The sequence below is a fragment of the Leucoraja erinacea genome, chromosome 9 (assembly GCF_028641065.1).
Source record: "Leucoraja erinacea ecotype New England chromosome 9, Leri_hhj_1, whole genome shotgun sequence".
Classification (NCBI taxonomy): Eukaryota; Metazoa; Chordata; class Chondrichthyes; order Rajiformes; family Rajidae; genus Leucoraja; species Leucoraja erinaceus.
Window position 1 is genome coordinate 43710967 of NC_073385.1, and position 72089 is coordinate 43783055.

A 72089-nucleotide genomic window follows, 5' to 3' on the forward strand; every position below is an offset into this window, starting at 1 on the left:
AGTCCTCCGGTATGCTGCTTTTTCTGGCTAATTTGTACGCATCATCCTTCGCTTTGATACTATCCCTGATTTCCCTTGTTATCCACGGATGTACTACCTTCCCCGATTTATATTTATGATGGTGTGTCATTTGATTATTGTAATGTTATCACAGCAAGACTAAGTATCCTGGGCACATTGGATTGTTTTCTCTGGAGCTTCGGAGGTGTAGATAGTCAGTCTTTTTCCAAGGATGGAAACGTCAAATACTAGAGAGCATAGGTCAAAGGTGAGAGAGAATAGTTTAAAGCAGGCAAGTATTTTCTATGCAATGGGTGCGATGGGTGCCTGGTTCTCACTGCCTGGGAGTGAGATTGAGGCATCCAGATCGTCATGTTTAAGAGACATTTAATGAGAATACATGAACTTGCAGCGATTATACTGGTTATAAGATAGACACAATGTGACACAACGTGCTTGAGTAACTCGACGGGTCAGGCAGCATCTCTGGGGAAATAGGTTGGGTGTCATTTCAGGTCGGGACCCTTCTTCAGACCTATGCACGCAGATGGAGTTAGTTTGATTTTGCATCAAGGTAGGCACAGATATCGTGGGCCGAAGGACCTATTCCTGTGCTCTACAGTTCGATGTTCTGTGAACTGTCTAGATACAAAAACATTCAAGTTACTTTATACACCAGGGGGCTTAAAGTGATGTTGGCCACCTGTCAGGAGAAATCATTGGACAGGTAAATGGATAGGAAAGCGTTAGAGAGATATGGACCTAATGTAGGCGGGTGGGACCAGTGTAGATGGGCCATGTTGGTCGGCCTGGGAAAGTTGGGCCAAAGGGCCTGTTTCCACGCTGTATGGAGAAAGGAAAGATAGACACAAAGTGCTGGAGTAACTCAGCGGGTCAGGCAGCATCTCTGGAGAAAAAGTATGGGTGATGTTTCGGGTTGTGTCTGAAGAAGGGTCCCGACCCGAAACGTCACCCATCCTTTTTCTCCAGAGATGCTGCCCGACCCGCTGTGTTACTCCAGCACTTTGTGTCTATGTTCCATGGTGTATGATTCTATGACTTTCTCGTGAATTTACAAAGCTAGAGTAATGGCCCCCTCACAGAAAGTTGGCCACTGGCTTCTGGAATGTAAATGTTTCACGAGATGTTCACGGTGTCAAGTTGCAACTTGGCGGTTATTCGTTTTGTCGAAGACTTTACTTGGGGATATTTCCACAGCCCCATTGATTTCCCTGAGGAAAACTGCTATACTCCCTGAGAGTCTCCAACTAAGCTAAACCAAGCCTGCTTAGTCCTACAATTGGAGAACATCTGGAAATGTAAGCTGCAGATCCAATCAGCCAGCTAAATTCATGCCTCGACAAGAATCCTGTTGCCTTACATGTGCTGTAAAGTACAGCTCTCTGTGACAATTAATTAAATGGGTCCTATTTTACCATACACTCCAATGAATATATTATGCTAATGATTCACATTGCATACTCCTTTCACTATTGGGAGATTTTCCACTGCTCATATGAATGGGCATTTTAAGTTTCCTCCATTTCATATTGCATCTTATTATTTTTAGTTTAATTTTATTTTAGTAATGAAAATAATCATATGATTAAGATTTGGAATAGGAGGTGATTTGTAATGTAGACCATTCTGCATTTCCTTGCATTGGTACAGACGCCGATGAAATGAGAATGTTGTTGAAGTACCTTTTCTTCAGGCACCCCCTGGGGTGAAGGATGACTTGGCTCCACTCTAAGGCGACATAGTAGCGCAGCGGTAGAGTTGCTGCCTTACAACGCAAGAGACCCTGGTTCGATCCTGACTACAGGTGCTGTTTGTACAGAATTTGTACGTGTTCTCCCTGTGACTGATTGGGTTTTCCCTTGGTGCTCCAGTTTCCTCCCACACTCCAAAAACATACAGGTGGATAGGTAAAATTGTAAATTGTAATTTGTGTGTAGGATAGTATTGGTGTATGGGGCGATTCCTGGTGAATGTGGAGTCATTGGGCCAAATGGCCTGTTTCTGTGCTGTATTCTCTAAAGTCTACATATATTTTTGAACCTGGTGGTCACAGTTTTCAGCCTCTTGTACCACTTCTCTTTTCTCCTTACCTGACACCTTTTTGTCTCCTTTTCATCTCTAGCTTTTGTCACTTACTCAATCCCTTTTTGAGGGGTTACAGGAAGGATGTGGAGGCCGAGGAGGTTTACCAGTCTGAAGAAGGGTTTTGGCCCAATCGCTCCATAGATGCTGCTGCACCCGCTGAGTTGCTCCAGCATTTTTGTGTACCTTTGTTTACCAGAATAATGTCTGGAATATAGGTATTAGCTACAGGGAGCGGTTGGACAGAGTTGTATTGTTTTCTCTAGAAATCTGGAGGTGGGAGGTAGACCTAATAGAAGTATATAAAATTACGAGAGGCATGTAATGTCAGAGTTTGTACCTTCTCCCTTTGGCTGTTTGGGCTTCTCCAGGTGGTTTGCTTTCCACCCACATTTGTATAATGTTCAGGTTTATAGATTAATTGGCTTATGTAAATTCACCCTAGTGTGTAGGAGAGAACTAGTGCATGGGCGATCGTTAGTCAGCGTGGACTTGGTGGGCCAAAAGGTCTGTTTCCGCGCTTTATCTCTGAACTAAAGTAAACTAAACTAAATGACTGTTAAAGTTTGGCCAGTTAACTCAGGACTCAGGACTCAGCTTTCACACCAGAGTTAACACTTCCACTGCCAAATGTGAATTGCCAGCAAAACCCAGCAAGATACAGCTTAATATCTGTGTGTTCATGTTTGTTGTTAACTATGACCCATCTATGTTAAAATTCTTTACTATAAGATTGACTATTAGTCTATTTTTTGTTCCACACACATAGGCATTCCACATACAATTAAAATATGTCAAATAGTGCAAATATGTCGACCTTTATTTCTCCGCAATAAATTGCCTCACAGTTTAATTTGAATTAAACAATCCAATGTGATGAGACTTCCCAAAGTGTTGCTCAAAATTTTAAGAAGATCAATATGGTTACTAGCATTAGTTATTCACAGATAATCTACCAATCTTTACAGCTGCGGAGATATTTGGCGTGGGACAGCTGGAATCGTCAGAAGAATGATTCTCTGTGTGTGCCAGAGAGATGTAACGGAGACCAAATTATAGAGTAGAAACAAGGAACTGCAGATGCTGGTTTGTAAAAGGAGCCACAATGTGTTGGAGTAGCTCAGTGGGTCAGGCAGCATCTCTGGAAAACATGGAAAGGTGACGTTTCGGGATGGGACCATTCTTTAGACCTAATTGTGCCAGGTATCAGTCTGAAGAAGGGTCTTGACCCGAAATGTCAGTCTATAGAAGGGCCTCGACCCGAAACGTCACCCATTCCTTCTATTCAGAGATGCTGTCTACTTGAGTTATTCCAGCATTCGGTGTCTATCGTCGGTGTAAACCAGCATCTGCAGTTTCTTCCTAAGTGTGTGAAAACAGTGTTCTATGGCCCGCTGATTCCAAGTCGACCAACAATCACCTATGCACTAGTTCTATGTTATCCCAGTTTCACATCCTGTGCACTAGGGGCAATTTACAGAAACCTGCAAACCTGCACATGTTTGTAATGTGGAAGAAAACCCATGCGGTCACAAACAGTACATGCAAACTTCACACAGACAACATCCATAGGCAGAATCGAAACCAGGTCTCTGGCACTGTAAGGGAGCAACTCTACTGCTGCGCCATGGTACCGCCAATGTAATCGCATATTAATGGTGGAAAGCCAAAGGATGTTCGGGCAGGAACTTCAGATCAAAGGCCTTTTCAGATCAAATGCCTGAATAGAGTGGATGTGGAGAGGATGATTCTACTAGTGGAAGGGTCTAGGACAAGAGAGCACAATCTCAGAATAAAAGGATATACCTGTAGAAAGGAGATGACGAGGGATTTATTTAGCCAGAGGTGGTGAATCTGTGGAATTTATTGCTACAGACTGCAGTGGAGGCCAAGTCAATGGGTATTTTTAAAGCGGAGATTGATAGATTCTTGACCAGTAAGGGCGTCAAAGGGTTATGGGGAAAAGGCAGGAGAATGGGGTTGAGAAAGGGAGGGAGATAGATCAGCCATGATCAAATGGCGGAGCAGACCTGATGGGTTGGATGGCCTCATTCTGCTCCTATGTGGTATGGTCTTATGGCCCAAATGAACTGAAGCATAGCTGAGAGTGGGCTGGATGAGTTGGGGGAACAGAATATAAAAGTTGCTGTGAAACCGAAATCTCCTTTGACCAATTGCACTGCAGATAAATAATATCTGTTTTATGAAATCAAGACATGGGAGTTTGCCTTTGTATGTGAATAGGATTGTTGTCTTTTATTTGCCTCACTTAAAATGTTATAGAGATTTGCTATATTTTGCTCAGGAATGTTTTTGATTTTATGGCTTCCCGGTCATGGGAACTTTATCAGCTAATGTACAAAATAGGGCCACTGAACTATAACGATCTGCACTGGAGAGGCAACAAACATCATTCATCAGGCAGATGTTGGTATTGTAAGACAAATGAGAGGCAATTCAGGATAGATCAATGCTTCAAGCATCTCCAACGCATGCTAGAGATAAAAGAAAGCATATAGGTATACAAAACCAACAAACATATTGAAACCCATATTGGCTCTGTTAATTCCCTCAAGAAAGAGAGTTCGGGACTTCATTAAAAGCTGTTGCTTAATCCATGTAATTTATTTTGCATCTCAGAAGAATAATGCAAAATATATAGTGTCGGACATGGAAAACTTGGTAGATTTTGAAGTGTTCTCACACTGAAACCTGCATATTACTTTTAAGGTGAATATTACCTCTCTATGTGCAGGAAGGAACTGCAGATACTGGTTTATATTGAAGACAGACACAAAGTGCTGGAGCAACTCATCGGATCAAACAGCATCTCTGGAGAAAAGGAACAGGTGACGTGTTGGGACCCTCCTTCAGACTGAAAGTAGAGGGGCTGGATGAGTCAACTGGTGGTAGGAAAAGGCCTGAGCTCTCTATGCTGTGTTCACTCAAGTGCTTGCTTAACAGAGCTTTCAAGGTTTAGACTTAATTTATAATTTTTTTATTTTTTCACATCTCATTTAAAAGTTATTTTAACAGCAAGAATATTAGGAATATCTGGATTTCCAAGACTAACTGCACATTTGCAGCTGGAGTCTGATGTCACATTGTGAAGGTGATGCTAACAGCCTCAATGTTATTCCAGTTGCAAACACCAGACTAGTTTAGTTTAGTTTAGTGTCACGTACCGAGGCACAGTGAAATGCCTTTTATTGCATGGTATCCAGTCAAGAAAAAGACTATACGTGATTACAATTGAGCTATCCAGAGTGTACAGATAAAGGGTATAACATTTAGTGCAAGATAAATCCAGTAAAGTCCGATTAAGATAGTCCAAAGGTCTCCAATGAGGTAGATTGTAGTTCAGGACCGCTCTGTGGTTGGTGATGGTTCAGTTGTTGACAACAGTTGGGAAGAAACTGTCCCTGAATCTGGAGGTATATGGAGACTAATGTGTGATGTTTCATTATCATGGACTGGATTAATTATGAATTGGCGGCGCGACTCACCCGTTGCAGCGGCCCCTACAGCCTGTCTGTCTTTTTTTTATTTTTTGTCTAGTTAAATGTAGTGCTTGGTGTTTTTTAATAGTATTTTTAAATGTGTAAATGTGGGGGGCGGGGGGGGGGGGGGGGGGAAACTGTTTAAATCTCTTCCCTGTCCGGGAGACCCGACTTTTTCCCTGTCGGGTCTCGGCTGTCGTTGGGGCCTAGCACCGTGGAGCGACCTCCAGCCTGAACGACCCGGGGGCTCGGGAGACTGCGGAGCTGCGGAGCTGCGGACTCACCATCGTCGGGGGTGGCCGGCCTCGGAGCGTGGGGAGCGGCGGTGACTCGCTGCTGCGGCTCGACTCCTGGGGCTCGGAGGCTCCAGCAACGCAGCCGCAGGTCCGGTGGACTGGGACATCGGGAGCTCGCGGGTCTGGGAGGAGAGAGAGAGACCGCTTCCCGGAGCTCCCGCAACGCGACTTCTCCAGCCGGTGTCACGGGGTTGGAACGACCCGGACCGGGACAGCACATCACCCGGCACGGCTTCATGGCCGTGGGACTCACCATCGCCCGTGGGGGTTCCAACCTTGGACTTCAGACCGGGAGCGGGGCCGTAAATCGCCCCGCGCGGCCTAAAATGGCCGTGGGACTCATCATCGCCCGCCTGGGGCTTGGACATCGGGAGAGACACGGAGAACAGGGAAGAGAAAAGACTTGCCTTCCATCACAGTGGCTTCACTGTGATGGATGTTTGTGTGGATTTAATTATGTGTATGTCTGTAAGACAGTGTCTTTGTTTGTATGGCTGTGGAAACAACATTTCGTTTGAGTCTCACTGGGGCTCAAATGATAATAAATTTGTATTGTATTGTAAAACAATATTGCTGTATTTTGTTTTTGAACTAAATGCTTATTAATGTTACATTTAATTGGTATTAAAGGTATGTTTAATTGTCAAAATGGAACAATGAAATTCTTACTTGAAGCAGTATAACAGATCTGTAAACACAGTACTCATAGGTAACACAATAAACAAAAGGAAATTCAATGTTGGGAAAAAAAAATCTACAAGCAGCTTAAGAATAGGTAAGGTCAATGCCCAGAGTCAACCAGAAATGATATTTAACATGAAGCAATCGGAAAGGTTTAGAGGGATGAGCCAAATGCAGGCGGGTGGGACTAACGTCGAAGGAGCATCTTGTTCGGCATGGTCAAGTTGGGCCGAAGGGCATGTTTCTATTCTGTATTAAGGGCCTGTCCCATGAGCATGCGACCTGCATGTGGCAAGCGCGACCAAACCGGAAGCGGGGGCCGCGCGGAGGTCGAGTAAGTGACATGAAGTTCGAGCGACCACATTAGGTCGCGCTTGCCGCATGGAGTCGCATGCTCGTGGGACAGGCCCTTTAGTCTATGATTCTATTTGGGTATCTACTTTGACACAACAGATTATGGCAACAACAATACTGAAGCATTAATTAATAACGAGCATATTCATGAAAGTCCATCACTTCTAGATGTAGACAAGTGAACAAGCAATTTTATTTTCTTTAAAAACAACGTTGAGGCAGCACAGGAGATTTGTATTCCAAGCACATGAGAATGTGCTCTCATGAAAGATCCATTTGGAAGATACCGTGTGGATGAATGGCAACACATTCCTACACACACATTTCTAATGACCCACACGTAGAATAATGTTATCCATCATTTCATGTAATTTATGCTGTGCTTATACTTGCTGCTCTTCAGTAAGTGGGTGGATTAAACCTACACTGTAAAAAATCAGCGCAGTTTGTAAGTATAATTAAATACAAATATATGGAAAAATACTGCGCTATTATGCAAATTAACTCACTTATTGTATTATTATGGACTTATTTGGTTCAGAAAATATTTTACCCGTCCAAAATGCAAAAGACAATATTTCATGTCAGTGGGTTGTACATTTATATATTTAATATGTATCTGAATTTTTACACCGAACATTCTAAAATCACCTTCTCACACTTATTATACTTAATACGTTTATGTATTGAACTCTGGGGTACTTTTTGTCAGAAGACACTGTAATTCTTTGAGTATCAGCAACACCTTCTTTGTGAGTCTCTGTTTCCAATTTTTATGAAAAGGGCTTGGTATTCTTCTGTTTCCATGGAAACGGAGGCAGCACAAGCAATAAACGTTCTTCAGTAGCTGTCAACCAATATGCTGGGGCTTCAATCATTAAATCTCACAAGAGGAAACATCTGTTCAGCAATACTTTGACACTTTACATATCTAATGAAAGCTGCTTAATAAACAATCCTGTTTTAGCATTTGCTGTTCTTTAGTGCTCACTCCCTTGGAGGTTAGTCGGTTGTAAATGCAATGGAGAAGAGTGGCTGTCGATAACACCATGGACCAGGTTTCTCTGAGCTTTGCCAGTGGTCGGACTGGAACTGTCAATAGTCCACCAATTCAACAATAGTAATCCTGAACCTGCATCCATGCTTTCAAGTGGGCAAGTCCAGGACTGGCTGAATGTGTTGCATCTGTGTTGCACCAATGTGTTGCATCTATCGCTCATAAAATCGTGAGAAATAGGAGCAGAATTAGACCATTCGGCCCATTGAGTCTGCTCCCCCATTTCATCATGGCTGAGCTATTATTCCCTCTCAACCCCATTCTCCTGTCTTCTGGACAGGAAAAGTTTAGAACAATATGTACCAGACGCAGGCAGGTGGACTAGTGTAGATGAGCCATTGTGATCGGCAAATTGGGCCAAAAGGCCTGTTTTCATGCTCTATGACTCTTCTCCCCATAACATTTGACATCCATACTAATCAAAAAACTAACAATCTCTGCTTTAAACATACCCATGACTTGACCTTCACAGCCATCTGTGGCAATGAATTCCACAGATTCACCACCCTCTGAGTAAAGAAATTCCTCCTCATCTCCATCCCCTACTTGGTCATGGTACTCCACTAAAGGTCCGGCAATGAGAGCCAGACTTTCCCGAGTTCCCCAGCATCACGAAGGGAACTTGTCTTTAAAAACAGACGCAAGTTCCAAACCATTTGATTTCCATTGGGGATTCAAGGCCAACAAGGGTTACAATTAAGTCTGCTTAAATTATTTAGCTTTAATTTAAAGTTTTAATTACTTTGGCATTTTCTCATTTACAATACTTTTTGGGTTAAAAAATTGTTTTTAATTATTTACTTCACATTTAATCATTGTTAAATGTCCCTGAATCCCAGAAACATTCAGAATCTATAATCAATGGCAGCTTCCACAGCTGACAAGGCTCTGAGTCTGTCTTTAGCTTTCAGTGTGTGTGTGTTTGTTGCTTGCCAAGGTGCTGGTACCTATGTATTCACAGCTGCACACCACGATGCATAGAGTATCCTTTCACATGCAGCCCTGGTCGATGGGAATGGATGCAGCCAATTCTGAGCAGTCTGATATCTCATAATATATCCCACTATACTATGGATACTATGTCACGTTAGAAAATATAATTTGCTTTTTTTATTTTAGAAACATAGAAACATAGAAAATAGGCGCAGGTGTCGGCCATTCGGCCCCTTCAAGCCAGCACCGCCATTAATATGATCATGGCTGAGCATCCAAAATCAGTACCCCATTCCTGCTTTTTCCCCATATCCCTTGATTCCTTTAGCCCTAAGAGCTAAATCTGAAGCTCTGTCCCACTTTCACGACCTAATTGGTGAACTCTGCCGAGTTTTCCCTTGACTCATACTCGCAGCATGGTCACCACGAGGTCGTAGGAGGTCTTCAGAACTCTTCCTAATGCTCGTGAGTGGTGTCCGTGTACTCATGGCCTCAAGAAGATCGCGGCCTTTTCCAGCCTGATAAAAATGTCCATGAATAAAAAAAAGGTCGGCATGGAAAAAATGTATACTTTTTACTCATAGGTAGGTCGTGTTGGTGATCGTATCGTAGCTAGTCATCGGTAGTCCTAGGTCGGTAACTGGCTCGAGAAAAAAAGTGCAAACATGACATCATTTTATCATGTGATCATTTTCCACTCGTAGCTAGTCGCAGTTGGTCTTAGGTGTGGAAGACTGAGGTCGAGGGGGGTCGTAGGAGGTCGTAGACATAGTCGTAGGAGGACAGTCTTAGGAGGTCGTAGGAGGTCTTTTACTTCGGCACGTCAACACAACCTTGACATTTTTTTCAACTCGTCTAGGGTCTTCTAAACTCGTGGATTAGGTTGTCCAAGTGGGACAGGCCCTTAACTTGCTGTTGAAAATTTGGGGAACTTTGGAGGGCCTGTTTCCAGCTATATAAACTAAAGTAAACAAAGTGACTTTATGGTGTAAGGAAATTAGGAATAAACAAGCAGCCGACACAATGGTCATGCAGGCAGCTGGACCCTGAATTGATGGAAGAGGGCTTGCCTGGTAAGTTTTTGAGCCTCAAAGCACAGGCCGTACATTTAACAGTCCTGTGAAGAAAGCAAAGTCTTCCCTTATGCCCATCTTCCACCTTCCTTCCAAAGTGGTGACTGCACCAGAGCCATGTCCATCCACGCTTCACTGAACCCAATGGCTGGCCTTCTGGAACCCATACATTTCCACTGCATGCAACTGAATTCCCAGATATTTTGCTCCTGAGATGCTTCTTGACCAGCTGGGTTCCTATCTCTGTTCTTCTGCCAGTTAAAATTCCAAATTATGTATTTGTCTTTAATTGCCTTTTGCAAATGAACTGATCAAGTTTTTTAAAGAAAGTAATTTGTAAACATGATCAAGGCTGTACAATGACGAAGCGGTAGAGCTGCCACCTCACCGTGCCAGAGGCACGGGTTCGATCCTGACTACAGATGCTGTCTGCATGGATTTTGTACGTGTCTCTGTGACCGTGTGGGGTTTATTCCGGGTGCTGCGGCTTCCTGCCACATTGCAAAGACGTGTAGGTTTGTAGGCTAATTGGCCTCTGTAAATTGGCCCTAGTGTGTAGAATGTGATAGTGGGATAACATAGAACTAATGTACGGGTGATCAATGGTAGGCCGAAGGGCATGTTTCCACACTGTATTTCAAAACTAAACTAAGTTAAAGAAATTATATAGCAAGAGTGTTGTATTATTGATTTACTATTAATTATAAGCCCCTTCTGACATTCGTGATGGACATTTGGCCCATTGCTGGCTCACAGAGCAATCCCTATTGCCCCATTAATTTTTTCCAAGCTATTTTTCCTCCCTTACATTCCCATCAACTGACCCCGCTTTCCCCTCCCCACCCCCTCCCTTTCACAGATGATACTATTAGATAATTTTTTTTTTTTTTTTTATCATTTAAAAATAAATTGGATAGTTATATGGATGGGAAGGGAATGGAGGGTTATGATCTGAGCGCAGGTATATGGGACTAGGGGAGATTATGTGTTCGGCACGGACTAGAAGGGTCGAGATGGCCTGTTTCCGTGCTGTAATTGTTATATGGTTATATGGTTATATGGTTATATGATTATAACGGCAGTTGTTATTGGATAAAGTGTATGGGTGATCAATGGTCAACTCAGTGGGACGATGAGTCAGTTTCCACACTCTATTTCGAAACAATAACTGTGACTTGAAACCCACTGACTCCAAATCCTTGTCAAGTTACCCGCAACTAATGATTGAGCCTCGTTTTTTCCTATAGGAATGGTTGTGCCACCACTTAAACGTCTGCTGTGCAATCCAATATATCCATTTCCTATCCCTCTGATTCAATTGCATTTTTTAAGGTCGGATCCTATCGAACCATCACCAAGTTGATTCTATGAAACCTTCAAGAGGGACTCTAACAAAAGAGAAATGATTTAAAGTGAAAGAGGAAGCCAATGGAGCAATTGAAGGATATTCTCTAATCTCCTGCACCAGTCCTGAATCTCAATTACTTCTGAAGAGGTTTGCTGGTGAATGGGAGAGTATAATCTCTGGCTATACAATGGTATATGCCAGATATCCATCGCCCATGTACATTGAATACTCCATACTTGGGTTTCAGGCAGGGACGTGGGAAAATTCCTGCCCTCCATATAATGTAATAATAGGAAAGGCCACATACTTCAACATGCGGTACGGTGGCACAGCAGTAGAGTTGCTGCCTTACAGTGCCGGTGACCCGGGTTCATTCCTGACTATAGCTACAGACTGTACGGAGTTTGCATATTCTCTCTGTGGCTGAGTAGGTTTTCTCTGGATGCTCCGGTTTCCTCCTACATTCCAAAGGTTTGTAGGTTAATTGGCTTCAGTAAAATTGTCCCATTCAGGAGAAGGGGGTGTAGTGATGACTAATAGTCATTTGTTTGTATTCCTTTAATTCCAGATTGCTCTTAGTGTAGTGGCAGCACGGTGGTGTAGCGGTAAAGCTGATCCATTTCTCTCCCACGTTCCAAACACATGTAGGTTTGTAGGATAATTGGTTTCTGTAACTTGCCCTTAGTGTGTAGGATGAGAAACCGGGATAACATAGAACTGTGTACGGGTGATATGTGTCGTGTGGACTTGGTGGGCTGAAGAGCCTGTTTTAATGTTGTATCACTCAATTAAACTAAACTAAACAAACTTCACTCTGGAAGAAGGGTCACAATCCAAAACGTCACCTATTCATGTTCTCCGGAGATACAGCCTGACTCGCTGATTTACCTTGTGTCCTTTCTGTGTATTAACCAGCATCTACAGTTCTTTGTTTCTAGCTGTTTGTCTGTGTTCGTGACAGATAAGCCAATAAATTCAACCCCTCCCTCCCCCACCTCTCTCTTGCACCACCTCACCCACAAACCACCAGCTCTGCTTGTGACTAATTCCAAATAAGTAGTAAAATCAAATTGTCGACAAATTAATTAAAAGATAAATCTGCTTGGGTGCAATTACCCATGAGCCCTGATTTTACATACATCAATTCCTACGATATTTACCCTCTTTGTGCAGCACAGTAAATCCAGATATCATTTATATCCGTGTGAAAAGCTTGCATTTAATTACCTACACCCAGTCTGACGTCGTTTCAGATGCTGTTTGAATTTTAATCCAGGCCGGTTCTATTGTCCTTTTGAGAATATGATAAAAAACATTATTTGGAAGATATTTAACTCTACGATGAGCCACACAAACCTTGGTGATGGAATTCCTTCAAATAATGCAGCAGTAACTATAAATTTCTGTTCTGAGCTGTTGATATCCAGGCCTGAGAGAGCTTGTGCACGGGAGACCAGGCGTTGCATATTTCAGTAGCTGAAAGCACAGCGCCTGGGTCTTCTGTCCAGGGCAGTTGGTATCTGGAAGTTGGTAGTAAGACAGATGAAGCTTGGGGCCTGATTGTAAGATAGATGGCTGGGTGATGTTGGGGATCAAATAGTTGAGGGTGCGCCCTGTTCACTTCTTCTTCTCCTCTCTCCCGTCAGGCAAGTGGTACAGAAGTGTGAAAACGCACACCTCCAGATTCAGGGACAATTTTTTCCCAGCTATTAACAGGAAACTGAACCATCCAACCTGCAACTAGAGAGCAGTCCTAAGTTATTACCTTTCTCATTGGAGAACCTCGGACTATCTTTAATCGGACTATACTGGTCTTTATCTTGCACTAAACATTATTCACATTATTCCCTTTATAATGTATCTGTACGTTGTGGATGGGTCCATTTTAATAAGGTATTGTCTTTCCGCTGACTGGGTAGCATGTAACAAAAGATTTTTCACTGTACCTTGGTACATGTGACCATAAACTAAACTAAACTAAACACAACAAGTTAACACTTGTTATTTTAGCGAAGGTTGTGGGGGTTGGGATTTGACCTGATGGGGTGACGAGGAGGTTTAGTTGAGTTTGGTTCATTATCGTCTCCATTTAGTTTATTATCGTCTCGTCTCCTCATCACCTTCCTAAAAGAACGGCCTTTAATTCTGAAGCTATGACCTCTCGTCCTAGACGCTCCCTCTAGTGGAAACATCCTCTCCGCATCCACTTCCAGAGAAGAGTCCAGGGAGATAGTGGACAACAAGGGAGAGAAAGCTGGGAAGTACAGAAGAGAGTCACTTGGAGAACTGCAGGTGAATGCAAGAGAGGGGGCAATATCTTGAGCTCATAGCTTGGTGGGCGAGAAGGAAGATGGAGTTTGTTGTGGGGGTGTTTGCGCAGAAAAACTGCTCATGCAACCGCTGTCCTAGTTATTCTGAGCATCGAGTACCGCTGAAGTATACAAAGTTTCAATTATCATGTCTTTGATCCAGTATAGAAGAAGGGTCCCAACACGAAATGTCACCTATCCACTTCCTCCAAAGATGTCCCCTGACCTGCAGAGTTACTCCAGCACTTTGTGTCTATCTTTGGTATGAACCAGCATCTGCAGTTCGTTTCATAACATTATGCTTATCCACCTCTTCATTATCAACATTGCACCTCGTCCATTTTCCACAACTCTCACATTGACTTGCCACTATAAACCTTTCACGGGCAGCACAATGGCGCAGTGGTAAAGTTGCTGCCTCGCAGCGCCAGACACCCAGGTTCAATCCTGACTACGGCCGCTGTTTGTACGTTCTCCCCAATACCTACGTGGGTTTTCTACAGGAGTTCCGGTTTCCTCCCACACTCCAAAGAATTGTCAGCTAATTGGCTTTGGTAATATTGTAAATTGTTCCTAGTGTGTGTCGGATAGTGTTATTGTGTTGGGATCGCTGGTGTGCATGGACTAGGTGGGCCGAAGGGCCCGTTTCCATGCTGTATCTCTAAACTAAATTAAACTAAAAAAAATCATAGTGAAAGCCAGCAAAAAATAGATAAAGTGGTTGAAATATTAATGTATTTGCTGATTGACTTTAGTTTCATGTCTGTGCCTGATCTATAATTCTCCCAGCACTATTTATTATCCATATACAATAATAATAGCACTTTATTCTTTGATCACATGGCTAGAATGAATTGTAGGTCTCATTACTGTTTATTCACCGATACCTAATGGCTTTGATTTCTGATCTCTTGATGCATTCCACCTGATATATCTGGATGAGAGGAAACTTCAATAACATCTTTGTCCTGTAATTTGTTATCTGTAGCATAAGGATAACACTCACCGCAGACTTTAGAAGGAACCTGTCTACTAAGATTTATGTGTAGGAACGAACTGCAGATGCTGATTTACTTGGATAGGTGAGGGTCTGAAGAAGGGTCCCAACCCAAAACGTCACCTACCCATGTTCACCTCAGATGCTGCCTGACCTTACTCCAGCACTTTGTGTCTTTTTTAAAACTGCTTACTCTTCCTATATTTTTGTATTTTCTCTGACTGCCATTTCATTCTTGTTGAATTCCTTTCTCTGGATCCTTGCTTTCTCCATACGCATACACATATGAGTTGCTGCCTTACTGCACCAGAAACCTGGGTTCAATCCTGACTTTGGGTGCTGTCTGTACGGAATTTGTGCGTTCACTCTGTGACCGTGTGAATTATCCCCGGGTGCACTGGTTTCCTCCCACACTCTAAGGACATACAGGTTTGTAGGTCAATTGGCTTTGGTAAAATTGTGAAATGTCCCTAGAGTGTAGGATAGTTCAGGTGTATGGGGCAATTGCTGGACAGCATACACTAGGTGGGCCGAAGAGCCCGTTTCCATGCTGTATCTCCAAAGTCTAAAGACTGGACATGCTGGGACTGCCCTCACTGCATGCACTACACCAACTACCAGTCAATTCTCATCCAAGATGGGGGATTTTTTATGGTGCAACAGATATAAAATATCTGCAAGAAACAGAGACAATGGTGAGAATCCAGATTTGATGAAGGAACACACACAAAAAGACAATGCCCACTTGCAAATACTCGCTGCCCCGGGTTACTGATTCATTATTGTGTCCTTTAGTTTAGTTAAGAGATACAGCAAGGAAACAGGCCCTTCGGCCCACTGAGTCCACGGCAAACAGCGATCCCCGCACACTAGCACCATCCTAGGGACAATTTACAATTTTTACCAAAGCCAATTAGCCTGCGTCTTTGGAGTGTGGGAAGAAACCGGAGCTCCAGGTGAAAACCCACGCAAATCACGGGGAGAACATACAAACTCCGCACAGGCAGCACCCATAGTCAGGATCAAACCCGGGTCTCTGGTGCTGTAAGGCAGCAACTCTACCGCTGCACCACCGTGCTGCCCTGTTTCAGAAGATGGGACGATGTTGTTCTCTTTCCCTCAGCTGAGCTGTCACTGGTTAGGCTGGAACGGTTAATACTCTCAATGCATTCTCAGTTAAGGTAATGGGAGTTCAGCTGTCAACTACTTTCTGAAATGACTTCCAAAAAAAATGTGTATGCATTGTTGTAGATAAATATCTAATTTGCATTTATATAAAAAAAAATTATGTTGCCTGTGGGAGGCCAGCAGATGAATACTAAACATCGATGTGGATGAGTGGTGTGTCGGTTCAAAACTGATTCGCTGCAAATTGTGTACATGCAGTGAATTGATATGCGAAGCTCTCTCCCAGTAATTCGCCATTCCTTCCCTTGGCAGCTTTACTTCATAAAGGTATTTCATAAAGGTATTTTACATCCCATGTCCCCACTAAACTGTAACAAAAATAAAGGCTGCAGCTTACTATTTATTAGTAATGTTTCAAACTAACAGCCCACTGCACATTGGCATTGAGTGGAATGCACATCTGAAGCTGTGTTGTTCAATTCTCCTTCAACCAGAGAAAGCGCACTGGCATCTTACTCTCCGCATTGAACTGTGTAGCCTGCAGGCAACATCTAATATCGTCAGCAAATGCAGAGAAAATTAAATGTATTTACAATGCACAAATGGTGATACTGTGATCATTGATCTACTGTCAGGAGTTTAGGCTGATGGTGTTGTAGCTCCAGTTTCCACAGGCCTTTCATTCACCTGCAAGCCTGCCTTCTGCACTGAGATCAGATCGAGAGCAGAAAGCTCGGGTTGTTTATTACATGCCTGACATGCCAGAAAACATAGAAGAACACCAACCCTTCAACATTCGCCAAGTCTTAGGTTTAAGGTGAGTGGGGAAAGATTTCAGACAGGGGTTCCCAACCTTTATCGTCCCGTTTACCCCAGGCAACTTTAATAGCACATAGCAATGTTATTTCACTTATTTATGAACAACTAATGATGAACAGATGCCGGTATACCAGAACCAAACGCAGTCAGTCAATGAGAAAAAATATGTACAATTCCAGAATCGACAAATTTACCCCCTGGGTAGGCAAAATTTACCCCCTATTTGCCCTCTGGGGGGTAAATTTACCCCAGGTTGGGAAGACTTGATTTAAGAGGAACCTGAGGGGCAACTATTTCAGATGGAGGGTTGTTTCTATATGGAGGTAGTTGAAGCATAACAACATTTAAAACACATTTGGCAGGTACATGGATAGGAAAGGTTTAGATGGATATGGGCCAAATGGATATTGACCCATATAGGCCAAAGGGATATGAATGAATAGCATGCAACAAAATTTAGCTGCACATTGTACACGTGACCATAAACTAAACTAAAAGTGGGCCGGTGGGACTAGTGTAGATGGGGCATGTTGGTGGCATGAACAAGTGGGACCGAAGGGCCTGTTTCCATGCTGCATGACTCGATGACTCCAAGAGCTGCCCTTTTGCGCTTTAATACCAGATCCAGATGCAAGAGGGACATTTGCCAAAGATTTGCGCATAATTATTGAAGAAACACACAGATCAAGTCACTGAAAAGTATTTCACGAGGAGTGTGTACATGTGAAGGCATATCAATGCAAACGCCTCTCACTTACTCCGGGGCCTAGTTTTGAGCAGCCCTAATAGGGATCACAAGATGAAATTGGTCTTTAATGGAGGTTGATGTTTCTTCTATAGAATAATTAAGCATCCTGGTTTGAAATTTGCCAGACAGTGGCCTTTATTTGTTATGGTTTTGGCAAATCATATAAAAGACTCTCACCAATTTAAAAAGGGAAAAAAGAAAGCTGGAAGACAGGAGGAGCAAGACAAAGCTTAGCAGGTAATAGGTTGACACAAAAGGCAACGGGGTCAGGAATCTCTGGAGAAAAGGAATAGGTGATGTTTTGGGGCGAAAGCCTTTAATACATGTGAGGGGGGGGTGGGGGGGGGGGGGGGGGGGGGGGGTTGATAGGCAGATGGTGGACAAAAGCCAGAGATGAAAAGGTGAGAGAAGGATTGAGACTTGCAAATGAGTCATGGGAAATGGTGTGTTTTTTATGTCCCTTAACTATAGGAAGCAGAGAATGGAAGGGTAGCAATTGTGAGGGGGTGATCAATCTGGATTGTGGTTTGAAATGGCCAGTAAAAACATAATAGGCTGAATGGCGTCTTTCTGTGCTGCCTGTATGAAGCTTTCATTTACATTTTTGTCTTCATTGTGGAGTAAATGTTCCAGTTAGGATTAGTTTCTAAGATAACATATCACCATAGATAGCAGCTGGAGGATGAGCCATTGTGTTGTAGAAGGAATTCGCATGTTACAATCTAAACATTAGATCAGATGATCACTATTCACAGTGGCAATTTCTTAACTGCTCAAGCTTATCACACACAGATGTTCAAGATAAACTCAGTTTGTATTCATGTTGCGTGTACTAATGTGTCATTAGTTTGTTTATCCAGCAATAGTAATGATGACACTCCAACTCTGAATTAGAGCAACGCAAATTCATCTTGTCAATACTAACTTGAAACTGCCTTAATTGAATGGGATTGTTTTCATTTTTACATGTTCAAAGATATGAGTGATCTCTTAACCTACATGCAAGAAATCATGTATTTATTATTTTGATAGAGACCTCAATGGCACGGTGGGCAGCGATAGGCTTGCTGCCTTACAGCGCCAGAGACCCGGATTTGATCCTGACTGCAGGTGCTGTCTGCACGGAGATTGTACGGATCCCTGTGACCGTGTGGATTTTCTCAGGAGTTCTGCTGTTTCCTCCCACATCTCAAAAACGCGCAGATTTGTAGTAGGTTAATTGGCTTCTGTAAATTGTCCTTGGTGTGTAGGATAGAACTAGTGCATGGCGTTGCTGGTTGGCGCAGAATCAGCGGGCCAACGAACCTGTTTCCACGCTGTATCACTAAACCAAACTAAACAAGTTTAAAATAAATGAAGGAATGATTCCATTAAATAGGGGGTACAAGTCCGTCACATCTGTGAATGTGATCATCAGGAATGACTGGGTTTGTTAGTATGATTGTACAATTTGCAAATGACAATTCCTAATGCGTTTTGTCTCTGTGCAAACCTTGTCCAATTTCGCACAGCGCACCTTGTTAGAATTGAGAACGGGAACGGTTAATAAACAGCTGCTATATGAATGCATTCATAAAGTGGAGTTTGTGAAGGCGGCAGGAGCAGATGGAGCAGATGTGTGTGCGGATGACAGGGCTAATTAAACCCACAGCTGCCCCTGCTACTGTAGATTGGAAAGCAAGGGGATCTCTGAGGGGAGGGACAAAGCATTCAAACATTTCTTTCAAAATATACAGCCTCATATATAACCAGACGACTTGGACATGGATTGAGATTTAGATGCCACCACTTGGTTTGCTCTTTAAATGATGGAACAATGCGAAAGTCCAAAAACACGTTTTATATCCTCTTCAATTTTCTTTTTCCGATTCCTTTACTGTCCCACCCCAAGCTCCGCCTGTAACATTCTCTCGTTCATGAATTCTTCATAAGCTCTTCTTTTCTCCAACTCTGAACTCTTGAACATTCCCATTTTCCTCCACCTTACCGTTCCCAGCCATTCCTTCAACTACCTAGATGTTAGCCACTACAATCTCCCGCCCCTCCCAAAAACAAACCTTGCCATCGCTCGATTGTTCTAACCTCCTAAATCACTCCTATAAACCAAACTTTTTGATCAAGGAAAGATGGACACAAAAGGCTGGGGTAACTCAGCGGGACGGGCAGCATCTCTGAAGAGGTATAGGCGACATTTCGGGTCAGGACTCTCCTTCAGACTGCTCACCCGTTCACACATGTTCCATGTTGTCCTCCTTTCTCATCCACTCCCTATGCACCAGGGGCATTTTACAGAGGCTAAATTAACCTGCAAGCCCACACATCTTTAAGATGTGGGAGGAACCCCATGTGGTCACAGAGGTCCACAGAATCATACAATGTGGAAACAGGCCGTAAGACCCTCTTGCCCACCCTGACCAACATGTCCCACACTAGTCCCACTTGTTTTTGGCCCATGTGCCTCTGAACCTATCCTATCCATGTACCTATTTAAATGTTTCTTAAACTTTGCGATAGTACCTGCCTTAACTACCTCCTCCGGCAGCTCGTTCCATACACCCACCACCCTTTGTGCAAAAAAGTTATCCCTCGGGTTCCTATTAAATCATGGTCACAGGTAGAATGTGCAAAAGCCGCACAGAAAGCACCCGGTCAGGATTGGACCTGGGTCCCCAGTGCTGTGAAGCAACAGCTCTACCAGCTGCACCAGTGTGCCAGCCTTGACTACATTAAAAGAGCCATATGTACAACAGCAACTTGCTACAGTTGTGTGAGGTGGCGATGTTGCTGTAACTGGACCAGCTTGGACAAATGAACTTTAACCGAAGGCTTTGACAGCTAGCATGGTGGGAAAGGGATGACAAGACACAAGCAGACTTCATGAAACAAGGACACTTGGAGAACAAATGACTTCTGGTAGGCAGTTTGATAAAGATTCAAGACAAGACGACATTTATCTTGCTGCAAGGAAAAATGCCAGAATCTGTAGGCTTCGCTGTAGAACTATGCTGCAATTCAGAGTATTTTGAATGTTTTGGTCAGGTTAAGTGGCACAAATAGAGTTAAAAGTGGAGATGTGCCCTCATGAATGGGAAAAATACTGACACTAGGGCCGGCTCAATGGCAGAGTTGCTGCCTTACAGCACCAGAGACCCGGGTTGCATCCTGACCATGGGTGCTGTCTGTACGGAGTTCGTACGTTCTCCCTGTTACCGTGTGGGTATCCCTCAGTGCTCTGGTTTCCTCACACATTCCAAAGACGTACAGATTTCTAGGTTCGTAGGTTAATTGGTTTCTGTAACTTGTAAAATTGCCCCTAGTCTGTAGGACAGTATTAGTGTATGGGGATGATCGCTGGTCAGTGCAGACTAGGTGGGCCGAGGGGCCTGTTTCCATGCTGTATCTCCAAAGTCTAAAGTCAAGTCTAATGTCTATAGTCAAACTAGCTTCATGCTTCATCCCTACAAGCCCTTCCCTGTTAGATTGAATGGGATGTGAACTTAATCCATTTATTGCACATCATCATTTACTGCTAATTTGCCCAGTTCAATTTGGCTCCTAATCTCAATTTGCCTACGTTTTTGTTTAAATCTGACCCTGTAAATATGTTCAATGTGCTCCCATGCATTTGGGAGATGTGAGCTAGCAATGCTACATGGCTCTTATTTTCCTCTCCTTCCACATCTCTCATCACCAGAGGGTTGAAATATCAAAGCAATCCATTTCAACCATCATTTGCACCTATGGGAGTGCACTCAAATCCCGGAACAATTCCACTTTTTTATGGCACTTCTCAAATGATCCCTGTGTCTTTTCCAAAGATGTGACGTTATTGGGAGAACCATTGAAAAGATGAGCCATCCAATGGACAAATTAACCCTGACGCATTGTCACTTTACACGTATCCACAACTTTTATCTTGTCTATTTTTACAGTTTTTAATCTTTATATTTGCTTTTAAGATCGATACACACTGTGTGTGCTCGCAGAAATCTGTGTTGTATGACTGCTTATCAGTACATTGTCCTGTCTGTATGTTGAGCCACGTCAAAGAAGATTTTCTGTTACGACAGACAATAAAGTTTTCTGAATCTGTATCTGAATCTCTACAGCAAAACGATTTCCATTCATTAAGCTTATTCCTTTCCAACCTATGAGAAAGTAGCTTTGTCCCCTAATACATTAGGTTTTTATATACCCCTTGCATCTTAATGTTTAGAGGGTGAAATAAAGGAAAGAGAACCAAAGAGAAGCCAGTATGTTTTATTTTAGTTTAGTTTATTATTATCACGTGTAAAATCTTTTTTGTTACGCACTATCCGGTCAGCAGAAAGACTGTAGATGATTACAACCAAGCTATCCAGGGTGTAGAGATACAGGATAAAGGGAATAACATTTAGTGTAAGATAAATTCCAGTAAATTCTGATTAAAAATAGTCAGAGGGTCTCCAATGAGGAAGAGGGTAGGGCAGGACCTCTCTCTAGTTGGTGATAGGATGGTTCAGTTGCCTGATAACGGCTGGGAAGAAACTGTCCCTGAATCTGGAGCTGTGCATTTTCACACTTCTGTCCTTCTTGTCTGATGGGAGAGGAGAGAACGGGGAGTGACCAGGGTGAGACTGGTCTTTGATTATGCTGGTGGCCTTGCCGACGAAGTGTGAAGGGTAGATAGAATCAATGGAAGGGAGGTTGGTTTGCGTGCTGAAATCTTGTCACTGCAGATTTAAGTTGCGAGATTGCCCAATACTTTAAAAAAGTAATTGAACTTTGATGGCCTGGTAGAAAATCGACAATATATTGATTGACAGTGTTAGAATGTCATTCATGATTCCCATTTTTTCTGATGCCTTACCAGCTGCCTTTGAGTGTAGAGAGTGGTCAGGGATGGAGATGAGCTGGGCTGGCATGACACCCGAAATGTCACCTATTCTTTTGCTCCAGAAATGCTGTTTAACTTGCAGTTAATCCAGCATTTTGTGTATATCTTTGGGATAAACCAGCATCTGCAGTTCCTTCCTGCACGTCAAATGCAAAATGTTCCGTTAAGAATCGTTTATGCAGTTCAGGCCCTTGAACAAATGGCCACCTGTGGGATTATGATCCTTTGAATATTCCTGCCTTTGGGAGATGTGGAATAAGTGGAAAATTGAAGATGAGGAAAGCTAGATTATGGGGTTTCCTGCTAGTATCTTAGACCTTGAAAACCAATTGAATACATTTGGTTCATGAAATGGTGAAAAGTCAAATTGGTTGGCAATTAATACTTGTTTACAAATTAAGATGATATTTAGTCATAGATTCATGCAGCAAGGAATCAGGTCCTTCTTCCCAACTCATTCATGCCAACCAAAATGTCCCATTTGAGCTAGTCCCATTTGCCCATGTTTTGCACATATGCCGCTAAACCTTTCCTATCCATGTACCAGCTCAAAAGTCATTTAGATGTTGTTATTGTACCTGCCCCAACAACTTCCTGTGGCAGTTTGCTCCATATACCCACTACCCTCTGTATGGAAATGTTGCCCCTCAGATACCAATTAAATGTTTTCCCTCTCATCTGAAATCCAGGCCCTGATTCCCCTAGCCTGGGTAAAATACTCTGTGCATTCATACTATCAATCCCCTCATGATTTAATACACCACTATACGATCACCCCTCAGCCTTTGTAATATGAGCCCTTTCACAAAATGCTATGTAAAATCTGGGTAAAAATGTAAACGGCTCTGGTTATTGACTGACTATTCTTACCTGAACGTCATTGCACTGTGTTCATATACTTAGAATCCTACACTTGCAACCATCTATATAACTAAAAGTCTCATCTTGACCACTTCCTGTCTGTGCTGTATATTGATTTTAGAAAAAATGCTGCCATATATTGCTATGAGTTTTGGCCAGCTTACTCACAGTCCTCCTCTGCTGAGGCAACCCTGAGGATTCTTCTGATCGATGAAAAATAAAAAAGTTATGAATGTTTTAAAAAATCTTGAGATCAGCTGATTGGTCCTCTCGCTTGTCAATCACCATGATGAAGGTAACGCCCCTTCCGGGGGTGGGGGGGGTGGGGCAGGACTATAAAACCCCGGATGCCTGATTGTGAATCAGTCACTCTGGAAGATCGCGAGGGAGAGGCCACAACTGTGATTCTGCTGTGAGTCAACTGAACTGTGAGTCTACTGAACGGTGAGTCTGCAATGTACTTGCAATAAATGATTTGTTAGCCCTTAATGAAAATAAAATGAGTTGTTTGGCCTGCCCTGTGCTTGAAACTGAAATGGCAATGGAAATGAAATGAAATGAAAATGAGATGAGTTGTTTGGCCTGCCCTGTGCTTGAAACTGAAATGGCAATGGAAATTAAATGAAATGAAAATGAGATGAGTTGTTTGACCTGCCCTGTGCTTGAAACTGAAATGGCAATGGAAATGAAATGAAAATTAGATGAGTTGTTTGGCCTGCCCTGTGCTTGAAACTGAAATGGCAATGAAAATGAAATTAAATAAGTTGTTTGGCCTGCCTGAAACCACTCATTTTGGTCCACAAGGCCCCTATTAGTCGCAAAACCTGTCCCTTTTGCCTCAAATGCCTGCATTAGCCCAGGAAGAGCAATTTAGCCCAAAAGGCCCATGCCAGGCCCGGAAAACTCAAGAAAAAGTGCCTTTCACTAAGAATCCAATCAGATTTTTTTTTGTCCCTTTTGTCCATCAGGCCTATATTAGCCCAGGAGGAGTCCCTTTGGCCCATCAGTAAGTATTCCCCCTGCAAGTATTACATCTCACCCCAAAAGTTTTCTCTCTCCCTGTGAGATCCAGGCCAGGATAGACTTTCCTCCTTCATTGCTGTGATCTGCAGAAATAGATGAAAAATGTCTAAAATTGATTCTCCCCCCTCTCCCCCTTCTCTCTTGCAGTCCCTCGCCTGTTTTGGGCAGAATTTCTGGCAGTTTCTGAGCTGCCAGCCCACCAGCCCTGAGTGTCTGAGCTGCCAGCCCACCAGCCCTGAGTGACTGAGCTGCCATTCCACCAGGCCTGAGTGACTGAGCTGCTAGCCTACCAAGCCTGAGTGACTGAGCTGCCAGCCTACCACGCCTGAGTGACTGAGCTGCCAGCCCACCACACCTGAGTGACTGAGCTGCCAGCCCACTAGGCCTGAGTGAATGAGCTGCTAGCCCACCAGGCCTGAGTGACTGAGCTGCCAGCCCACCAGGCCTGAGTGAATGAGCTGCCAGCCCACCAGGCCTGAGTGAATGAGCTGCTAGCCCACCAGGCCTGAGTGACTGAGCTGCCAGCCCACCAGGCCTGAGTGACTGAGTTGCCAGCCCACCAGGCCTGAGTGACTGAGCTGCCAGCCCACCAGGCCTGAGTGACTGAGCTGCCAGCCCACCAGGCCTGAGTGACTGAGCTGCCAGCCCACCAGGCCCTGAGTGACTGAGCTGCCAGCCCACCAGGCCTGAGTGACTGAGCTGCCAGCCCACTAGGCCTGAGTGACTGAGCCTAGTTGAGTTGGGGGACCAGCCCTCCCTTGTGAACATGGGTCCCTACTGATCTCACTTAGTCTAGTTATGGTTAAATTCATATTTGGCTATAACTTTTTTCGGGGCATAGGTGTCCACAGCTGATGGCTGAAAGGGTTCTTGTTTTAAAGGATGCCTTATCTTGCCTGGATTATCTCAGCTTGGGTCTAAGGGCTGGAACAGTGGCGCAGCAGTAGAGTTACTGCCTTACAGCGCCAGTGACCCTTGTTTGATCCTGACTACGTGTGCTCTCTGTACAGAGTTTGTACGTTCTCCTTGTGATCGCGTGCGTTTTCTCCGGGTGCTCGGGTTTCCTCCCACACTCCAAAGACGTACAGGTTAATTTAGCTTCGGTAAAAATTGTAAATTGGCCCTAGTCAGATAGTGCTCGTGGATTGCTGGTAGGCTGATGGGTCTATTTCTGTGCTGTATCTCTAAACTAAACTAAACATGCCTCTTTCAGTGAGTCAGAATTGTATGCCTCCAAAATGTTATGACTAAATAGGAATTTAATCTTCATGGTGAAGGTAGGTGGGATTCTATGTATCTAAACACAGTGTGTATACATTCAGGTAAAATAGTGAGTCAAGAACCAGACTGAAATTTATGAGCCCTGTACATTTTTAACCAGTTTGCACATAGCATTAAAGAGCCCCAATATTCACAAATAAAGGAATGTGAGTGTGTACATGGAAGCAATGCAATCAGGAAGAAAAATAGACAATTTCACGTTACATGCAAATATTTTCACTAATTCTTGCGGAATTGTGAACCATCTGTGCTAAACAAAGACAATACATCATTTTTTCTTCCATTTGTGTTTGCTGGACCCTTTAAACCTTGCCAAGTCCACTATGCCCTAAATCATTCTTCAATCATCATATAGTCCTTTGTTCATTATCTCTTTCTCTGGATAGCATCGCACATTAAAATTACCCCCGATGATACTTAAAACAGCAGCAGGAGCAATGAATGAACTCCCGGGAGGGTGAGTTGCCATTTAAATATCACGGCTTAAGGAACGAAGGTCTCTTACCTTCAGCTGTTGTTCACTCCCAACTCCCCCTGCTGTTGCTAAACCGTAACATCGTACTAAATTAGGATTCTCTTGCCACGAACGTCTGGCCGCAGATACATCATTTTCTGTGAAACCAGTAGTATCAAATTATGAGCATTAAATGACCAATTTAAACGCTCACCAAGATGTGGTCCATCGCCACCATGTGACGTTCTTCTGCATTTTACACAATGTAAGATTCAAGATCTCCAAGGAATGGAAAGAGAATTTTCAATTCGGAATTTTTATTGCGGCTCAAATTCAATTAGACAGCAATTTGTAAAATATGTTCAACCTCTAAATTTTGTAATTCGATCCTCTAAATAAGAAAATCCAAATAAAGACTGGAGGTTGAATCATGAACTGAATATAAAATGTATAAAAGTAATTAAATGCAGTGCTAGTAGCACCATACTTCTTATTTAACCAACAACTTTCAGGATATTGTCTGTTTATATACACAGTGCCTTCTCTATTTGTTAATTGAAAGGGACATCATATTAGGTATTTGCACCAAGAGTAAACATATAACCTTCATTGGGTGCAGCTGCCTCTACGATGAATGAATTAATGGAACTGTTCATTTTATTATGAAGACCCATATCAGAATCCTATCAAATAAACCCATGCTGATAGATTATGACCAGATGTTGGGGCATAAATTTAAACAAATTCACAGCAAAATATGCATACAAATTTAAAAACAAACTGGATGAAAGAGATTACATCACATTAAGCCTAGTGTTTAACAAACTGCAGAGGGCACAAGAAGTCGGCTATGAATTGGAGGTTTTTTTTTTATCAATGAACAAAGCAAATTTTCTGCCTTAAAAGACGTTTGCGTTCAACATCCTTTCTTGTGCAGCAGAGGCTACGGGCTAGGCAGAGTGTTATTAAACTGCAAAATCACATCAACCTGATTTATGGGCTCTGATCATGACTGGTGGGAACATTACTTTGCGTCACTATCTCAAGGTGACTGCTACCTTCAGCTACTGCAGGCACCGCACAGAACTCGATTTCCACGGAAATAACCAAAGCTTTATTGAGCAATTTGTTATAAATTCATGACTTTATTTGTGTTATTTTCCCTATATGCAGAGCAACAGCATGCTCCACACAAGATGGAATCAGCATGCAGTACTAGGCATTGCAAAGTGCTAGGTTTTTTTCCTTTGCTTGTGCCTCTTATGTCCTCTATTTCTCATTTGCCCTTTCATTGTGATGCTTGCAACCGATCCTCGCCGTTTCATTTTGTATCATTGTCCAATCTGGAAAATTTAGTGCCTAGTAAAATGGAGAATTCATCAGTGAGGAATAGCATCACCTTACTTAGTTTAGTGGGTAGGAAGGAACTGCAGATGCTGGTATATACTGAAGATAGACACAAAGTGCTGGAGTAACTCAGCATCTCTGGCAAGAAAGGATGGGTTTATTTCGAGTCGCGAACCTTCTTCAGACCCAAAGAGCTCAAAGAACCTCTTCAGTCTGAAGAAGGGTCCCATCATGAAACATTACCCATCCTCTTTCTCCAGAGATGCTGCCTGACCCGCTGAGTTACTCCAGCACTTTATGCCTATCTTACTTAGTTTTGGTTGGTAGTGTCACATGTACCAAGGTACAGTGAAAAGCTACTTACATGCCAGTGATGGGTTCAAGCAGAACAAGAGAGGGAGAAATCAAGTTAATGATCCCAAGGTAGAGTAACTCAGCAGGACAGGCAGCAACTCTGGTGAGAAGGAATGGGTGACGTTTTGGGTCGAGACCCTTCTTCAGACTCTCGTCGGAGAAAGGAGGGGAACTTCTCCTATGGAGAGGGCAGGTACAGGATACTGAGTTGGATGATCAGCCATGATCATATTGAATGGCGGTGCAGGCTCGAAGGGCCGAATGGCCTACTCCTGCTAATTTCTCTGTTTCTATGTTTCTTCAAAGTAGACCCCAAGGTTTATCCCAAGGTTTGAGCCCACACTAAGATTGGCTAAAACCTCACGTCCCCACAGATGGAAGGCCAAATACACCTTACTCCCTGGAGTCCCTCCATCATGTACAATCCACAAGTATGAAAGAAGACCTTGCACTTGCCCAGATGAGTGAAGTGCCTATTTTAAAACAAATGCACTGTAGTTATTTGCCTTGCCATTCTGACCACTCTCTCAAACCTGTATCCTCCATCTTCAGCATTGCTAGGTCTAAATTGGTAGCAGTGGCAGCTATGGCAGAGCTGCTGCCTCACACCGCCAAAGACCCAGGTTCGATCCTGACCACGGGTGCTGTCTGTGTAGAGTTTGTACATTCTACCTGTGACCGCATGGTTTTTCCCTGGGTGCTCTGGTTTTCTCTCACTTTTCAAAGACATGAAGGTTTCCAGATTAATTAGCTTCTTTAAATTGCCCCTAATGTGGAGGAAGTGAAAGTGGCATTACATGGAATTAGTGTACGGGTGATCGATGATTGGCATGGATTCCTGTTTCCGAAACTACAATAAGCAAAACTGGCAGCATGTGAATGTTGATTCCTCTAATTTCAAGTAACTCCTGCTTTATCTCCCCTCTCCTTTCCCTCCCTCCTCCCCCCATCCTAGCCATCCTACCGGTTCCACTGGTAACAACCATGTTATTACACCTTCCCCAGCCAACAATGGACCATCATGGGCTCCACCCTTCCTGGGATCATCTGTTGCCGGCCCCGATTTGTTTTGGCATTTCCTCCACTGGTTTATTTCTCCCTCCACCTCTCTACTTTCAGTCTGACCCAAAACATCACCTATACATTTTCTCCACAGATGCTGCCTGACCCGCTGAGTTACTCCAGCATTTTGCGTCTATCTTTGGTATAAACCAGCATGAGATGGAAAATAAATATTAATCTTGCCAGTGGCTCTAGGATCCTATAATTGAATTGAAAAAAATTGGGAGGCAGACATCATATAAATATGGACACAAAATCTTTTGAAAGTACAACGTGAAGCAGCATGACTGGGCTTAGAGAGAAGGAAGTGGGTTCTAGATAAATCACTGGGAATAGTTTCAGGAGAGCTTCATGCTTGTGTGACAACAAGAGGCTGGCGTGGAGGCTTAAACTGTAGAAGGCCTCTCCTTATTGTGGTGTACCAGATCTCATTCCGCCCCGGCGCAGTGGGCCTAATAATAAAACCACAACTGCCAATGCTATCTAAACCTCATCTAGATATTAGAGAAGGAGTCCGCAGGCTGATAGTGCAGCTCTATACGACTTTGGTTAGGCTGCATTTGGAGTATTGCCTGCAGTTCTGGTCACCCCATTACAGGAAAGATGTGGAGGCTTTGGAGTGGCTGGTGAAGAAGAGGTTTACTAGAATGCCATCTGGATTAGAGGGTTTCTGCTACAGGGAGAGTTTGGACAGACTTGGATTGTTTTCCCTGGCATGGCATGGCAGCAGCTCTACAGCTGAGCCGATGCCGCAAGAAGCTGAGGTTGTTCTCCTCAGCGAAAATAAGGTTGAGATACGATGTGATACATGGGCGCAAGATTGCGTCTGCTTTAGACTGAGTAGGTGGAAGGAAACTGCTTTATTTGTCAGGAAACAGATACAAAGCGATGGGCAAAAGATACGTGTGTGTGTGCAAGGAATGAGAAGGAAGGCATTTTCAGAGAGAGAGCGCGATTTTAATCTGGAGCTAATCTGTTAGCGTTGTTGAAACAGAATTGGTTGGATGGTGACTGAAGGAAAAATAATTTGCAGGGCTGTGGGGAAGTAGCAAGCCAATGAGTCTGCATAGATTGCTCTGCAGGGAACCAGTATGGACTCAATGAGCCAAATGGCCACCTCCTGCTCTGTAGCAATTTTATGATTCCATGAAACCTGCAGGTCTGAGTAAGATCTCAGCAGCAGAGCCTCGCAACTGATGCTAACTGACCAGCTGCTCAGTTTCTGCCTGGCAAATGAATTGCTCATTCGAGACAGCACAGTGGTAGAGTTCCTGCCTAACAGCGCCAGAGATTCACCTTCTGAATCTCTCTCCATAAAACTCTTTGCTCAGGTACTTCTCGTCCCTGTCTTCCCCCCACCCCCTCTAAGCCTCCTAAAACCTATATTTTCTATGCTTCTAAGCCTTGACTATTCCATGGTTTAGTCTAGTTTATTATTGTCCCATGTATCAAGGTACAGCGAAACGCTGTGTAGGAAGGGGCTCCCTGAAGTGTTCCGACCTAAAACATCACCTATTCCAGAGATGCTGCCTGACTCGTTGATTTACTCCAGCAGTTTGTTCCTATCTGCAGTAAAAAAGCTTTTGTTTTTGTGCTATCCAGTCCAAGAAATGACTGGACATGATTACATCTAGCCATCCACAGTCCACAGATAAAGCAAAAAGGGTCCATCATTTAGTGCAAGATTAAAGATAGTTCAAAGGGGCAGAACGGTGGTGCGCAGTTGAGTTGCTGCCTTACAGTGCAGAGACGCGGGTTCGATCCTGACTTCGGATGTTGTCTGTACGAAGTTTGTACATTCTCCCTGTGACCACGCGGTTTTCTTGGGAACTTTGGTTTCCTCCCACACTCCACAAACATACATGTTTGTAGGTTAATTGGCTTTGGTTAAAAGTGTAACTTGTCCCTAGTGTGTAGTATAGTGCTGGTGTACAGGGTGATCAATGGTCAGCACAGGCTCGGTGGGACGATGGACCTGTGTCCGTGCTGTATCTCCCAAGGCTAAAGTCTAAAGATGGGTTAAAAACATTCTGTAAGTCTTGCGTCAAATCTTTCTCCCACCTTTCCTGAAGGTGCTGATGTTTACTGCAGTATTGATCCACTGATTCTCAGGCTTCTGGCTTCATGCCCAACATTCATGTCTCAGCTTAGTGAGAGATTTAGCAGCATAATCTATTGTGGGAGACGCAAGACAGGAGCCCAGCTTCCATCCAACATTTCACATGCGTGCATTATCCAGCTGCTGTCATGGGATAATGACAAACATGCGAGAAATGTGGTTGCTTTTCTTCTGTCCCTGAACACAGCTCTGAAGCAAATGACATCCAAAGTGTACTGGCAGTAAAGTGCAGACATGGACAGACAATTCTGCAGCAAACAGTCAGTATTGTTTAGAAACAAAGAACTGCAGATGCCGGATTACACAAAAGGACACAAAATGCTGGAGTAACTTAGTGAGCCATGCAGCATCTTTGAAGAACATAAATAGTGACGCTTTGGGTTGGGACCCTTCTTCAGACCAAGTTAGGTCCTGAAACGAAGCGTCACCTATCCATGTTATCCAGAGATAATGCCTGACCTACAGATTTACTCCAGTGTCCATTCAGCACTGTTTTCTATTACAAATGTCTTAACACATTTGGACAGGGACATAGATAAGAAAAGAGGGATAAGGGCCAAACACAGGCAGGTGAGGCTGGTGTAGCTGGCGCATCTTGTTTGCCATGGGCAAGTTGGGCCAAATAGCCTATTATCATGCTGTATGACTCTAAATGTTACAGAGTGCTGGATTCAGTGGATCAGGCAGCAACTCTGGAGAACATAGGTAGGCAACTGTTATTCCGCCTGGGGACCTTGCGTCCGGATGGCATTAACATTGAATTCTCCCAATTTTGCTAGACCTTGCTGTCTCCTCCCCTTCCTTAACCCTCTAGCTGTCTCCTCCCACCCTCCCATCCGCCCGCCCTCGGGCTCCTCCTCCTCCCCCTTTTCCTTCCTTTCTCCCCCCCCCCCCCCCCCCATCAGTCAGTGAAGAAGGAATTTTGGCCCGAAACGTCGCCTATTTCCTTCGCTCCATAGATGCTGCTGCACCCGCTGAGTTTCTCCAGCAATTTTGTGTACCTTCGATCTTCCAGCATCTGCAGTTCCTTCTTGAACACATTTCTGTCGGGACCCTTCATTGGACTGATTGTGGTGGGGAAGTAGGTAGGGGGGAAAGCTGGAAGAGTAGGACAAAGCCTGGAGAGTTATAAGTGGATACAGGTGAGGGAGGTGTTAAACAGATGGCTGGACAAAGGCCAGAGATGAAAAGCCAAAAGGTGTGTGAGATAGCCGAAGAAGGAATATAGGTGGAAGGGGAGGGAAGGTGGAAAATGGCTGTGCATCCTGGTGGGACATAGGGAGGAGGGGAAGGGGGAGAAGAGAAGGGGTTGCTTGAGGTTAGTTACCTCAAATTGGAGAATTTAATGTTCATACCATCGGGTTGTAAGCTATGCAAGTGGAATATGAGGTACTGTTCCTCCTGTTATCGTGTGGCTGTTCTCTCGCAATGGAGGAAGCCCTGGACAGAAAGGTCAGCATGGGAATGAGAAGGGGTGTTAAAGTGGTTCGAAAACAGTAGATCCAGTAAATCTTGGCAGTGAATGGCGCTCAGAGAGCTCAAGTGTTCAGCGAAACAGTCACTGAGTTTATGTCGAATTTTCCATTACACTTGGTGATGTACATTACTTATGAAGCACCAAATTGCCAGCCACACTCAGAGAGGTGATAACTGAGTGAGAGTCATAGAGCAGGGTAACAGAGTAGGCTCGAGAAGCAACTGTGGCACATTTTGTATATGGTGCGTCTGATGTCACTGTGGCCCAGCGATGGAGGAACTGAATGCGTAGGCTGATAGATAGGATGCCATCTTGTCCATGCCGACAGAGATGCCCATTACGCTAGGCCCATTGATCTGTGTTTGACCCAGAGAGCTGAAAATATTACCATTATAGGTGTTAATGCTTAAGCTACAGTCAAAGTAAAATGTTAGAATGGAGAGCAGGGAGTCTTCATTTTGTTTCAATGTCATACCATTTGCTTCAATTTTTTGGGATGTGGATATCATTTGCAAGGCCAGTGTTCATTGCCCGTCCCTAGCTATCTTTGAAAAGGTGGTGGTGAATACTGCACAACCTTTACTGCTGAGACTCACTCAGCACCATTAACTAGGGACTATGATTTGGACCCGACAACAGTGAAGGACTGGAAGGAGACCTGCAAGTGGTTGTATTCTCCTCATCCATCTTTGCACTGGAGGTTTAGAGATTATTGTGTGTGTGGCTGAGTTACTCCAGTTATTCTCCAGCCCAATCAGGCAGCATCTCTGGAGGAAAAGGATGAGTAACGTTTTGGGCTCGGACCTTTCTTCAGACTGAAAGTAGAGGGGAGGGAACTGAAGGTAAGAAAAGGCCAGAACAAAGCAGGACCGTCAACAGATGACCAAGGAAGGATGGAGCCCATAATGGCCCATTGTTGATTTGGGAAGAGGTGATAATGAAGGGAGACATGGATGCAAACAGTGGAACAAATAGGATGACTCGGGGAGGGGAGTGGGAGGGAATCCCGGGGTTACTTAAAATTAGAGAAATCAATGTTCATACGAGACAATAGGCAATAGGTGCAGGAGTAGGCCTTTCGGCCCTTCGAGCCAGCACCGCCATTCATTGTGATCATGTCTGATCATCCACACTCAGTACCCCGTTCCTGCCTTCTCCCCATATCCCCGGACTCCACTATCTTTAAGAGCTCTATCTAACTCTCTCCTGAAAGCATCCAGAGAATTGGCCTGCACTGCCCCGAGGCAGAGAATTCCACAGACTATTCTCTTAGGAAAAGCTCATCATCTAACTCTACCCTCTTAAACTGTGGCCCCTGGTTCTGGAAGCACATCAGGAAAAATTGAGCGTGTGCACTGCCTTATATGTTTGAGGCAGATCCTTCTAAAATTCCACAGATCTATCAACATGACATTCTCTGTATGACCTCGTGAACCTACGTTGCACTCCCTCATCAGTTCTAAATGGCAAATTTGGAAACCAACCACCACTCTTGTGTGGTCCCCTGGCCCTGGACAACCCCCAACATCAGGAACCTCTAGTTTCCTGCGTCAATGCCATTCGCTTTCCACTGCCCCTACCTAATGCTCACTCCCACTGATCCCCCAACTCAGATCCAAGTCACCCTTTTTCTCATAGCATCCTTCTCACAGTTCATACTACCACCCAGCTTTGTGTCATCTGCAAATTTGCTAATGTTACTTTTAATCCCTTCATCTATATCATTAATGTATATTGTAAATAGCTGCGGTCCCAGCACCGAACCTTGCTGTACCCCACTAGTCACTGTCTGCCTTTCTGGAAGGGACACGTGTACCCCACTAGTCACTGTCTGCCTTTCTGGAAGGGACACGTTAATCCCTACACTTTGCTTCCTGTCTGCCAACCAATTTTCTATCCATGTCAGTACCCGACCCCCAATACCATGTGCTTTAATTTTGCCCACTAATCTCCTATGTGGGACCTTATCAAATGAATTCTGAAAGTCCAGGTACACTACATCCACTGACTCTCCCTTGTCCATTTCCTAGTTACATCCTCAAAAAATTCCAGAAGATTAGTCAAGCATGATTTCCCCTTCGTAAATCCATGCTGACTCGGAATGATCCTGTTACTGTGCTGCTATTTCATCTTTTGTAATTGTCCAGTATCTTCCCCACCACTATATCAGGCTAACTGGTCTATAATTCCCTATTTTCACTCTCCCGCCTTTCTGAAAAAGTGGGATAACATTAGCTACCCTCCAATCCTCAGGAACTGATCCTGAATCTATAGAACATTGGAAAATGATCACCAATGCGTCCACAATTTCTGGAGCCACTTCTTTAAGTACCCTGGGATGCAGACCATCAGGCCCTGGGGATTTATCAGCCTTCAGTCCCATCAGTTTACCCAACACCATTTCCTGCCTAATGTGAATTTCCTTCAGTTGCTTCCGTCACCCTAGATCCTCTGGACACTAGTACATCAGGGAGATTGCTTGCGTCTTCCTTAGTGAAGACGGATCCAAAGTACCTGTTTCTGCCATTCCCTTGTTCCCCATAATAAATTCACCTTTTTCAGTCTTCAAGGGTCCAACTTTGGTCTTAACTTTTTTTTCCTCTTCACATACCTAAAGAAGTTTTCACTATCCTCCTTTATATTCTTGGCTAGCTTACCTTTGTACCTCATCTTTTCTCCCCGCATTCCCTTTTTGGTTATCTTCTGTTGCTCTTTAAAAGTTTCCCAATCCTCTTGCTTCCCGCTCATCTTTGCTATGTTATACATCTCCTCTTTTATTTTCATACTGTCCTTGAATTCCCTTGTCAGCCATGGTCGCCCCTTTCTCCCTTTGGAATCTTTCTTCCTCTTTGGAATGAACTGATCCTGCACCTTCTGTATTATTTCCAGAAATACCTGCCATTGTTGTTCCACTGTCATCCCTGCCAGGGTATCTTTCTAGTCAACTTTGGCCAGCTACTCCCTCGTGGCTTTACGACATGCCAATTTTAAGTCTTGATTCAACTTGCACCCTATATCCAGGCTACTGTTTGGGGGCCTGTAGATAACTCCCATTATGGTATTTTTACCCTTACAATTCCTCAGTTCTATCCATACTGACTCTACATCCCCCTCATTCTATGTCACCCCTCGCAGGGGACTCAATTTCATTCCTCACGAACAGCGCTACCCCACCCCTTCTGCACACCTGTCTGTCTTTTCGATAGTACGTATACCCTTGAATATTCAGTTCCCAGGGCTGTAAGCTGCCCAAGTAAGATATGAGGTGCTGTTCCTCCAATTTGCCTCACTCTGACAGCGGAGGAGACACAATACAAAATGGGAAGGGGAGTTAAAATGTTTAGCAACCAGGTGATCGTGTAGGCCAAGGTGGGGCATGTAGAGGGGGCATGTTGTTCGGCATGGGCAAGTTGGGCAGAAGGACCTGTTTCCACACTCTTTAACTCTATGTGGTACAGTGGTAAATTTGTTTTGATAACACACCTGTGAAGTGCCTCGAGATATGTGAAAGGTGCCGTGTAATTAGGAGCTGTTGGTGGTTCCTACTCAAATAATGAGGTTCTTACTCAAGCTTACTGTACATTCATGTTCATTTGACCATATTACGTTACACATGATGCAGAAAGCAGAGCAGGAATTGGTCAGAGAATCAAAGCTGAGGGTTATCAGAGTTATTCCACAAGACAGCCACCTTACCCGCAACAGGATTCCCCAATGTATGGGGAATTATTGTGAATTGTGAATATAATATTCCAGTGATAGAAATAATTGTAAATCACTGCTTCACCTGGTCAATAGTTAGGGAAGAGGTTTAGGGTGGCACAATGGCGCAGCGTTAGAGTTGCTACCTCACAGCACCAGATACGCAGGTTCGATACTAACTAAGGGTGCTGACTGCACGGAGTATGTATGTTCTCACTGTGACCACGTGGGTTTTCTCCGGGTTCTCCAGTTTCCTCCCACACTCCAAACACATACAGTTTATAGATTAATTGGCTAGAGTAAATTGCCCCTCGTAGGACAGTGTAGGATAGTGCTAGTGTATGGGGTAATCACTGGTCGGCATGGACTCAGTGGATCGAAGGCCCTGTTTCCATGCTGTATCTCTAAAGTGTAAAGGCAAGATGATATTTGTTGTATCATCTGACCTTCCCAAAGGAAAGGCAGGTGGGTGAGGGAGAGGTGTAATTTAAAGAGTAGATTGGAATGGAGAGGGGTTAGTATTTTATTGGGAAACATTATTATTGGAAAAGAAAGAGGCCAATCCATCAAATGTGGAGGAGAGTTCTTTCCAAGCAGAAGAGCGCAGATTGAAACAAATAAGTGGGAACACTTAATATTTGACCAATGTTTATGGACCCTGTCATCACAAGGGGAAGATGCCATTGGCTCAGGAAGATATAGTCATAGAGTGATACGGTGTGGAAACAGGTCCAGTCTTTTATTGTAAAGCCGCATCTGTAGTTCCTTATTTCTACTCAAAGCCGAGTCAACTGAGTCCCCAGAATGGAGTTTGAAAAGCAAAGGAAGTGAACAAGAAGTCTCTTTATCATCGGAAAGAAACCTGTGATCTAATTGTCATTGACTTTCAGATATAGAGCAGAAATCATACAACATTGTTGGAAGGATAAAACCAGCAATGGGCTCATGTATTTATAAAATGTTTGTCTGAGAGGGAACACATTATGACGGGTTTTGTATCAGATATTCGACATTGTGATTTTTCGCTCCCTGCATTTAGATAGTGTGGATGGAATATTCTTATTTTTCTCGGAAGAGGAGTCTGTTCAAAACGTTGCAAAATGAAAATGATTGGCATTCATCCTGGAACATGTGAAGGTTCTGATAACAAGTTGCAATCAATGCTGCTATTTCTTTCTCCTTCAGGTATTGATTGTCCTTCTGTGCATTTCCCATGTTATATTTTCTGCACCTTTTTGAGAAAAGCATTGTCACCTGAAGCCTGTATACAGTGTGTATACATCAAGAGAAATAATGCATTTTAATTTCTTATTAAACAAAACTGACCTGGTTTTAATAAAACAGGAGAAGAATTACGTCTATTAAAATTTTAAAGATAATATTAATAGAGTACGGAGCATAAATGTAAAGCAATAATATAAAAAATAAGATTCACAAAGAATATTTCATAGTTTCATTATTAGTTACCTGAGCCCATTTCTGATCCCTGGCCTGGGATATAAAATTGGTGTTCCAACCTCACAATAGCCAATACACAAATCATTCAATGTTTTTATGGGTGAATTTGATATAAACAGCCAGACTACAGTAATGGCGGGCACCAGTCTTCTTGCATTGGAGGCAGCAGAAGTCTGCAGCAGGGTGATGCCATCTGGTTCGATTTACGTAGGTGCCCACCCTAAAAAGGATGCATGCTCCGGGCCAAGCAGGCACCATTCATTGTAGTTTGTGCAGAGAGACACAAAATGCTGGAGTAACTCAGCAGGTCAGGCAGCATCTCTGGATCTCAGCATCTAAACCAGCATCTGCAGTTCCTTCCTAGACATTGTACTATTTGTGAGGTGCGGCTATTTATCTATTGCTAACCTGACCTATCTCGGTGGCAATTTTTCTACCTCCAAAGGTGCCATGCAGCTTTCACTGCATGTTGGCAGATAGGATGAGGAATGGCCACTCTGTATCATCTACATAGGTTTACTACATTGGGGGGATTCTACACAGTGTCAGTACTTGATGATGAATGAATTAATGAATGTGTGAATGTATGAATTGAATGAATTAATGAATGAATGCATGAATTAATGTTTATTGGCCAAGTATGTACACATACAAGGAATTTGCCTTGGTGCTCCACCTGCAAGTAACAACACAACATACAGTAACAATTAAGAATGACACATAAAACATTAAACATTATTAATAAAACATTACAGTTTAAACATGTAAAAAATAAAATACCAGAGCAAAATGAGGCTGCAGACTTTTGGTTATTGAGTAGAGCTACTACTCGTGGAAAATAGCTGTTTTTATGTCTGGCTGTGGCAGCTTTGACAGTCCGGAGTCGCCTTCCAGAGGGAAGTGCTTTGAAGAGTTTATGGCCAGGATGAGAGGAATCAGTGATGATCTTACCCGCTCTCTTCCTGGCCCTTGCAGTGTACAGTTTGTCAATGGGGTGAAAGGTGCTGCCAATAACCTTGTCTGCTGATCGGACGATTCGCTGCAGCCTCCAGATGTCGTGCCCGGTGGCTGAGCCAAACCAGACCATGATGGAGAAGGTGAGGACAGACTCTACGATGGCCGTTTAGAATTGGACCATCATTGCCTGTGGCAGATTGTGTTTCCTCAGCTGCCACAGGAAGTACATCCTCTGTTGGGCCTTTTTGACTGGAGACGATGGTGGCCCCCATTTCAGGTCCTTGGAGATAATGGTTCCCAGGAACTTAAAATACTCCACAGATGTGACTGCGGTGTTATAGACAATAGACAATAGGTGCAGGAAAAGGCTATTTGTCCCTTCGAGCCAGCACAGCGGTTGCCACGAGCCAGCACACGTTGTTGGCGGTGAGTGGGGGGAGGGGAGGGCGAGCTCTCCTAAAGTCTACTATCAATTCCACTGTCTTAAGAGCATTGAGCTCTAGGTTGTTACGAAGGCACCTGGACGGCAGCTATGTCACTTCCTGTCTGTAGGCAGATTCCTCCCCATCCTGGATCAGTCCAATCAGGGTTGTGTCATCTGCAAACTTGAGAAGTTTGACAGAGGAGTCTGTGGAGGTGCAGTCATTGGTGTAGAGAGAATAGAGGAGAGGGGAGAGTAAGCAGCCTTGCAGTGCTCCAATGCTGACGGTCTGCGGTTCCAAGATGTGCTTTCCCAGCCTCACATGCTGCTTCCTGTCTGTCAGGAAGTTGTTGATCCACTGACAGAGGGGTTCAGGCACAGTCAACTTGGAGAGTTTGGAGTGTAGTAGCTCTGGCACAATGGTGTTGAATGCGGAGCTAAAATCAACAAACAAAATCCTCGCAAAGGTCCCCTGGTGGTCTAGGTGCTGGAGGATAAAACGCAGTCAACCTAGGCCTGCATTATCTGCCAATCTATTGGCCTGGTATGCAAACTGCAGAGGGTCCAGGGTTCATGATATTTTTCAGCTTGGTCAGCACAAACCTTTCAAGGGTTTTCATGACTGCAGAGATCAGTGTTGCAGGCCTGTAGTCATTAAGACCAGTAATCCTTGTCTTTGTGTCTACTGGGACAATGGTGGAGACTTTGAAGCAGGCAGGGACAGTACAGGTTTGCAGGGATTGGTTGAAAATGACTGTATAGACTGGTGCCAGTTGTTCGGCACAGACAGGGGCGGAAAACCCGGGAGGGCCAGAGGGGACACGTCCCCCCCATGTTTTGAAAGGTGGGGGACATCCCCCCCTCCCAAGTTTTTGTGAACACAATTTTAAAATCTCCGCTTTCCGCAAGGCAGTGGGGGTGGGACTGAGGATAGAGCGCGGTGATTGGAGGAGGGAGATGTGGCACAGACCTGCACCTCATCTGCAGGCAGGATCGATCCCGGCCGGATCTCCGGTGCTGTCCCGAGTGCCCCCCCCCCCACGGGTGGCCCGAGAGGTTGGGAGTCAGACACGAGCTGTACCCCCAGGCCCACAGCCAGCGCAGAGAAGCAACGCTAAACCCAGCTCAACTCCGCCTGTCCCGCCAGGTTAACCTCCCTGGGCTTGCGGGAAATATGGCCAGCGCGGAGAAGCAGCGCTGGTGTCCCGTCAGTCCAGACAGGGCTGTAGTTAACCCTGTGAGACAGGCAGAGTTGAGATTGAGCCCAAAGATCCTAGAGTAGCTCCTCTAGTTTCTTTGATTGAGCCTCCGAAGCCTCGCGCGCGTGTGTGTGATTGCGCGCATGCGCGCGCAGCCCCCAAAAAATTCTGTCCCCCATCCCCTCCATGTTTTGATAGTGCGTTCTGCTCTTGGGCACAGAGCTTGAGGGTAGGGGGAAATATTGTCCAGTCCTGGAGATTTCCGGCTTTTCTGTCTTCTGGATACAAAAGTACTTTGAGTAAAGGAAGAGTGTAACGTTAGCCTTTCACAAGTTATAGGAGTAGAATTAGGCCATTTGGCCCATCTAGTCTACTCCACTGTTCAATCATGGCTGATCTCTGTCTCCTAATCCCATTTTCCTGCCTTCTCCCCATAACCCTTGACACCCAATCTGATCAAGAATTTGTCTATCTCAGCCTTAAAAATACCCACTGACTTGGCCTCCGCAGCCCTCTGTGGCAATGAGATCCACAGATTAACTACCCTGTGACTAAAGACGTTCCTCCACACCTTCTTTCTGAAAGAGCGCCCTTTATTTCAAAGGCTATGACCTCTGGCCCTAGACTCTCCCACCAGTGGAAACATCCTTTCCACATCCACTCTAACTATGTCTTTCATTATTCTGTAAATTTCATTGAGGTCTCCCCTCAACCTTCTAGACTCCAGTGAGTAGAGGCTCAGTGCTGTCAAACACTCATCATATGCTAACCCACTCATTCCTGGAATCATTCTTGTAAAATAGGTTTCCTGCTGTTAAGGGGTATTAGAAGGAATTCCTTTAGGTTTGAGATTAGTAAGGGTGGTATTTTTAAAGCAGAGATTGACAGGTTTGAGATTAGTAAGGGTGTCAGGGGTTATGGGAAGAAGGCAAGAGAATAGGTTGAGAGGGAAAGAAAGATCAGCCAGTAGACTCGATGGGCCCAATGGCATAATTCTGCTCCTATGAACGTATGAAGGGCTATGAATATAATTGAGCATTATTGTGTTATTTGTAGTTGTAGAGTTATGCAGCACAGCAAAAGTCCCTTCAGCCAAACTCATCCAATCTGACTGAGTTGCCTACCTAGGCTAGATCCATTGGCCCATATCCATCTAAATCTTTTCTATTCATGTGTCTGTTCAATTTTTTTTTTTAACATTGCAAGAGAGAAATAGATTCCACATTTTTGTTGCCAGAAAACAGACGGATATTGATCCGCTTTGTGGCTTTAAACCATGTAAACAATGCCTGAGACTTGACAGCATTGTGTATCTCATCATCGTAATGTACTACACTCTGGCAACTGAGATGAAGTAAATGCCAGCAATAAGGAAGAATTGAGAAGGCTTTGGTCAGCAATCAGGAAACATAGAAACATAGAAAATAGGTGCAGGAGTAGGCCATTCGGCCCATCGAGCCAGCACCGCCATTCAATATGATCATGGCTGATCATCCAACTCAGTATCCTGTACCTGCCCTCTCTCAAGATACAAGATACAAGATAAATTTAATTGTCACATGTGCCAGATGGCACAGTGAAATGAATTCCCATACAGCCATACAATAAAAATAAACAGGACTCAACACACTATAGAATTCAACACAAAACATCCTCACACAGCAGAACCAAAGTTTCCCACTGTGTGGGAAGGCACCAAAGTCGGTCTTCTTCCTCCACTGTTCCCCGTGGTCAGGGTCAGGGTCGCCCCAAGCCCCCTGATCCCTTTAGCCACAAGGGTCTCCATACCCCCTGATCCCTTTAGCTACAAGGGCCACATCTAACTCCCTCTTAAATATAGCCAATGAACTGGCCTCAACTACCTTCTGGGGCATGGAATTCCAGAGATTCACCACTCTGTGTGAAAAATGTTTTTCTCATCTCAGTCCTAAAGGATTTCCCCTTTATCCTTAAACTGTGACCCCTTGTCCTGGACTTCCCCAACATCGGGAACAATCTTCCTGCATCTAGCCTGTCCAACCCCTTAAGAGTTTTGTAAGTTTCTATAAGATCCCCGTCAATCTTCTAAATTCTAGCGAGTACAAGCCAAGTATATCCAGTCTTTCTTCATATGAAAGTCCTGATATCCCAGGAATCAGTCTGGTGAACCTTCTCTGTACTCCCTCTATGGCAAGAATGTATTTCCTCAGATTAGGAAAGCTCTGGGATAATGTAGAAACAAGGTACTGCAAATCCTGGTTTACACAAAAAAGACACAAAATGCTGGAATAACTCAGCGGGTCAGTCAGCATCTGTGAAATACATGGATAGGTGACTCATCGGGTCGGGATGTTTCTTCAGACTGAAGAAGGGTTCCGACCCAAAGCGTCACCTACCCAGAGGCAGCGCAGTGGCACAGCGGTAGAGTTTCTCCTTGACAATGCCAGGGCCATTGGTGAATTGGTGCAGCTGATAAAGCTGCTGCCTCTCAGGGTCAGAAACCTGACCTTGGGTGTTGTCCGAGCGGAGTTTGCCCGTTCTCCCTGTGACCACGTGAGTTTCTTCTGGGTGCTCCAGTTTTTCTCCCACATCCCAAAGTCCTGAGGTTGTAAAATGTTCCGAGTGTGTCCGGAGTGGAATAACATAGAACTAGTGTGAATGGGTGATCAATGGTCGGCGTGGACTGAAGGACCTGTTTCCATGCTGTATCTCTAAACTAAACAGTGATAAGAGTACTTGCAATGAGACAGAGCTCCCTTTAATATTCTGCCTTATAAAAAGCCTTTAATTACATTTTACTGACTTTGATAAGTCATTTCAGTGATTCATAATAAATGCAAGAGCTATCAGCACTGGTAATCAAAATGACACAAAATAATTTTATTGCTTGCTCAATTCAACTCAATGATAAACAAAAATTAGGAAGAACTTAAAGAAAATGAAAACTGCTTACACGGTTCAAAGGTAAAGCATGGTAATAATTTCTTTCACAGATTGTTTTCTTTAAAGCTGTGTAGAAGAGACAAAGCTCGCATTGATTTTCTCGGTAGCTCAGCCACTTTCAAACAGTTTTATTTTCAGACACACTCAAGGAATAAATCAGTATATTTGTCATGCTGCCTTTTGTTTATGTACCACTGACGGCGATGGACATTCTGGAAGCTAAATCTCCATGCGACAAGAAACCATTCTAACTGGATTTCACAGCACCACAACTGCAATTTCAGTGACTCCTGAGGCCAAGTACTCAAAAAAATTACTGAGAAAAAATAGTGCAAAGACAACAATTTGTTTTCTTTTTCGAACTCTGTTGTTGGTGTGCTGATCTGAATGCCCTGAATTGGCAGGATGACATTCAAGCCTATCATTCTCTCACTAGCCTGTCAGCGGCTACATGCGTTAACAATGGGACTATATAGTTTAGAGATACAGCGTGGAAACAGCCCATCGAGTCCACGCCGACCAGCCATCACCCGTGCACTAGTTTCGACTTTTAGACTTCAGACTGTGGAGGCACAGCATGGAAACAAGCCCTTCAGCCACTGGGTCCATGCCGAACAGCTATCTCCCATACACCAGTACTAGTGGACATACAAGGGGCGATTTACACTTTACAGAAACCAATTAACCTACAAACCTGTATGTCTTCAGAATATGGGAGGCAATCAGAGCACCCGGAGAAAGCCCGTACGGTCACAGGGAGAAGTAAACTCCGTACAGGCAGCACGTGTGGCAATGTGGCACATTATCAAATGCTTTATGAAAATCCATAGTTGCTACATCCATAGATCCCCCTTCATCCCTCAATGAAGAACTGTAGTCATTTTGGCAAATATGATTTACCTTTCACAAAAGCTTGTTGACCTGGTTTGATTGGCAGCCAGTGGTGCAATGGTAGAATTGCTGCCTTACAGCACCAGAGACCCTGAATATGGTGCTGTCTGTACGGAGTTTGCACGTTCTCCCCTGCAACCACATGGGTTTTCTCTAAGTGCTCCGGTTTCCTCCAAACTCCAAAGACGTGCAGGTTTGTAGGTTAATTGGCTTTGGTAAAAAAAAATTAAAATTTTCCTAGGTTGTAGGATAGTGCCAGTGTATGGGGTGATCGCTGGTCGGCATGGACTTGGAGGGCCGAAGGACCTTTTCTGAGCTGTATTTCTAAAGTTAAAAGTCTAAAATTCTAAAGATTGCATTTATGCTTCTCCATGTGATTGGCTATTTTTTTCTAATATCTTGAGAAGACACTTTACTGAAATCTCTCCCACTTTTCTTCCTAAGCCCCTTCATCCCCAAACACAGTTGGAAGAAATGTGCTTATTTGATGTCTTGACTGTAGTTGGCATGATTTGTTCGCTGAACAACATGCAGTATGTGGAAGGAGAACAAAATAGATGGATAAGGATCATAATTACTCGTCATATCCCAGAGATAAGCCCCCAAAACTTGTCAATCAAATGCAATCTATTTAATTGTAGACATCTGTAAAACAATAATAAAAAATGTGCAGCGTACACCGATTCGGCAATTCAATAAAGCACTTCTTGGAAGGCAGGCAATTTTTTTTCACCGTAATTTGTTTCTACAGATGAAATTACTTCAGTAGCAACAGTACAATTTGTGAATTATTCCTAAGGTATTATCAAGGAAATGAAATAGAAAGGTTCAGCCTCGAACAAAGCAACCACTATTGAAAATGCTTAAAAATATATATGAATTGAGCTTTATTTTCAGTCTTTAAAGGATATTTATTTTGGGCAGAGAAGAAAAAAATCAGTAGGAAGCAGAAGGATTCATCATATTTTGCAGTATCCTGAGCTATGCATTAGCATACTGATTCATGTCTTTGGTGGTCCAGCAGTCAGCTTTGAGCTCCCAGGAGGACTGGCATCTATTCAGCATTCAAGGGAGAATTGATTCTGCTTGAATCCACAAAGTCACGTGACTGACTATAATAAGCTTCTGTAACTAACAGCTGCTGGTGGCAGTATTGGGTGGAAACATTTAGTCTAACACAAAATACCTAGCCTGCACCAGCCTCCAAGTCTCTCCCCAGAGCTTTCAAAGATGCAATGAATATTAAAAATAATTTAGCATATCTAGCACACCAATCGGGCTCTCCTCATGTCCTCTCTAGAGCATTGTCTCTTCTTTTCCTCCCTTGCCCTTACTTAGCAGCATCGTACACCTACCCCACACCACCACCACCATCGCCTCTGGCTGGATAATCTAGTCCGACTGTAAAAACAACTTGGTGTATGATGCACAATTCTCCATGATGAGAATACGCGGTATACAAACAGTAAAATTAATCAGGGGGACAGAGACAGGAGGACTATTCCAGGGGTGGACTGCAATATATCAGCGAGACCAAGTGCAGACTGTTCCACTGAACACCTTTGTTCAGTCCGCCAGGGCCTACATGATCTCTCAGTTGCCAAACAATTTAACTCCCCCTCCCATACTGGCCTATCTGTCCTGGGCCTCCTCCAATGTCAGAATGAGGCCCAACGCAAATTGGAGGAACGGCACCTCATATTTTGCTTTGGCAGCTGACACCCCAGCAGTATGAATATTGCTTTCTCTAACTTCAAGTAACCTTTGCTTTCCCTCTCTCTCCATCCCTCCCCCACCCTAGTTCTCCTACTAGTTTTACTGTACTCCTGATTAATTTTCATATTTGTATACCTCGTTGTCACCTTCTCCTCAGCCAATAACAAACCAATATATATTTACTTAATCATCGTCTGTTTTGATCTGTCCTTTTCACACCTTACGTGGTCTTTGAACCCTTCCATATATCTGGATTCCCACTCCCCTGACTCTCAGTCTGAAGAAGGGTCTCGGCCCGAAACGTCACCCTTTCCTTCTCTCCAAAGATGCTGCATGTCCCGCTGAGTTATTCCACTATTTTATGTCTATCTTCCATTTGTATAAGTTCACTTGTTTTTCAATTTTAATTGCTTCAGTCACTGGTGAATAAGCACAACTGGTTTGTTAATTTACCATGGCTTGTTAAGTATTTTACCTATAACTTGGCCACCAGGTTAAATCCATTCATGGAATATAAATCCACATAGCTTTAATATACAGGACTTATTTAGGAAGGATATAGAAAATGGAATTCTAATGTAATCATTGACTTTACAATATATAAGTAAGTAAGTAAGTAAGTTTATTGGCCAAGTATTCACATACAAGGAATTTGCCTTGGTGCTCTGCCCACAAGTAACAACATGACATACAGTGACAGTTACGAGTGACTCAGAAAACACGAAACATTAATAATAAAAAAACATTCATGATAAAACACCATTGATCAATCATGTGAACCAACAAAATACCAGATCAAAGGGAGGCTACAGTTTTTGGCTGTTGAGTAGAGCAACTACTCGTGGATAAAAACGGTTTTTATGTCTGGCTGTGGCATCTATATTCTTTATCTTTACTGCATTGTAAATGGTAATGAAAGTTTTATTGTGTTAGGTTTACCAAGATGAAAATAAGATCACATACCAGAGGAAAAACAGGTTGGAAGCGATAAAATTGGCTGCTAATTATTTACTCCCTTTAACATAATGCCCAAAAAATCATTCAAAGGAGCATAATCTATAATATTTGACATAGGGCAGAGTTAGAAAATGCTATGGAAATATCTGAAGGGGTGAATCTGGTCAGGAGCTCATATCCAATCAAATACGACATTGAGATAGTGAATATTCAGAATTCATGGGGAGTGATTTATGCAATGGCTAGTGACTGGGGTTTCTGGTGAAGATCAAAAGAGGGATTCAAAATTCCTAATGAGAAATTAAAGACAAATGTTATTCATTAGGGTGGCACAGCAGTAGAGTTGCTGCCTTACAGCGCTACAGGCCCGGGTTTGATTCTGATTACGGGATATATTTGTTCAGAGTTTGTACATTCTGTACACAGACCACATGGGTTTTCTCCAGGAGCTCCGGTTTCCTCCCACACTCCAAAGACGTACAGGTTTGTAGGTTCATTGGCTTTGGTAAAATTGTAAATTTTCCATAGCGTGTAGGATAGTGCTACTGGACGCTGGTCTGCGTGGACTCGCTGTGCCAAAAATATCCTGTTTCTGTTTTGTATCTCTAAAAGTTTAAAATTCTAAAAAGTTAAATGATGGATGTCAGACAAACCATTCGACAATTTAGGAACAGCCACAATGTCAGAAAAGTGTAGTGGTGAGGGATGCCATGTATTGGCAGTGTCCATGATACTGTATGATGTCTCAGAGAAGCAGCATAGATAAGGCAAATGGATTCAGATCATTAATTAAATGCTGGGGTCATCATGGGTCACATAGCATTAAGAAGAGAGCCATTGCAAGTGTTTCTCTGACCGTGTGGATGAAGATAGAACCAGGGGAATCTGGTCCTATTAGCAGAAAAACGGTAGGTAGGCAGTGAAAGATGATAGTGTATACAACCGTCAAAGACTGCAGTCAGACCAAGCAGAGATAGTTTGTCCAGTGCTTTTAGTGATAGGTCATGCTGGCACCTCTATAAAGCTAAAGATTAGAATTTAAAATGTTTAGATTTACATACTTTTATACTTTTTACTTAATGGTTTATTAATGGATGTGGAGAGGATGTTCCCACTAGTGGGGGAGTCTAGGACCAGAGGCCATAGCCTCGGAATAAAATGACATATCTTTAAAAAGGAGATGAGGAGGAATTTCATTAGTCAGAGGGTGGTTAGTCTATGGAATTCATTGCCGCAGACATCTGTGGATGCCAAGTCATTGGGTATTTTTAAGGTGCAAATTAGTAAGGATGGCAGGGGTTATGGGGCGAATCCAGGAGACTGGGGTTGAGAGCGAAAGTTAGATCAGCCATCATTGAATGGCAGAATGAACTGGATAGCCTAATGGCCTCATTCTGGTCAGAAAACTTGTGAACATGAATAAATTTGAATTGCTTGGTCACAAAATCTAAACATAATATGGGGTGTACATTGATGAAAAAAATTATTGATAAATGAAGGCTGATCTTTAATTGATATGTACCGGCATTTTTTCTTCAACAAATACAAGCATTGAGTTTACAGACGCAATTTGTTACTTAAATTGCTGTTTTGGGATGTAAATGTGATTGAAGACATAAAGTTCAGGAAATGATGGCTCATATTTGGGAAGCTGAATAGAAAGAAGGTAGTCAAAAGGCCAGCATTTTTTTTAAGGTTCTGGATACCTGTTTTCATTTGATGTTTGATTTGCATATTGGATCAGTAAGATTTTGAACAATACATTGTTGGAAGTCCGAAGAAGGGACCCGACCCAAAACTTCATCCATCCTTTTTTCACCAGAGGTGCTGCCTGACGTGCTGAGTTTAGTTTAATTTAGTTTAGAGATAGGGTACGGAAACAGGCCCTTCCCCCCACCGAGTCTGCGCTGACCATGATCCCTATACACGAACACAATCCTACACACTAGGGACAATTTACAATTGTTTTTAACCAAAGCCAATTAACGTACAAACCTGTTTGTCTTTGGAGTGTGGGCAGAAACCGGAGCACCCGGGGAAAACCCACGCGGTTATAGGGAGAACGCTCATACACCATGCAGACAGCGCCCATAGTCAGTATCTAACCCAGGTATATGGCGCTGTAAGGCAGTAACTACCATTGTGCCACTGTGCCGCCCTGAGTTACTCTGCACTTTTTATGTTTATCTTTGGTAAAACCAGCATCTATAGTTCTCTGTTTCTATGGGCGTTTGTTATGATACATTCTACACATCATGTCCACTCAATTTCCTGCTTCCCTTCCATTCCACTTCTATTATTTGCATCTGATTCACACTTCAATTTAATTACAACCATTTTACAATGTTATCCTGGACTGCTAATTAGAAAATGCAGAGGCCAGTTTACATAGCTAAATGAAAATATATTGCATTCCTTTGCAAATCACTTTGACTGCAATGATTTGAGGTTTTACTTTGTCCTTTCACTTAGCCGAGCATCTCCCTTGTACTGCCTGTACTCTCTCAGCATTCTAAACTTCATCTCATAAATGAGGACCGTCATACCTGCAAAATTACATACACGACTCGAATCTTGCCGTATACTGGAACAGGTTAAAGGGGGGATTTTCGGGAGTATTATCGTGGAGGAAAATAAGTGCTGGTTTGAGACTGGTAGCCTTGAAATGTAGTGTAAGTGCAGCTTCGGTAATATATGCCTTCATGCTCTAATGCACCCTAGTCATGTGATCCTAAACCTATTTAAAATGAAATGTTACAAAATGAGCATTGCATATAGATGAACTGCATATCCTTGCGTTGTTTGCAGTGTATTCAAATCAGATCTGGCACATTAAATGAAAACTATAATGAGAAAAAGCAAGTACTGGGTGCACGGGCAGAATAGTAACGGCATATTGCTATATCAACCATCAAGTTAATTGTAGAAATGTCAGTGCTTTCTTTTCTATCAGATTTTAACAATCACAATTATTTTCAGAGATATTAAGAAATTAGAAGGAGCGTTGCCGATGCAAACATGGTTAATTTTCAGTTGTCTTTTACAGTGTCTTATTGTTTTGACGTCCCAGTAATGATATTTAAGCTGAAGGAATGAAAGGACAGAGATAGGACACGTTCTGACAGACCAGCCTCCCATCAGCGTTAGCTGTAGTCTAAAGTTAGTTTGCAGCACCCCCTTGTGATGTGGATGAAATTTACCCATGTACTATTCGAGTGAAATAGCAAATTGATCTCAATCGAAAAGCAAAAATCTGCAGGTGCCTGAAAACTGAAATAGAAGCAAAAAATATTGGAACCATTTGATGGGCCTGGCAGCATCTGTGGCAAGAAAACTGTTTAGTTTGAAGAAGGGTCTCAACCTGAAACGTCACCCATTCCTTCTCTCCAGAGATGTTGCCTGTCCCGCTGAGTCACTCCAGCATTGTGTGTCTATCTTCATGTTTAGTTTTACACAATTTGAATTCACCCTTCCTTGGCCATCTGTCGCCGGCCCTTTACTTGCCTCCAATTCCCTTACCTCTACTTTCAGTCTGAAGAAGGGTCCCAACCCAAAACATCACCCATCCTTTTTCTCCAGTGATGCTGCCTGACCCGCTGAGTTACTCCAGCATATTCCGTCTATAAAACAAACTCAAATGTCCATGCATTACAGCAAGATGTTGGCCAAGTCATTGGGTATTTTTTTTTTTTTTTTTTATTTTATTAGAAGTTAATACAGCACAAAACAGTACAGTGGAACCTAATTTTAGGTGCCAACTATGTAATACCGTAATCCATTCTATGTACAACCTCTAGTTTTATGTTATGAGAAGGAAGTAAGCAAGACAAGAAAAAGAAAACAGTAGAAAGAGGAAAAAGTGGAAAAATAGATGGTAGAGAGTAGAAAAACATGAAGTGTGTATATAAAAAATAAAAAAGGAAGAGAGAAAGTGGAAAGTAGAAATAGAAGAGAAGGCCCCTTAAAAGAGAATTTTTCAAATCTGTATTCGGAGATGTAGATCTATCCGCGTCATGAACTGAAATCAGCAATCTTTATGGTACCGCTGCATCACATGATTCCAAAAAGTCGATGAAAGGAGACCAACTCCTTAAGAATTGGTAATATTTATCTATTAGTCGGAGTCTCATTTCTTCAAGGCGTGCTATGTCCATCATATTCCCAATCCACATTTTAACAGTTGGTATGGTTGTATTTTTCCAAAATTTAAGTATCAATTTCTATCCAATTATTAACCCATAATTAAAAAAAACATTTTGATCTTTATTTATTTCAATTGGTATCTTCTCCTATTATTGGGTATTTTTAAGGTGGAAATTTACAGATTATTGATTAGTAAGGGTGTCAGGGGTTATGGGGAGAAGGCAGGAGAATGGGGTTGAGAGGGAAAGATAGATCAGCCAAGATTGAATGGCCGAGTAGAATCGATGGGCCGAATGACCTAATTCTGCTCCTATGATTTATGAAATTGAATAAAATGCAGTTAAAATGGAAAGGATTGCTGATATAAAGGTGAAAGGTGAAAGTTGTATATTGACGGCAGGGTGGTGCAGCGGTAGAGTTGCTGCCTACCTGCTGGCTCGAAGGGCCGAATGGCCTCCTCCTGCACCTATTTTCTATGTTTCTATGTGTCTATGACCATGAATCTGAATATTCTGACGTTAAAAACTATGTGTATCGAATTTTTATTTTTTATAAGATATTTCATCTAAAAATGCAAGCGAAATATGTATGAGTTGTGCATATGTTGCCAGGTACCATAATGAAAAAATAATCAAGAGAGCATCTGTTAGTGACTCTAAGGAACTCAGACTGGATATTATACATGTGGCTTTATGTCCTTGCATCCAATGGTACTTAGTCATACAGATGTGTGGTGCAAAGTATTTTTACAGAAGTAGTAGTAGAATCTTTTTGTAAAGCAGATATGAGGCCCATAGTAAGGGCATCAAAGGTTATGGGGAGAAGGCAGGAGAATTGGGTTGAGCAGGAAAAATAGATCAGCCATGATCAAATTGTGGAGCAGGTTCGATGGACCAAATGGCCTAATTCTGCTCCTATGTCTTACAATCTTATGATTATGTTCATAGGTTCTTGGAGCAGAATTATGCCATTCAGCCGATCAGGTCTACTCGACCATTCAATCATGTCTGATCTATCTTTCCCTCTCAACCCCATTCTCCTGCCTTCTCCCCATAAACCTTGACAACCGTACTAATCAAGAATTTGTCAATCTCCGCCTTAAAAGTATCTATTGACTTGGCCTCCACGGCCTTCTGTGGTAATGGATTCCACAGATTCCTCCTCATCTCCTTTCCAAAGGTACATCCTTTTATTCTGAAACTATGGCCCCTGGTCTTCTACTCACCCACTAGTGGAAACATCCTCTCCACATTCACCCCACCCAAGCCTTTCACTATTGATGAATAATGAAACCTTATTAACGAGTGGCTCAATATTGCAGCACACCATACCGAACTAGCAAATTTGGATTTTTGGGCACATTTTCTTTATTTGCTATAACTCTCATCTTGCCTTGAAGATGGTGGAGTGGCAGAACTCCAGAAGCCATTTGAAAGTACTTCAGACCGTTTTGCAGGAAAACAAACAAGCTTTGTTTTGTCATCCGTGCTGTGTGCACTATCATCTCAATAGTCAGTCCATACGCAAGCATTGTACTAGTTCACCTACTTTGCCCTCCTATTTTGCCATCATTCTTGTTACCTAATTTTCCAAGGCTTAGTCTAGTATTATCTCAGTTAGTAGTAGAAAGATGGGGGAAAGATGTTCCCAGTGGTGGGGAAGACCAGGCCCAGAGAACGCAGCTTTAGATCATTTAAGATTACACTGAGGAGAAATGTCTTCACCCAGAGTGGAATGATCTTCAAGGCAAGATGGAAGGTTAGCTTGTGAGCTTCACTGCAGAAGGACATTGAGGCCAAAATTTGAATTCTGTTCATAAATCCAATGTTCCCAAGGATCCTTTAGAGCCAATGCAGCCAGCAGCGTGGATGGGGGGAAAGCAGTCCTTCATATCTGCAGTAAATGTATCTCTGAGCCCCTGAGGCATGGGGAGGACATCGTGGAAGATATTAATTGCAAAATTTCAAAAGGAGGCTTGTTTTAACTTTCAATTTGGACAGGGTACATGGATAGGATAGGTTTAGAGGGCTATGGCTCAAACGTGTAGATGGGGCATGTTGGTCAGTGTGGGCAAGTTGGGCCAAAGGGGCTTTTTCCACACTGTTTGAATCTATGGCTATATGATTCAAATAGCTAAAGAAATCAAGGAATGTGTGGAGAAACCCGGAGCCAGGCTAACCAGGCTAAGTTACTCCAGCATTTTGTGGCTTTTTTTATAAACCAGTATCTGCAGTGCCTTGTATCTACATTAAATTGTAGAGCAGGTTCATGATTCTCATTCTCATTTAACCTCCAGACCACCAACCCTCAAGGTATCGGTGCTCCTCTCATTCCAACCTCTTGCAAACCCCCTAATTTAGCCTGAAAATATGTGCCGACCCAAAACGCCACCTATTCATTTTCTCCAGAGACACTGCCTGACCGGCTGAGTTACTCCAGCATTTTGTATCCATCTTTGGTATAATCCAAAATCTAGTTCCTATTTATCACCCCTAATTTAGTTGTTCTGCCTGTGGTGAAAAAGTGTTTTGGTTGCCTTGGCACAAAGATCTGAGATTCCTCTATGTTTTGCTACTTCCCTTTTCCTTCTTATAGTGGACTTTCAAACCAACCTGTTTATTCATGTTCATGTCATAGGAGCAGAATTAGACCATTGAGTCTGCACCACCATTCAATCATGGCTGATCTATCTTACCCTCTCAACCTCGTTCTCCTGCCTTCTCCCCATAACCCCAGCCACCCTTATTAATCAAGAATCTGTCTGAGCTTTTGGTAGCATATCACAGCATCCCCTCAGCACATTGGTAGGATTGCCTTGAAAGACGCCAGATCTGTTGGTGCTGTTAACGCTGGTGTGTTCTGGTACAGGTTGAGATTCATACATTATTACTGTTTTGCTTGCAGCAGTGGAGTTGATGAATACACTTAACTTGTTCTGCTACTGGTCCTTTCCAGTGTGCTGTTGGTGATGTGACAAGTATTAGCCAGTCCTGCTCATGTAATTGTATTAGACAGTTTATGTTGTAACAGTTAATCAAGTAGGTCATTTATCTGTTCCCTTGTTACGTAAGAGCAGAAAGTGCAAACATTTCCGTCACATTATGTGTTTCTCCTGGGCCTTACATTGCAATCAACTGTGGACATGTCACATTATGTGCTTCTTCACTGAATTAAACAGTTCATTACAATGGTAAAACATTTTTCTTAACCAACTTGCAGATACAACATGGTGTTATGCTAACACCATAGGTCTTAGGCCCGGGTCAATAACAGATGAGGTTGAAATATGAGGTTGCTAGTTTGTTTACCATGGGCGCTGTCTGTATGGAGTTTGCACATTCTCTTCGTGACTGTTTGGGTTTCCTCCGGGTGCTCCGGTTTCTTCCCACATTCCAAAGATGGACAGGTATAGATTGGCTTTGATTAAAATTGTAAATTGTCCCTAATGTGTAGGATAGTACGTGTATACGGGGATCGCTGGGTGGAGTGAACTCGGTGGGTCGAACGGCCTGCTTCTGCGCTGTACCTCTGAACTAAACTAAACTAATTTGTGCTGTTACCAAATGTTTCTTTTTAAGAAGCTCTTTCGCATTAGTAAGACTGTAGACTGTAAGTGCTATGCAGTGCCCAATTTCAGAAATAAATATTTTGCCTACTTTCCTTTTCTAAGAACAATATGTTCACTAAAAATGTTTAATTTGCCTTTCCATCTGAACATTCTACCTATTTAATTGAAATTGCGTCTTAATATCAATACGATAAAAAAACCCTCATTAGAATGCACCATCGGGTGTTATTGTCAATTCTCCGCTGTAACCAAGTAAGGTATTATCATTGTGTAAGTAGTAGAAACAAACAACTGCAGTGGCTGGTTACAACACAAACACAAAGTGCTGGAGTTACTCAGTAGATGAGGCAGCATCTCTAAATAACATGGATAGGTGACGTTTCAGGTCAAATCCTCTGTTCAGACTGCCAGTCTGAAACTGGGCCTGGAGTCAAGGTGGGTTGACAGCCCAGGGCTGCTGGCAGCCGGGAGAGAGGTGTGGATTGGAGGAGTAATTGGTCATGGCCTGCGGGCGGCCGGAATGCAGGTACAGATTGGCGGCAGCGGCAGGCACGGCCTGGAAGTGGCCGAAGAAGCTGTGCGTGCCGATTGTGGCGTCGTCAGGCAACGGTGTGTTCATCCGCTATAACCGAAATCCATTATAGATAGCTCTGTTAAAACTAGGGTTTATAGACAATAGACAATAGGTGCAGGAGTAGGCCATTCGGCCCTTCGAGCCAGCACCGCCATTCAATGTGATCATGGCTGAACATCCACAATCAGTACCCCCGTTCCTGCCTTCTCCCCATATCCCTTAACTATCTTTAAGAGCTCTATATAACTCTCTCTTGAAAGCAATCAGAAAAACGGCCTCCACCATCCTCTGTGGCAGAGAATTCCTCAGACTCACAACTCTGTGTGAAAAAGTATTTCATCATCCGTTCTAAATGGCTTACCCCTTATTCTTAAACTGTGGCACCTGGTTCTGGACTCCTACAACATCGGGAACATGTTTCCTGCCTCTAGCGTGTTCAAACCCTTAATAATCTTATATGTTTCAATAAAGATCCCCTCTCATACTTCTAAATTCCAGAGTATACAAGACCAGCTGCTCCATTCTATCAACATATGACAGTCTCGCCATCCTGGGAATTAACCTCATGAACCTACGCTGCACTCCCTCAATAGCAAGAATGTCCTTCTTCAAATTAGGGGACCAAAACTGCACACAATACTCCAGGTGTGGTCTAACTAGGGCCCTGTACAACTGCAGAAGGACCTCTTTGCTCCTATACTTAACTCCTCTTGTTATGAAAGCCAACATGTCATACGCTTTCTTCACTGCCTGCTGTACCTGCATGCTTACTTTCAGTGACTGATGAACAAGGACCCCCAGATCCCGTTGTACTTCCCCTTTTCCCAACTTGACACCATTTAGATAATAATCTGCCTTCCTGTTTTTGCCACTAGAGTGGATAACCTCACATTTATCCTCATTAAACTGCACCTGCCATGCATCTGCCCGCTCACCCAACCTGTCCAAGTCACCCTGCATCCTCATAACATCCTCCTCACAGTTCACACTGCCACCCAGCTTAGTGTTATCTGCAAATTTGCTAATATTACTTTTAATCCCTTCATCTAAATCATTAATATATATTGTAAATAGCTGCGGTCCCAGCACCGAGCCTTGCGGTACCCCACTAGTCACTGCCTGCCTTTCTGAAAGGGACCCGTTAATCCCTACTCTTTATATCCTGTCTGCCAACCAATTTTCTATCCGTCAGCACCCTACCGCTAATCCAAGTGTGCTTTAATTTTGCCCACTAATCTCCTATGTGGGACCTTATCAAATGTTTTCTAAAAGTCCAAGTACACTACATCCACTTGTCCATTTTCCGAGTTACATCCTCAAAAAACTACTGAAGATTAGTCAAGCATGATTTCCCCTTCGTAAATCCATGCTGACTCGTACCAATTCTGTTACTGCTATCCAAATGTGCCGCTATTTCATCTTTTATAATTGACTCCAGCATCATGGACTTTCATATGAGGAAAGACTGGATAGACTCGGCTTGTACTTACTGGAATTTAGGAGATTCAGGGGGGATCTTATAGAAACTTACAAAATTCTTAAGGGGTTAGACAGGCTAGATGCAGGAAGATTGTTCCCGATGTTGGGGAAGTCCAGGACAAGGGGTCAATGTTTGAGGATAGAGAGGTAATCCTTTAGGACCGAGATGAGAAAAACATTTTTCACACAGAGAGTGGTGAATCTCTGGAACTCTCTGCCACAGAAAGTAGATGAGGCCAGTTCATTGGCTATATTTAAGAGGGAGTTAGATGTGGCCCTTGTGGCTAAAGGGATCAGGGGGTATGGAGAGAAGGCAGGTACTGGATACTGAGTTGGATGATCAGCCATGATCATATTGAATGGTGGTGCAGGCTCGAAGGGTCGAATGGCCTACTCCTGCACCTATTTTCTATGTTTCTATGTTTCTATCAACCCCACCACCGATGTCAGGCTAACTGGTCTATAATTCTGTTTTCTCTCTCCCTCCTTTCTTAAAAAGTGGGATAACATTAGCTACCCTCCAATCCACAGGAACTGATCCTATAGAACTGTAGATCACTATAGAACTTTGGAATATGATCACCACTGCATCCACGATTTCTAGAGCTACTTCCTTAAGTACGCTGGGATGCAGACCATCAGGCCCTGGGGATTTATTACCCATCAGTCTTCCCAGCACCATTTCCTGCCAATTGTACATTTTTTCTTAATACAGTGAATGCATGAAGCAGAGAATCTAATTTTGCAATATGTACGCAAACAGTTGTAAATGGGAAAATATGAACTTAAGTTTACTAAAAATGAAACTTTAAAATGTTAAATCTTACTAAGAGAAGGTTCCCTCCAGATTACCATCTGGACTCAGGAATAAAGGATGCCAAGTCCAAATCCTGGAACTGCCAACAGGAAGGACTTTCAGAAGAAGGAGCACAACAATTCAAGAAGTTGGCTCACTATCACCTATCAAGCACCGTTAGGGCTGGCCAATAAATGTTGTCCATGCCAGCACTGGCACATAGCAAAAAATATGAATAAGAATAAAAGGCGTTCATGTCCAATCTGGTAACACTTGAGGTAAATGGAAAATGTCTCAGTTCTGCTACCCTTTAGAGGTTCACTCAAAGTACAAGTGTAAATGTAATAGAGGAAAACAATGTCATTGCTAAGACATTTATTCTGAGCTTGGTTATAGTTATAGTAGAGTGAAGTGAAAAGTTTCCAACCATTACAATATACCTGTCATCCATCATCATGCTGTGGAAAATGTATCTAATACCTAATCGTCTTTCCTTTGCACTTTCAAGTGCAGTAATAAAATAGCATTGAAAAGACAAATCTCTCAGCTTGAAAATGTCAGATAATGGGAGGGATACACTCATTCTATGTGACAGGAAAACCACTGATATCAGCCTAGTGTTTGAAGTAAATGCCTACCTACGTCTACCTACAAATGAATATTCACATCTTCAGTCCGAACATCTTTCATAGATGGACAATGGTACCAATGCCCAAACTCATTTTCTTGAGCTGGAACTTGTCAGTGATGATCTTAGTCATAGAGTCATAGTCATGCAGTGTGGAAACAGGCCCTTCGGCCCAACTTGCCCACACTGACCAACCTGTTCCATCTACACTAATAGAGTCTCACTTGCCTGTGTTTGACTCACATCCCACGAAACGTGTCCTATCCATGTACCTCTCTAATATCTTCTTAAATGTTGCGATAGTCCCTCCATCAACTACCTCCTCTATCAGCTGGTTGAATACCCACCCCTCTCTCTCTCTCTCCCTCTCTCTCTCTCTCTCTCTCTCTCTCTCTCTCTCTCTCTCTCTCTCTCTCTCTCTCTCTCTCTCTCTCTCTCTCTTTTAAATGTTAATGTGCTCAGCAATTTCCTATTGCGCCAGGCTTCAATGCATTATGCACCATCTGTGACCTTTTTTTACTTTAGTTATTCATTTTAAAGGCCAAATTTGGTGGCTAAAGGCAATCTTTACAAAAAATATTGGACAAGAATATATTTCAGTGTCCTCCAATGTTATAGAATCTTGCATCCACCTTGTGGAGTGTACACTCTGGATAATACAAAGGATTTTACATGGACTTTAGGGATCACTTATGCAGCTAAATAGGAATTGAATTTCTCCTATTTACTTTTCCCCTTCCAAGTATTCATTTACCTGGACATAGAAGCATAGTAATATAGAAAAATTGGTGCAGGAGTAGGCCATTTGGCCCTTCGAACCAGTGCCTGATGGAACTGACTAAATTGACAGCTCTAATCTTTAGCTGCAGGGATTAATATCTATGGGAGTCTGCACTTTGAATGTGGGAGCACAGATTTATTCCATGAAGCGTTTTCCAGTATGCCTTCTTTTGACAAGGGAAGGATCAGTCATCAACTTCACTGCCCATTCAGCAATTCCACACTATTAACGGAGACAGGAATGCTTAGTTTCTGAACAGTATTAGATTTTAGAGACACTTTAGACTTTAGAGATACAGCGCGGAACATTACCCTTCTACCATGCGCTGCCCAGCGACCATCCCATGCGTTTGCACTATCCTACTCACTAGGACTTACAATTGTACTGAAGCTAATTAACCTACATATGTGTCGGTCTTTGGAGAGTGGGAGGAAACCGGAGAACCCGGAGAAAACCCATGGGGTCACTGGGAGAACGTACAAACTCCGTACCGGTAGCACCCGTAATCATGATCTAACCCGTGTCTCTGATGCTGTACGGCAGCTGCGCCACTGTGCTGCCTCAAAACATTTATTTTAAAATGCTTCTTGACAGACATTTATAGAACAATTTATTAAAACATATGCAGATCCCCAAGAGGAACTACAGGTTCAATGTTAACAAGCACCTTTAACCCTTTTATTAACACAGTTAATTTTTTTTTTGTGTTGCTGCATGGAAATAGGCCCTTCAGTCCACCGAGTCCACACCAATTGTAAATTGTCCCATGTGTGGGATAGTGCTAGTGTACGGGATGTTCGCTGGCCAACATGGACTCGGTGGGCCAACGGGTCAGTTTCTGCACTGTATCTCTAAAGTCTAAAGTAATGTCTAAAGTAACTTTATAATTTGTACAACTTTTTATCAGTAGCTAAGTGCACTTTGTTCTGATGTAGCAAGCACAGACAATTAGCATCGAAGGACTCAGATGAAAAGGACCACTGTACAATTAGTTCTATCATTCTGTAGTAGTTACCTATCATAACAATCAGTTTTCATAAATTAGTCTCGTGTTTTCATGGGGTGAGATGAAACCCACTGGTTAAAGTTTTAGGAACTTTTCAATTAGCGTACATGCTCTTCGTGAAGCATAACTAATTAAAAGGGGCAAAAAGCAAGCAAATTGTTAAAGACACCATGACTTGCTTTAGTTTCTTTATACGTGAGGGTCATAAATAATGGAATTGTCACTGGAAAAGTAACACTATTGGGTACAACCAACAATGCAAGAGATTTTCCATGATGTTTCAAGTTAATTATGAGGCAACATTCTACAGAAACCTTCATTTATGAATCAATACTGGGCGAAAGGACGTGCAGAGTGCAAGGCAGTAAATATTGTTACCTTTCCATCCTTGCAAGTGGTAAATAAGATTGAATGATTAGTTAGTTTCTTGAATAAGGCTTTAGAGTCAGTAGAATTTAATCAGGAAATGTAACAACCGTTACAGTCATTTCACGGAACAATTCTTGAGATAAATTAATTGCAAACAGGCAATTGATCACAGTCAGTTTTCATGCAATGTGCTTGAAGCAGTTAGGTGTGTTATGGACAGAATGCAGGTCAGGCTTTGATGCTTCTGCAACAGATTGTTTGCACACTTTGTAAGATTATCCCTTTTTGACTGAAGTTGAGCCAGGCATATTACAAAAAGAGAAGATAAAATTAGCCTTAATGTAAGGAAGAACTGCAGATGTTGGTTTATACCAAAGATGATAATATGATACATTTTAATCTACAAATTGAGAGGGAGAAGGGAAAATCAGAAGTGTCAGTATTACAGTTGAGCAAAGGGGACTATGGAGGCATGAGGGAGGAGTTGACAACAGTTGACTGGAAGGAGCCCCTAGCAAGTGGAACAACAATGGCAGGCATTTCTGGGAATAATACAGAAGGTGCAGGATCAGTTCATTCCAAAGAGGAAGAAAGATTCTAAGGGAAGTAAGAGGTGACCGTGGCTAACAAGGGAAGTCAAGGACAGTATAATAATAAAAGAGAAGTATAATTTTGCAAAGATGAGCGGGAAGCCAGAGCACTGGGAAACTTTTAAAGAGCAACAGAAGATAACGAAAAAGGCAATACAGGGAGAAAAAATGAGGTACGAAGTAAGCTAGCCAAGAATATAAAGGAGGATAGTAAAAGCTTATTTAGATGTGTGAAGAGGAAAAAAATAGTTAAGACAAATGTGGGTCCCTTGAAGACAGAAACAGGTGAATTTATTATGGAGAACATGGAAATGGTGAACGAGTTGAACAGGTACTTTGGATCTGTCTTCACAAAGTAAGACACTAATGTCCCTGTCCCACTTAGGAAAACTGAACGGAAACCTCTGGAGACTTTGCGCCCCACCCAAAGTTTCCTTGCGGTTCCCGGAGGTTGCAGGTGGTTGCCGGAGGTTGCAGGTAGTGGAAGCAGGTAGGCAGCCTGATAAAAACCTCCGGGAACCGCACGGAAACCTTGGGTGGGGCGCAAAGTCTCCAGAGGTTTCCGTTCAGGTTTCCTAAGTGGGACAGGGGCATTATTAGTGTCTTACTTTGTGAAGACAGATCTTACTGGGGAAGATGCTGGAGTCAATTATAAAATATGAAATAGTAATGCTTATATAGCAGTAACAGGATCGGTCCTAGTCAGCATGGATTTACGAAGGTGAAATCATGCTTGACTAATCTTCTGGAATTTTTTGAGGATGTAACTAGGAAAATGGACAAGGGAGAGCTAGTGGATGTAGTGTACTTGGACCTTCAGAAAGTCTTTGATAAGGTCCCACAGGATACTGACATGGATAGAGAAGTGGTTGGCAGACAGGAAACAAAGAGTAAGGATTAATGGGTCCCTTTCAGAATGGTAAGCAATGAGTAGTGGGGTACTGCAAGGCTCATTGACAATATACATTAATGATTTAGATGAAGGGATTAAAAGTAACATTAGCAAATTTGCAGATGACACAAAGCTGTGTGGCAATTTGAACTGTGAGGAGGATGCTATGAGAATGCAGGGTGACTTGGGCAGGTTGGGCGAGTAGGCAGATGCATGGCAGATGCAGTTTAATGTGGATAAATGTGAGGTTATGCACTTTGGTGGCAAGAACAGGAAGGCAGATTATTATGTGAATGGTGTCAAGTTAGGAAAAGAGGAAGTACAACAAGATCTGGATGTTCTTGTTTATCAGTCACTGAAAGCAAGCATGCAGGTATGCAGTGAAGAAATTTAATGGCATGTTGGCCTTCATAACACGAGGAGTTGAGTATAGGAGCAAAGAGGTCCTTCTGCAGTTGTACAGGGCACTAGTGAGACCGCACCTGGAGTATTGTGTGCAGTTTTGGTCTCCAAATTTGAGGGAGGACATTCTTACAATTGAGGGAGTGCAGCGTAGGTTCACCATGTTAATTCCCGGGATGGCGGGACTGTTATATGTTGAAAGAATGGAGCGGCTGGGCTTATATACACTGGAATTTAGAAGGATGAGAGGAGATATGCAGATAATGTACTTTTATACATTACTAATCCCCAAGTTAGTATTCCAAATGTTCTAAACATTATAGAACAATTTGGTTCTTTAGCTGGATACAGAATAATTAGAATAAATGTGAAATTATGCCAATAAAAGAGCAAGACCCTTCTCTACTTCAAAAATGTCCACCGGCAATACCAGAAATATTAGGGGATTCCCTAATAGCGGTGGCCAAAGGTTCCAAAGCAATATCAAACAGTAAAGGACTTAAAGGACAGCCCTATCTAGTACCTCGAAAGAGCCTGAAAAAAAGGGGATCTCTGATTATTGGTAAGTACAGAAGCCTGAGGTATATGATATATCAGCTTGATCCAAGAAATAAATTTTGGACCAATCTTAAATTTTTCAAGTGTATTGAATAAGTATTCCCAAACTACTCTATCAAACGCCTTCTCAGCATCAAGTGAGATGACACATTCTGAAGTTTTATTTGATGCTGTATATACGATATTCATTAATCTCCTAACGTTAAAGTATGAGTAACGATTTTTAATAAAACCTGTCTGATCTTCAGAAATAATTTACGGTAAAATATTTTCCAATCTCATAGCTAATATTTTGGAAAGAATTTTGGAATCTACATTTAACAGTGATATGATGTCACCTATAGGATCTTTGTATTTTTTAAGAATTAAAGAAATAGATGCTTCATAAAAGGATTGTGGTAATCTATTCATTAAAAAGGCTTCTTTAAAAACCTTGCATAGCCAGGGAGACAGTAAACTTGAGAAATACTTTAAAAATTCCAATGTAAACCCATCTAAACCAGGAGCTTTACCAGAATTCATCAAAAGAATTGCTTTCTGTATTTCTTCCTCCATGATGGGTTCGTCTAACAACAGAGACTCATTATGTGGTAAATTTGTCAAGTTCAGTTTCTTTAAAAAACATGCATTATATTGGAATCAGTAGGACATTCTGATTAGTATAGGGAGGTATAGAATTCCTGAAAGGATTTATTAATTTCATCATGGTCTACAGTCAATGCACCATCCCGTTTACTCACTTTAGTAATCTGACGTTTGGCTGACACTGGTTTCAACTGATTAGCGAGTAATTTACCAGATTTTTCGCCATGTATATAAAATTGACATTTGGTTTTAAGTAACTGATTCTCAATCGGTGATACTAATAACAAATCATATCTCAATTGAAATTCAACTATTCTTATAGAGCTCTAGACTAGGAACTTTTGAATATCTTTTAATCAATTTCTTCATCAGCCAATATACGTATTTCATTTTGAGTTTTAATCCCGCGGAGTATGAAATAATTTATCCAAGAATATATGCCTTAAAAGCATCCCATTCTACACCATTCAATATTTCTTCAGTAGAATTTGTTAAGAAGAATAAAGCAATCTGATCTTTAATAAAATTAACAAAATTTAGATCTTGAAGCAAAGTAGCAATAAATCTCCATTGGTTAGCACTAAACTTGGAATCCGGTAGTTTGATTGATAGTTTCAATGGTGCATGATCAGAAGTAGCAATTGCATCATACTCACATGCAGTGACCGATGAAACTAGCCGAGAATCTATTAAAAAGTAGTCAATCCTAGAGTAACTATGATATACATGAGAGAAAAAAGAAAAATCTTTGTCATTTGGGTGTAAGAATCTCCAGACTTCTAACATTCCAGAGTCAAGTCAAAGGAATTGATCAAATTAGCTGATTTATTTGGATGCACATGATCAGATGCAGATCTGTCCATCGAAGGGTTCAAACAGCAGTTAAAATCTCCACCTATTATTAAAAAATGTTCATTTAAATTAGGAAAGGATGCAATTAACTGTTTAAAAAACTCAGGGTGATCAATATTAGGTGCATAAACATTCACCATAGCAATTTTTTGGTTATGAAGAACACCAGTAATCACCGAAAATCTACCATATGGATCAGAAATTGTTTCATGATGAACAAACAAAATTGAGGAGTCAATAAAAATAGAGACTCCTTTCACTTTAGCCTGTGAATTTAAATGAAACTGCTGTCCTATACAAAACTTGAAAAATCATCAATTGTCGTCTTGCCTTACATGAGTTGACTGAACAAAGATAATCTGAGCATTTAATCTACGAATAACTTTTTTTTAAAAACTCCTCTTAATGGGATGGTTCAAACCATTCACATTCCATGAAAGGAAAATAACTTTATCCATATTGTTTGTAAATATCATGTGGAATGGAAAGGGTTAATTTCTTAAAGCATAATAGCTCATGATACTGGAAGGAGAAAAATCTAAGGTGGTCAGAAGTGACAACATTTCAGACATTTTTGTAGTTCAAATTCTGCCCAGATAGAGAAAACTAAGCTAGAAGGAAAAGACCCCCCACCCATGCAAAGCCCGAAACTGATCTGTAGACAGTCAGTACGCTACCTAATCCCTTCCCAACCCCCATCACTCCTAACAACAGCATCCAACGTAAGAAGAAGGCATATTTACCACTCATTAGCCAAAACAAAATTAATGTTATGGTTAAGAAGTACATGTTAACTGTGGAACACTAGAGCTACTTCATATTATTTATCCCAGGTCAAAATATGAAAAACAAGAGCTGCTTCACTTTGTTTGTCTAAAGACAGGGAGAAAAAAATTCCTTCAATTTTAAAAATAGAAATAACAAAGAAAATCTTAAAAATTAATATATAATACCATTACGTTAAATTAACAGTATCTTAGAGAAGATAAAAGTTGTTGTTTGATACCATCATAATAAAATTCTAAAAAGTAATTAACTCATCCAATTAAATTCTTAATCATTTACAAAACGATATATTGTCAATAAATTGTTACAATAAATCTCCAATTGTAAATTAATCAGAGAAGGTAAAAGTTGTTGTTTGATACCATCATACTAAAATTCTAGAAAGTAAATTAAAGAACAACTAATCCAATTAAATTGTTAATCATTAACAAAACGATATATTGTCAAAATAGGAACAGTAAATCTCTAATTGTAACTTAATCAGCTATCAGTAGCTCCCGGTCGCGGCTTCACCCCCCATAAGCCTCCAGAAAGCTGGAAGCGTCTTGAGGATTGTTAAAAAATTAAATTGTTACCATTAAAGAGTCATATACGCAGTCTAGCTGGATAAAGTAAGGCAGGGCACAACTTTTTCTTAAACAACTCAGACATTACATTATGGAAAGATTTTCTCAATTCCAAAAGCTCATTGCTGTAATCAGGAACAAACCGAAACTTGCATCCTTCATATTCAACCATGCCCAACTTTTTTGCTGCCTGAAGGATATTCTCCTTCATCTGCAAGAAGTGAAACCAAATTATGAAATGTCTCGGTTTATCTTGGGAACCAGATTTCTTCCCGATCCTGTGTGCGCTATCCAAAATTGGAAGATTTTCATAGTGCTCGATGTTGAAAGTCTCCTTTATCATTTTAGAAGCATATTTTATAACATTATCTCCTTCTTTACCTTCCGGCAAACCATCAATTCGCAAATTCAGTCGACGGCTTCTGTTTTCCAGATCCATATTTTAAATCTTGTATTGCTGGAGTGCCCAAGTATTTTCATTCATTTTCCGTTCCAGTTTTTCAATCTTCAAATCTCTCTCCTGACCCAAGGTTCACAAGTTATCAATTTGTTCCTTCTGTTCACGAGAATCATCTTGGAACATAATCAGCTTGTCTTGAACTTCCTTCAATTTGCTCGAAATTCCTTTCACCATTTCTTCCAAACTGCAAAATCTCGTTTTCAGTTCATTTTTCATTTCATCGTTCATTTTCGATATTGCTTCTAAGATACCAGAGTCAGAAGCTGTGCTTTCCCCACGCTCTTCCCTTGGAGAAGCTCTTTTCCCTCTTGTCTCCTTCCTTTAAAGCGTATAAAAGTGTTATCAACACTTTAAGAAAAGCTAGACCGTGCCTTGAAATCAAGTAATAACAAGTAACATTGAAAGAGTGGTAAGCAAAAGTTAAAAGTTAAGGGAGCAAACAAATTTGCAACCTGTACAGCATGCCGCCACTAGGAGAGTCCAGATTAGTATGTTAAAGAAACTGTGGAAACAGGTTATTCTAGACCTGGTGCTGTGCAATTAACTTATTTTGATTGAAAGATACAGCATAGAAACTGGCCCTTTGCCCCACTGAGTTCATGCCACCCATCGATCACCCTTTCACACTAGTTCTGTGTTAACCGACTTTTGCATCCACACCCTGCACACAAGTTATGGAGAGCAATTAACCTACAAACCCACACGTCTGTGAGATGTGGGAAGGAGATAGGGCAACCGGAGGACCCCCCTCCCCCCCCGCCCCCCCCCCCCCCCCCCCCCCCCCCCCCCCCCCCCCCCCCCCCCCCCCCCCCCCCCCCCCCCCCCCCCCACCCACACACACCTCCCCACACGGTCACAGGGAGAATGTACAAATTCCACATGGACAGCACCCAAGGTCAGGATTGAAACCGAGTCTCTGGCGCTGTAATGCCCCTGTCCCACTTCGGAAAACTGAACAGAAACCTCTGGAGACTTTGCGCCCCACCCAAGGTTTCCGTGCGGTTCCCGGAGGTTTTTGTCAGTCTCCCTACCTGCTTGCACTACCTGCAACTTCTGGCAACCACCTGCAACCTCTGGGAACCACACGGAAACCTTGGGTGGGGCACAAAGTCTCCAGAGGTTTCCGTTCAGGTTTCCTAAGTGGGACAGGGACATAAGCAGCAACTCTACTGCTGCGCCACCGTGCCGCACACAAACATGATCTTCAAAAAGTTATGATGCATATGTTGCCTAGCGGTAGATTTAGAAACTAAAGAATAATGTGTGACTCTAAAAAACCAATAGCTAACATGAAAAAAAAAGTGGAAATTATATATTGTGCATTTTGAGCTGCTCCCAAATATACAACAATGAATTGGAGGATTATTTAGATCAAAGAAGAGCTTCTATTGGCAAAAAATGCACTAAGCCTGAGGAACAGAATGTTTCACAATTCAGCAAAGGACATTGAGGAGCAAATGGAAAGCAGAATGCAAGAGCAGTCTAACAAGAAACATTAACGTTTATATAAAATGAAAAATAATCTGAGACTGGAGAAATTGTATTGGGAATATGGAAATGGAGATATTACCTGCCAGTTCATTTTGATTTATAAAATAAGGAAAATGCTAATGGGATTTGGCAGTCAACAGTCAGCTATTTGTTAAAATAAAAAGTATTTGATCTGTTAGACATTTTGAGGTTATAACTAGTTTAGTTTTGGTTCAGTTTAGTTTTAGGTTATTTTATTGTACATTACACAAACCAACCTCCCTTCTGTTAACTCCATTTAAACCTCGCGTTGCCCCGGCAAGGACGAGCCACACCATGGTCACTCCCTCTTCTCCCCTCTCCCATCGGGCAATAAGGGTATAGAAGTGTGAAAACACACACCTCCTGATTCATGGACAGTTTTGTCCCAGCTGTTATCAGGCAACTGAACCTATCCTACCACAACTAGAGAGCAGTTCTAAATTACTATCTACCTCACTGGAGACCCTCAAACTATCTTTGATCAGACTTTACTGGCTTTATCTTGCACTAAATGTTATTCCGTTTATCAAGTATCTATATACTGTGAACGGCTCGATTGTAATCATGTATTGTCTTTCCACTGACTGATTAGCACGCAACAGAAGCTTTTCACTGTACCTCAGCATACGTGACAATAAACTAAACTAAACTAAAGTGGAAAACTTTTGTGGCGACTAACCAGTCAGGGAAAAGACAATACATGATACATGATAAAGGGAATAACGTTCAGTGCAAGACAAAGTCCCATCAAAGATAGTCTCAGGGTCTCCAATGAGGTAGATGGTAGCTCGAGACCGCTCCCCAGTTGTTGGGAGGATGGTTCAGTTGTCTAATAACACCTGGAAACTAACTGGCAGAATATAGATAAGAAGGGCTCATATATATTTGGACTTTCAGAAAACCTTTGATTACATGTCACACCGGAGGTTATTACACCAAATTAAGGACGAGATATTGGGTGGGTAATATGATAATATGGACGTGTCATTATAATATAATGATATTAATTAACAGAGTAGGAATAAACTGGTCCCGTTTAGATTTTGAAGTTGTGATCACTGAGTCTGAAGAAGGGTCCCCACCTAAAATGTCACCCATCCTTCTTCTCCAGAGATGCTGCCTGACTCACTGAGTTACTCCAGTACTTTCTGTCTATCTTTGGTATTAACCAGCACCTGCAGTTCCTTGTTTCTACACTCTTCACTGAGATCGTTGCTGGCTTCAATTCTTCACAATCTCACGTTATTTAGATGAACAGAACAAATGTTTCAAATTTTGAACTTAGCACAGAGGAAATAGGAGTAGGCCATTTGCTAAGATCATGCTGGTCTTTTATCCCCATGTCTCTTCCTGAATTAACCCCATGTTCCCTTGATAACTAAACCATACATTTTATTGAAATGTAATAATATGCCTGAAGAAGGGTGCTGACCTGAAATGTCACCTATCCTCACCAGAGATGTTGCCTGCACAGCTGAATTACTTCATCTGAAGAAGGGTCTTGACCCGAAACGTTGCCTATTTCCTTTGCTCCATAGATGCTACCTCACCCACTGAATTACTCCAATACAATACAATACAATACAATTTATTTGTCACTTGAACCTCATAGAGGCTCAAGTGAAATGTTGTTTCTGCAGTCATACATACAAGAAAAAAAAGACCCAAGACACAACACAATTTACACAGACATCCATCACAGCGCATCTCCACCTCGCTGTGATGGAAGGCAAAAAAACGTATCTCTCCCCTGCACTTCCCTCTCCCCCCGATGTCAGAGTCAAAGTCAGAGCCCCCGGCGGGCAATAACAGCACTTTTGTCTATCTGGAGGATAAAGGACTTTAGTTTTCAGGAGATTTAATGTTCAGAGAAGTCTAGATGAACTCCGGCATTTGCATTTGTCGTTTGCTTGTGTGCATGTTGCTCTGCTACAAGCATATTTATAGATATTGTTTATGACACTTTATAAATATTTTTGTTTTGTTTTTTGTATGCTGTTTCACATTTGCTTTTTATTCTTTTATTCTGTTCGAAATAAATAATAAAATAAAAATAAAAATAAATAAAAATATTCTGGGAATGAGAGATGCAGTAGGATGCTGCATCATTCAAAGTTTCTCTTTTCCCTTAAGGCCCTGTCCCACATTCACGACCTAATTCGCGACCTCTGACGGCCTTAAACGACCTAAAAAAAATCAAGGTGGCGGTAACCTACGACCTCCAACGACCTTCCCCGACTATGTGTACGACCTCCTACGACCTTCCAAGACTATGTCTACGACCTCCTACGACTATGTTGAAGACTGGCTTCGACCATGTTGATTTTACTGCTGTTTGCAGTAGCCCTTTTGTTTCAGCAGCCTTTTAAGAAAGGCAGAAGGGGAAGAGCAAGGGTGAAGAGGAAGCACAAGAAGAGGTCTCAATGGGTGAATGGAGATGGACTGTCCCAGTACACCAGATGGCTGGAAGAGAGTGACGCTGGGCTTTGACAAAAGATGGAACTTTAAGCACGCAAGTGGGGTAGTGGATGGCAAGCATGCCATTCTTGTCCCTGTCCCTGTACCCCTCATTTTCCTTTTCGTACAGGATGGCATTCTGCTGGAACCATTCCTCAAGGTCCCCCTCCTGCTGCCTGGTGAAGGTGTAGGGCATAACCTTCCTCCAGCCCTCCCTCACCACCAATGGGGCATCTGCCTCCGATGCTGTGTCAGACACAAGAGAAAGGGCTGCTTTGCTGCCTTCAAATGAGGCAGTGAAGGATGGGGTGGTGGTGGGGACATATACTACCACCCTGGTCTCCTCCACCAGGGGTCTCTCATGCAGGGCTACCTCCTCCTGCACTATCACCTCCTGTGGCATCACCTCCTGCCACTACTCCTCTTGGGTGGGCAACACCTGCATGGCCGTTTTTGTTTGGGTTGTGCCCTCCCCCTGTGCTGCTGCCTTTTTTGTGCCATCTCTAAACCACAAGTCTCCTCTCCAAAAAACTCTCCAGCTATGAATGAACATGCCTTGGACTGACAGAGGTGACGTTCTGCTGTTTAAAAAAACATTTTTTCCTACTGACCTTTTTTACACCCTGGGGCTATTATCTTCGACTGCCTCCGACCACCTACGACTACCTACGACTAGCATCACGACCTACTAAGACCTATCTACGACTTACCTATGAACTACCTAAGAGTAAAAAGTAACGATTTTTTCCATGACAACCTTTTTTTAACTCGTGGACATTTTTTATCAGGCTAGAAAAAATGCCACGACCTACTTGATGCCATGAGTACGCGGATGAGGAAGACCTCCTACGACCTCGTGCGACCATGCTGCGAGTATGAGTCAAGGGCAAACTCAGCAGAGGTCGCGAATTAGGTCATGAAAGTGGGACAGGGGCTTTAGTTTTAGTCACCTTGAGGATAGGAGTGATGTCTTGCACAAAATAATTGCACAGATTTTCCAACCTTGAAAGATCAGATGTTCAGAAGAGAGAGACAGTCATTGACGCATGTTGAGGATTCGGGCAATATTTATAGACTGCTTAAGCTCTGCTTTTATGGCTTTTGTCATTTGGTTTCCTTGATAGTGCTTCTAACTGCAGCTCCTACTTCAGCAGTTGTGTTAATAGGCTGCCATTACCAGCTCTAATAGATTTGATATCAGGCAAGCTCATAGTTCTGGGGATGATGATTGCTGTAGGGCTGTGCGCTGTGCTTGTTAGCAATGAGCCAAGTTCAGCACAGTAAAGCTAAAAGGTTTCTGTCATCTCTCAGATCAAAGAAAATGTTGAATTCCCAACCATGGTTACAAGAAACTGTCAACTGGCTTTCCCTCTGCCAAGCTGTTTCTCTCAACTTTTTTTTCTCCATCTGTAGACCCCTCTGCTATTTTTTGTGGTAATTGTTTCCTTAATTGTTTCTTGGGCTCTTCCTTTTCAGCAGCTTTCTCTAACTCAGTCTCTCAATTTGACTCCAGTCATAAGATGCAATACAGTTTTCAGCGAGGAAGGTTGACTGGCTAGGTTCTATGTTTTTTCTTTACTTTTCAAATGCAACCTTGTCTCTCAATATTTTTCAAACCCCAAAAGCATCCCAATCATACAGCATTGAAACAGGCCGTTCAGCCCAACATCAATACGGACCGACATGTTCCATCCACACTAGCGGAGATGTTCTGCCAAACGATCGCCGAGCCTGCGCTTGGTCTCGCCGATATATAGGAGTCCACACCTGGAACAACGGATACAGTAGATGACGTTGGAGGAGGTGCAAGGCTTAGGTATGTGGATAAAGGTGTCACAATGGTGCAGCGGTTGAGCTGCTGCCTTACAGGGCCAGAGACCCGGATACAATCCGGACTATGGATGCTATCTGTACGGAGTTTGTACGTTCTCCCTGTGACTGCGTAGGTTTTACATGGGGGCTCCAGTTTCCTCCCACAGTCCAAAGACATACAGGTTTGTAGTTTAATTGGCTTCTGTAAATTATCCGTATCCCTAGATAGTGTATGGAGTGATCGCTGGTCGGCGTGGACTCAGTGGGCTGAAGGGCTAGTTTCCACACTGTATCTATAAAGTCTAAAGTAAAGTATAAATTTCAGAAGACATTATACAAGCAGCGAAACAGTTGTTGAAATGATAGCTGCGAACGGCTTCCAAAACAGAGTTTACAGAACAAATAAAATGAGCCACCTGGTGGTTAGGCCACTTATTGGGCGAGCCCGTGGTCTGGCAGGGTCACGTGACTAAGGGTCACGTGGCTTAGGGGTGTGCCCTGTGATATACATAGAACTTTGGGAGAACCCTCCCCAGTCACGCGTGAACTGTTCTTTGTTCAACTTAATTAAAGATCACTTTGTGTAACAACACGTGTCTCGCTATACTGTGATGATTTCCTTTCCCGTGTGCAACTGGCTGTACGTGGAGCAGAAAGTTATCCAAATCTCTTCCAACTTTTCAGAAAGTTGAGTTTGTTTATTCATATCAACAAATTCCAGCACCTACTACAAATGCTGAAACATCGTGAGCCAAATATTGACATTTATATCTCTTATGGTTGCTTCATTGTATATTTTCTCCCAAATGAGAATGTATCTCTAAAGGGCCTGTCCCACTTGCATGATCTT